The following is a 72,089-nucleotide window of genomic DNA, read 5'->3' on the forward strand; positions in this document are numbered from 1 at the left end:
GTGGCTAGAGGGTGGAGTTTTAGTTCCCATTTTAGCTTGCGATGCTTAATGCCCTTTTTGGCTTCTATCAGTTGTACAGAGGGATCTAAATCAGGAATCTGCAATCGCTCCATGTTGAAGCGTCGGATGTATTCTCTAAGTGGTTCGTTGGGCTTCTGGACTATGTTAAATAGGCACGTAGCTGATTTTGAATGCAGCGTGCTTGTTATAAATTAGTTGATGAAGAGTCGGGTGAACTGGTCCCAATTTTTTATGGATCCTGGGGCCAGTCCCGAATACCATAGATAGGCTTCTTCTTTTAAGGAAGTGGGGAATGCTATACACATACTAGCGTCATTTGCTCCATGAAGGAGCATTAGAGCTTGAAAATTGTTAGCGTGTTCTACCAGGTCTGATTTCCCTTAGTAGAATTCCAAGGTGGGTGCCCAAAAGTGTTTAGGGCATGGAGCTCTGAGGATTTCCGACGCAAGAGGGGTTTCCCTAGTCAAGCCGAGTTGTTCTAATAATGTAATTATTCTTCTTGTTGTCGTGCTACCTTCTCCTAGACAAGCCTTGCCCCCTACTCGGGCGAGCTGTATCTTCCTTCTTATGCGGTGTGTTCTTTTCTTTTTTCTAGTGCCTTCAGTGGAGCTGGTTGCATTAGATTCAGTAGGGGCCTCTGCCTAGCTCTCTTCTGGTTCTTGCTCATTCAGGGTTGTAGTATCTTTCCTGTTTGGTGCATGCATTTGGCTATGCACTCACAATTGGGGTAAACCTTCTTGATTCAAATTGTTGGATTGTGGGGGTTGTTGGTTGTTATGAGGCTGACTGTCCTTTGGTGCTAATTGTTCGAACATCACCAGATGTTGTGGTTGACACCGCTGCTGAGATTGCAAGTGAAGTTGTTGAGACTACTGATGAAGTTGCTGCTGAGACTACTGTTGGTGTGGCTGTTGCTGGTGTGGCTGCTGCTGGTACGGCCGCTGCTATTGTCCAGCGATAAACACAAACTTGTTCTCCCATGACCGCATTTGTTCAGTCATGGTATTGACACACCATACTAGGTCATTAAACTGTCGTGCATCCACTGTCGCAGGAGGTGCTACTAGTTCCATAGATGGGGGGGAGCATATTCACATTCTCCGCTTGTGGCAAAGGAATGTCGATTTGACCAATGGTGATGGTTGGGATCTAGCCCTTGATGAGGCACAAAATATGCCCACTAATAGATGAAGCACAGAATCTGTTCACTCCTTCATGTCTGATGAGGTGGCTCGGACCGAGTTCAATCTATGGTGAGTCGAGCTGTTGTGCCGAGCTCAGATCTGTAGAAACAAAAGAGAGTCTAAAGTGCCTAGGTAAATTTTACCCAGGAGGACACTCCGATGCTTAATTAAGTGAGTGGTTCTATCAAAGAAATTGGGAGAGAGTGAGAGCTTATGTGTGCATACCTTTTGAAGTGGTCCTAGGGTCTTTTTACAACTACCTGAAGTTTTGGTGTTGTTTGGTAACGTCTTTGAGCCTTGTACGAAGTTATTTCGCAAATTTTGGGGTGTACTGGTCAGTTGATTGCTAGATCTGTGCGTTACAGGTCACTTGCTGGTCTTGAGGCGGTTAATTCAGTGGACCACTCCGTATGTTGCAGCTACAATGCTTACGCGGGCGTTGCCTTCGAGACTGTTTCACGCAAGCTGGGGTTGTCAGAGGACTAAGCTGGCCCTAGCTCGGCCATGTACTAGATACTGACTACCATGTGTCACTTTGGCGAGCTGCTCTGCTCTGCTGGATGTTATGGGCTGAGCTTGCTCTAGCTCAGTCGTGTGCCTGATGTTGGCTGCCACGTGTTTAACTGGCGAGCTGTCTTGCTGAGTGGGATGTTGTATTATTGACAGTGTCCATGTGTCCACCATCAATTAGGTTGACCAAAATGCCCTTCATCAATAATCATTGAAAAATGATGAAAAGACTAAATGTGGTTGCCCTAATTGAAAAAACAATATAATTTGTATTAAAACTGATTTAGCATTTAAATCACATTGGAAAAACTCATTACCATTCAACCGTCATTCAATGGGTTTTCATCAAAATTCATGGGGTTTTGATTGGTCATAGTCTTTTTATATCATGAATTCCGTCATCATAGATTTTTCCTAAATTTTAGCATTTATTGATAAACATCTGGCCAAAAAAGATTTACTCAATAATCGAAGTTCATATAAATTTAACAAGCAATTAGGGTATGTCATGGTAGTAGATTTATGGGCATTATAGCTACGTTCCAATCTTCTTAGCTTCAAAATATAGTTTTTATAGTTGGGAATTTTTCAAATTCGAATTTAAATTAAGTGGCGTATTTGATGATATGCAATTTGAATTTAATGATGTATTCATAATTCAAGTTTGACTTATATGTAAGAGTTGAGATTGAGAGACATGGGAAATAATTATAGGGGTTTAAAATTCAAAAATTGCAATTTGAATTTAATGATGTATTTAAAATTCGATTTTGCCTTAAATGTAAGAGTTAACATTGAATATTGGAGTTATTGAAAGAGATGGGGAATAATTATGGGCGTTAGACAAATTTGAATTTGAAATTTATTAGAGGGGTAAAATACAAAAAACCTCCCCTCAGGTTTCTAAGAATCATAAAACCTCCCCTCAATTTTCACTTTAATAAAGACCTCCCCTGAACTTTTGGAAAATTCGGAAAAACCCTCCCTCTCATCACTAACCCAGACGGAAAACGTTTGATTGATGCATTATTTTTTCAAAATACCCATTTTATCCTTTTGCATATGATTTTACATACTACTAAAATAAACTTTAATTTGAATAACCCATTTATCGTCCTCTTTCTCTTTCAATCTACCACCATCAAAGGAAGCATTCAACCACCATAGCTAGAAAGCAAACGAAACTTGGGCATTTACAACAACTGCTTGTACTATCATCGAACTCAAAAATGAAACCTGGATAACAAAATATCTTCTCACAACTGTATTCATTTTATGCCGTTAATAAGAATCTAACTAACAAAAGGTAGATTGTACCATAGTACTGAAGAGGTTCAACTTTTTTGACCCCCCAAAGAATTGAAGTTCTGATCAAATTTAATAATTGACTTATACAAAATTTCTAAAAATTTCATTATCAAAATTTGGAAGTGAAGTGATTAGATTACCCCCACCCCAAGGAAAAAATATGAAAAAGAAAATCATCCAAAGAGAAAGAGAAAGAGAATGAAAAGTAGTTAAAAGAGCTAGTTCTAAGGAATGCTATATACGGGAAGCAAATAGCAAAGACTACATTTCACTGAAAGTCACTTCAAAATGAACCAAGGGAAAAATATGGCTTCTTCAACTGAAGTCCAGAAGGGAAGAAGACTAACCTGCTACAACAGAACCTCTGTTCAATTCCATTCATGATAACTTTGGCAGTTTTAAAGTGAGCCTTGCAAGCTTTGTGCCTCTTGTGGTAGTCCTTTGAGGAATTGAGATTCATTTCACCATGAACTTGGGAAAAGGGAATGTGAGAATTCAAATTCGTCATACGAGCTCTCTTTGTAGGTGTAGCGGACCTCATTTTGCATAGAAGTGAATAATGCTTTCAGAGTAACCACACAAGAAGGAGAAGCCTCTATTTCAGCTTTTCTTCTACTCCCCAAAAAACCCACCAATTTGGTTGTCAGGAAGTGGCTTCTTGGTGGCTACAAGGAAACCCAATTCCATGAATCCCTAGTTCTCGATGGTTGCTTGACTCTAAGCAAGCATGGTGCTTTTGTAAGTATATGGTGGGTTTCAAGTCCTAACCTGTGAACACTTTTCTACTTCTTGCAAGAGTGTCAAGGTCACTGCAATTTCCCTTATTCTTGATGTCTGCACTACTTTACAGTGGCTGAATGCTTCTTTTTTTTTTTTTTTTTTTACGATATGGAGTTTCTGGGGTAGGAGATGGAAAGAGGAGAAGAGGAGACAAATGGGTTATTCAAGTTAAATTTTCTTTTATGGTTATTTTAGTAAAGTTCTATCTAAAATGTGAAACCATATTAAACTTAAAAGGGGTAAAATAAATATTTTGAAAAAATAATGCATTACTCAAATGTTTTCCTTTTAAGTCAATTACTGAAGGGAGGTTTTTGCTGAATTTTCTAAATGTTTAAGGAGGCTTTTATTAAAATGAAACTTGAGGGAAGGTTTTTATGATGTCAGAAACCTCAGGGGAGGTTTTTGTATTTTACCCTTATTAGAGAGAGAGAGAGGGAGAGAAAGGGAGATTATCTATACTATTATTACTATATATAAAAGTGTGGATGCAGACTGAAGGTTTATTGGACTAAAATTACCCTCTTTTTTTTTGTTTGAGATAGGGTATAAAATCTATTTTTATTATAACTTGAATGTCAATTTTAAGGGCTACTAAAATGCCCATATTTAAGTATTTAGTCAACCTCTAATTGTAAAGATTTAAAATGTAAGTTCAATTATTACTTTCCACCTCATTTAATCCCCTCTCATTATGTCTTGTACTTAAGGCATTAACTCTCATATTCTCTTATTAAATCCTATATTTAAGTTATTTTTCATTAATAAATGCTATCAATTAGATTCATGTTAATATTTTTAACAATATATACTTATATGTTTTAAAATTGACTCAAAAGCAAAATCATTCTTTGTCCAAGTGGTGGCTGAGCAATTCAACCACCCAAATCAAATTGATCAACCTATAAAATCATAGTTAGGTAATAAAAATTTTAAAATATAAATAAATATATAAAATTAAAAAAATGTAGAAAAAATTAAACACATTTATGATATTTTTATTAATCAAAGTAAAAAAAAAGTGTAATAAACAATAATTATTTTTATTGATAATGAAAATAAAATGCATAATTTAGAACTCACAAAAAATGAAATCATTTTACTGTTTGACAAAGATTAATAGTTCAACTTTTGGGTCAAATGTGTTAAAATTTAATATCATAAATAAATAAATAAATTTAATAAAATATATAAATGAAAAATATATATAAATTTTGTAAAAAAAACATCCAGGCACATATAACTATCATATTAAACAAAAATAAGTGTGCCATGTTAGAATTATTGTTACACATAAAAATACAAAAAAAAAATTATAGAAAAAATTGAACACATGTAAATTCTATATTTACACTACTATTAAGAATATGAATAAGTTTTTGGAACATCTTTTAACTAAAAACTCATTTTTGAATTTAGTCCCTATTTAATTGTGAGGTTTGAATTGTAAATTGAACTACTGTTTTTCACCCCATTCAATTCCTTATATTTAAATCTTACATTTCTTTGATAAATGATAAAAAAAAAGATACACCAAAAAAGACAAAACATTACAAAAAGAGGAATCTAGCCAAGCAAATAGGCCTATCAATGATACTTGAAACTTCACAACTCGATGACTATCACATATTTGGATAAAGTGTTTATGTAATCAGATTTGGATTTTGCATTCTACATCCGATCAATAATAAAAAAAGAAGAAAAATAAAAACAATATATATATATATTGATATATTATTACTATCATTATTATCATTTAAAATTGCCACGTGCATGCTTACTAGTAATAGTAAAAGTTGGACTATATCAGCTAATACACACAAGTGTCGATTTGAATCAGGTCTGTATCGATTGATACATGCTCGAAATGACCTAATGCAGTCCTTTATCGGTCCAAACTCTTAATTTTATGGTGTTTCGTGTATCAATTTAATGCTAGAATGATGTGATTAGTGATACATTGTGATTTTTTGAACCTTGAGCTTCACAAAAATGTACAAAAGTGGAGATTGTAGAGAAATGACACTTCTAAATCTGCTGCCCACATTTTGACCCATAGAACACCAATACCATGTATCGGGAACATTTTCCCATGAATGACAAGGGAGATATTCCCAATATATAAATGTAATGTCCCTTGGGCCTAGTAGGGATGTAGGAATAACTTGTGGGTAGTAGATCCGAGCCTAGGGGGGAGTAGATATCAGTTTTATAGAGAAAACAAAACCTTAGCCCCAAGAACTCACATCCTATGGACCACTTGGTTAATAGGAAATGTGTACCCTCCAATCAGGAGCAAACATGTGGTCCATATAATTTTGCATCCCAAACTAACAGTTTCATGCCTCTAATAGTGGTGGTTCACAATGTTAGATCAACTCTAAATTGGGGTGCAATCAAGTTGAGCCAAGCCGAACTTCTTTATGTCTTGGCTCAGTTCGATTAAAATACTATTAAGCTCAACCTCGAATTCTAGTTCGATCCAAACTCTATTTCCTAGTTTGAGCTTGATTCAATTAAATATTCAATTAGCTCTACTTCAACTTGAAAAGTCAAAAATGAATACATTTTTACAAAAATATAAAAATAAATTTTCATAATATATATTATAAAATATATTATATTATATATGTATGTGTTAGTCGAACCAACGCTCAAACTTTCTGGTCGATCCTTTTATTAGTGACTACTGACTAGTGAGATCTCCGATTTTAATAACTAATTGAGCTTATATCGATATTTGAATTCGATTAGAATCGAACTCGAACCGAGCTAAACTCGAGCCTAGGGATGGCAATATCAAAAAACTTAGACTCCTAGTCAACATAAGGCATAATTGGTGATCTTCAAGCTCTTTGGTTCCAATAAATGTTAAGGATTAACTGGCCTTGAAATCTCATGAGTCTTTTATGAAAAAACCCCCATTAATATTGGTTGATACTGTATTCCCATCTTCTCATCTTGCTCTTCGCCATTAATACTAGTTGATACTGCTTTCGTCCACTTGTCTGGATGCCATTGTTGTAAACACAAACAACTCTAGTATTGCACTTGAAACCAGAGCCAAGGAAAAATAAAATACAAGCCTTCATCACCAGCAGTGTTGTTGCTTATGGTGGTGGATCTTCTCGAGGTGATTGGGGACAATTTTTCTGAGTTCCTTGCCGATGGAATCTACTAGTCTACTCTCTTAAGCAATCCCCAAGCAAGCTTCCATCACTATAAATTCAAGAGACGCGCATCTTCCCACTACAAAACTCAATGAGATTGGCAATGATTTTTTTGAGTTCCTTGCCGACGACATCTTCTAGTCCACTCTTGCTAGCAATGTTGTTGCATCAAGAGGGAAATCATAGGTAGTGATTTTGGTTTCAATCTTCCTCTTCTCCCTCTTTCCCTCTTTTTCTTTCCTCCTTCCCATCATTGCCCCCTTGTTCTTCAAGCCTCCTGAAGTGTAACAGCTTTGAGACGTACCATTTCCTTCGTAACTATGAGCTGCTCAACGGGCCTCATCACAAGGAAGCCCCATGAGGTCGGGCTAGTCGGGGAGTTGCTGAGACTAAAATATAATCTTAATCTTCCAACTATCAAACATCGGATAATACAAGTATGAGACATTGCAGTAAGTTGCTGAGGGACGCAAAGTGAGACAATCTTAGTCATAGCAACTATTGGGGGTAACGACATCATCCAAGGATCTTCGAGCATCAAAGTAGTAAGTTGCGTTAAGAACTCTATAATCATTTACCAAGGTTTATGATAGAGTATGGAGATTTCTAAAGGGAGATTGAGAAGGCTATTTCTTATGCATTTCTTCAAACTGATTATGCTTTTGTAGAAGCTTGTTTTGTGGACACAACTCTTGCTTCTAGAGCAATTGTGTTGGTAGTTCTCGTTTTGGGGAGACCAATGTTAGTGGAAAATGTAGGAGACTGCCAGTAATTTTACCGTCAACTCGTCAAGAGCCATCACCATCTTCAATTTCCCTAATTCCAGACAGCAACAACAACACAAACATGGTTGCCATGTCTGACTAGATAAAAATCAATGATAAATGAAAAATCCTTCAATCAATGATCAATGGTTGGATTGGAAGCGTTGCAACAAAAGGATTGATGGTTCGTTCTACACCTCTTGTATTGGTTCTCTTCTACTGTAGATGCTCAGTTCCCCTTCGACCCATTCATGTTGTCCACTAAACTAGAGCAAGAAAATTTGAAAATCAAAGGTGAAGCAACAAAGCCAACAAGGATAAGTCCTCCCAATAAAGAACCCAGTGACAAAAAAAATTAAAGTACCCCCACCGATTCAATTTCCACCTCTCTCGACCTTTTGGATTTTCAAGTGACAAAAAAAAAATAAAAATTTGTAGGGGTTCCTTGCAGATCTGAGATGAATTTTAGAAGGGGAAGAAGGGGAGAGAGAGATAGAGATGTTCGGATGATGGTTAAGCTAGCCGAGGATGTCATGTGGCAGCCTCCACGACTGTTCTCTCTTTAGCCACATTGACGCCACACGTAAAGAAAGAGCACGACTAAGGAGTGTCCTACACGAAAGCCCTGTCCATCTAGGACACCTCTCGAAGACCTCAGCGGACGAGGAAACCTCTCGAAGACCTCGACGGACGACCTCATCCCAACAAACCCGGAAGCCCTATCCATCTAGGACACGAACACCCAATTGTAAATAGGTATTCTCTGCTCGAGATAAGGGACTTTTGGAAGAACACTCTTTGAATATCTCCACACTATCTCTTTGACTCGGACTGGCATTATTCCAACCTGCTCGGCCCGACCACCTCTTTCTCTACCCAACTGACTTGAGCGTTAGAGTACCTACCTGGGGAACAACTCCTTAGGCCTCTGACCTTTCTCTTGGTTGTAGGATTATCTAGTCGTGTCCTGGGTTTGGAACGCCTTAGATCGGACAACATCAGAGTGGCATCGTTTGTGGGAAAAGTACAAAAAGTCATTTACCAAACATCCTTCCGCACACTCAAAACAATCATCCCCAAGAATGCATCCGACCACCCTGGAGCCTGTTCTCCATCTTGGGGATCCCGTTCATTTCGTAACTCTCCACCTCGGGGGCCCTAGCATTAGACTACGGTCGACCTTGCACAATTCCAAGCCATGTAGAAGAAAGTCAACCGCATCCTAGCCATGATGGAGATACTGGGGCAACCAACTCAATCTATCCAAGCTACTCGCCTTGCCACGCTTGTGCCTACTATAGCCATCATCCAATCCTCGCACTGAGGACCCCAAAAGGCACCACGCGGACAAGCACAAGGCCCAAACTAACTATGAATGACCATAGTCATCCAAAAGATCCAACTCCCCAGCCTGGCCTCGTGCACACAACATCCACAGTAAATCTCATCACTCAACCCGAGTTCCAATGAAAGAACGGCTCAGTCAACATCTGCACCGACCGCCAATCTTGATAGCCGAATCTAGCTTGGTCCAAGATTGGCCTGCAATACCAAAAGGGGAGAAGTCCGCGAACATGGTCCCAACCGATAGAGATGCTGAGATCCAAGAGCTAAGAGAGCGCTTGGCCGAGCTAGAGCGCAACCAAACAAATAGAAGTGTGGCTCCTCCAAAGGTTCGACCCTTAAAGCAACACTACATTCAAGTAATAAAGGAACTCATCTTTGTCCAGAGACCGTTGATGAGATCCCTCCAGCTCGCCAGTCAGACACACTGAAAGACGTCGGGCAGCCTCTTGCAAGTGCGACAAAGGAAAGGAGAAACTTTAAGGGAATACTTGGCAAGGTTCAATGCCAAGGCCCCCTAGGTCTAAGCCCTAAACCAGTCAATGGTTGTGATGGCCATCATGAGCGGACTGTACTCCTCTCAATGTTCAGCTTTTCATTGCAAAAGAATCCTCCGCCCAACCGGACCGCGCTCATGAAACATGCACAAAAGTACATGAACACTGAGGAAGCCCATGCACTACAAAGGAGCGAAGAGGACCAAAAGGAAAGAAAGCAAAAAGAGCATGATGAGTGCAGATCAAACAGGGACGATAAGAGGCAGGATCGCCAACCTGACTGCAAACCACGAACCCCACCACCGACATACAAAAGCTTCACTCATCTAAATGCTTCATGGGTTGAGATACTGATGCAGATTCGTGGCCGCAACTTTGTTAGGTGGCCCAAAAACATGAAGTCGCAAAGAAACAAAAGAAATTGAGACAAGTACTACAACTAGACCTATTCATGGGCTAGGTAGCCCGATGGGCCGACCTAGCCCGACCCAATTTAAGTCAGGCCTGGACAAGATTTTAGGCCCACAAACTCGGGCTCGGGTCTAAAATATTGGGCCCAACTTTTTTTTGGGCCGGGAATGGGCTTCTTAGAAAAGCCGACCCGAACCTGAGCCCGACTTGATAATGTATTATATTAATAAAAATATATTTTATATAATAAAAAAGCATATATGTATATATAATATCTTTCTTCTATTTTTTCATGTAATAATGAGACTTTTCATTATTTTTTAAGGTTTTGAGGTCTTTTGGTATAAACAAAATAGCTTTTAGTTGAATTAAAAAGGAAAAATCCTTTTTACCAAATTTCTAGTCGGGCTCGGGCCCGCACTTCGGGCTTTATAGTCGGGCCGAGCTTAGGCTAATACCTAGGTCGAATGGTCGGGCCGGGCTTGGGCTCAAGCCTGGCCCATGAATAGGTCTAACTGCGACTTCCATTGAGACCATGACCATAAGACCAAAAGCTATCGTGACCTACGCCATCACTTGGAAGACCTCGTCCGGTGTGGATACCTCGGTAGGTTAATAGACATCAAGGAGCACAAACCGAAGGGAGATGAGCATCTCCACTATGCGCCACTAGCCCGAGCTCCCCCATCTGGAGTCATCGCTATCATCTTAGGTGGGATGGTCTCCGAAGGGGAGAGTAGCTTGGCCTACAAAGCATTTTTCCAGACTGCATTAGGTCGAAGATAGAGAACCAAAAAGGTAGATGCTTCTGTCACCTTCACCAGCAATGACCTTAGGGGGGGTCCAGACACCACATGACACCCTCGTGATAATTTCCAAGGTCGCCAACTTTGAGGCTCGATGCTTATTGGTGGACACAAAGCGCTCAACCAACATCCTCTTTGTAGAAGCCTTCAAACAAATCAGCATCAGCAAAGACCGTTTGACACCAATCAACACTCCCCTACCCCAGGAAAAAATCACTCTGCCATTACTAATAGGCAACGACCTCAATTTCCACGTACCACTTGGTCATGAAGTTCCCAACCCCATATGGAGTGAGCGTAGCTCGTGAAAACCAGAGAACTGTGAGGCAATGCTACTTAACGCAGAGGGAGACCACACTCTACCGAGACACTTACCATCAAAAACATGAACCTAAGGGACGAACTACGGACACAACACGACCAACCCGTAGAAGACCTCATCCAAGTAACCCTCTTCGATGAAGACCCCAAGAAGACAGTCCAAGTGGGATCCTTCCTAGAAGGCTGCCTTCAAGATGACATTATGTAATTCCTCAAAGACAACGCCGATGTGTTCGCCTGGTCGGTGGCAAACATGTCGGGGATCAATCCCTAGGTCATCACCCACAATTGAATGCCGACCTGCACTACCAACCCGTGAGGCAGAAGAAGAGGAGCTTCACCTTGGAATGGTGGCAATCGATCAACGAGGAAATGCAAAAGTTGTTCGACATCGGCTTTATCCGGGAAGTGACATACCGAAAAGTACTAGGAAATACCAAGAAGTGCAAAAGCTTATCTAAAGGAAGTCTTTGACACACTCAGAAAATACCAAATGAAATTGAACCCGACAAAATGTGCCTTTGGCATCGACTCCAGCAAGTTCCTAGGTTTTATGGTCACATAGAGGAAATCGAGGCAAATCTAGAAAAGATCCAAGCCATCCTAGACATGTAGTCACCATGGAGATACAAAGAAGTGCAATGCCTCACCCGATGAGTGGCCGTGCTGAGTAGATTCATGTCAAAATCTATGAACCGGTGCTTGCCCTTCTTCAAAGCATTAAAAAAGGTAAATGACTTCCAATGGACCAAGTGTGGATGGTCCTTCGAAGAGCTGAAGCGTTACCTAAGCTCGTCGCCCCTGCTCACGAAACCAAGCCCAACATATCAACTTCTGCTCTACCTGTTTGCTAGTGACGAAGTGGTCAGTTTGGTCCTAGTGAGGAAGGAAGGTCATACCCAAAGGCCAACCTACTATACCAGCAAGGTCCTTACAGGCAAAGAAACACGACACTCGAACCTATAAAAGGTTGCCTTGGCTCTCATCACCTCGGTTAGGAATCTTAGGCCGTACTTTCAAGCACATAGTGTTTGAGTACCTATTGACCAACCACTCAAGTAAGTCCTACAAAGGATGGAGACATCTGGAGGCCTAATCAAATGGAGTGTGGAACTGAGTGAGTTCGATGTTGACTGCACACCTCGGCCCGCCATCAAAACCCAAGCCCTGACCAACTTCCTAGCTGAGTGTACTTTCTCGGCACAGAATCCATCCGAGGTCCCTCTAGCTTGGACTCTCCATGTGGATAGGTCGTCTTCCCAACAAGGCAGCGGTGCCGAGTTCATCCTCCTCAGCCCATACAACACCGTCCTTGAGCACTCCCTAAGGTTTAAGTTCAAGGCGTCTAACAACGAAGCCGAGTACAAAGCCCTGATAGCTGGACTTTGACTCACCCTAGACCTCAGAGCAAGGCATGTTGAAGCCTTCAGCGACTCCCAACTGGTGGTCAACCAGGTTACTAACCAATTCGAAGCAAGAGTGCCAACCGTGGCAAGCTACCTACAGAAAGTGTAAGGGCTCATCCAACGACTCGAGCACTTCACCATACAACAGATCCCAAAAGTTGAGAAAATCTGGGCCAATGCACTATCAAAGCTTGCATGCTTGCCTCGCGTTGATCTAGCACAACCTAGCATTTCATAAGCAACTCTAATAGTCCTCCCAGTCCAGCAAGAATCGTCATGGATGGACCCCATAATACAATACCTCTAAGATGGCACCCTTCCGATGGACTGAAATGAAGCGAAGAGGCTTGCCCATATGTCGGTCCGATATTGCCTCATCCAGGGGCAGCTCTAATGTCGATCACACACTCTCCCCTACCTGTGGTGTCTCCCCCCAATAGAGGTCAACTACGTCATTAAGGAGATACACGAGGGTATCTACATAGATCACCCTGGCGCATGGACCCTAAGAATACAAGGCACTCCAGTAGGGCTACTTCTAGCCCACCATGAAGTAAGACGCAACTCAGATTGTCCATAAATGTGACCGTTGTCAAAGGCACTTAAATATCCACCACCGCTCCTCTCACGCCCATCCCTAGTCTGTGGCCTTTTGCCCAATGGGGGATGGACATGCTCGGAGCATTCCCCACTACGGCCAGGTAGAAAAATTCCTCCTCATCGTGGTCGACTACTTCACGAAATGGGTAAAGGTCGAGCCCCTAGAACGCATCACTGCGTAGAACGCCCAAGGGTTCCTATGGAGAAACATCATCTATCGTTTGGGTATCCTCGGGTTCTCATCACCAACAATGACTCCTAGTTCATCGACTAGAATTTCGAAGCCTTCTGCGTGGAACTCAAGATTGGTCACTAAACCACAGTCGTCCATCGACCACAAAGTAATGGACAGACTGAGGTGACCGACTGAATGCTTTATGGCCTAAAGACTAGACTCGACAAAGCCAAGAAGGTGGGTCAAAGAGCTACCAAGCATCCTCTAGGCCTATAGAACCACATCGTGTATGGCTACTAGAGAGACCCCATTTAGCCTAGCTTTCGGAGTCGAGGCGATGATCCCAGTAGAGATTGGGTCCCCTACTTTATGAACTGAGCTCTACAACGATGAAATGAACAATGAGGATCTTTGTGCAGAGCTTGACCTAGTATAAGAATCCCATGACCGACCACACATCAGGATGGCAACACAAAAACAGAGGATGGCCAAGTACTACAACTCCAAAGTTCAGAGGAGAGATTTCAAGACAGGAGACATCATCCTACGCAAGGTCATAGTGCCTAAGCCAAGGGAAGAGAAGCTCAAACCCAACTGGGAAGGACCCTACAGAGTGACTAGAGTCTTCGGTTTGAGCACCTACAAACTAGAAGACCTTGACAGGAAGTCGGTGCCAAGGAGATGGAACACTGGGAATCTACGGATGTACTACCAATGATTAAAGACAAGTGTCAATTGTGCATGGTTCAAGAAATAAAGTTCCCTTTTTTGTTTCAGTAGACAAGCACGCACTACACACACACACACAACTAGCAGAACTCTAACAGCTATAGACCTCAAAATACGCCACTATATACACTTTACACTCATCGACCATGCCAAACCAATCTATGCTATTGACATACCCGACTGACCAACGGCCAGAAGCCAAACAAGCCCATCGGGCATAGCGGGAACGACGTCCCCGCCGACTAATGACAAGTGGACGGATATCAAACTCCACACACAGTCGACCAAGGGTCGAAGTAGAACCAGCCGAGGACTATGGCTAGCCCACCTGAAGAGTGTAAGGTTCTCCAAGACCAAGCACCACCGAGCCCCTAGACATTGTCGAGATCTCAGAAGCACCTTGGCTAGCCCAAGACCTCAACCAATAGAAGACCTCGGCATGGCTTATGGACTCCATCGACCATCCACCTCTAAGCAGAACATCTCAATAGAAAAAAAAAGAGAATGAAAGAGAAGGGAAAACAACACAGAACATGCTCAACCAAAATACCAAATTTCCATTAATTAAGGTGTTCATACCGATTATAAGCTTAACATACTGAGTTGTTTTCAAAAATATATATATAAAATAAGTACACATTAGTCAAGGCCAACCGTGCCATCTACAAGGTTTGCCTCCTCTGGGGTGGCGCACTATCATCGGGATGCTCACGCATGACCCTCCTCTAACAATGAGTAAAATCGATCTACTAGGAGTTCGTCGTGTAATCATCGAGGGCAATCTGAAACTCCTCGGACTTCTTGTACTTGGCAACCGCCTCCTCTTTGACGTACAACAACTTCGCCTCCACCTCCTCGACCACCTTCCTTGCCTTGTCGTGGTCCCCTTTAAGCTTGCGACCACGACTCTTCAAACGTCGAAGCTTATCATCCCTAGCTGCTTCACCTGCCTCAACTCGGCCACCTCTGCCAGCAAGCGGGAAAATTCATCCTCTCGAGCCTTGGCCATCTGACGAAGAGCGTACATCCTGTTGTCAAGATCGTGACCGCACAGACGACCAGAAGAGCACACGAAGCCATCATTAAGCATGACTAGATAAAACTGAGGAACAGAGGAAACAATGAAAAAGACTTACCGCGATAAACTCCCAAATGACTGCGCTCTCTAGCACTTCACTCGTGTAGTTGCTGGTTTCTCTGCGGATGTCGGGCAGCAGAATGCCCCTATCCAACTGCTCGGGCACACCCTCTATCTCTAGCGTGTCCTCTGGCCGAACACTCTAGTCTGGCCTATACACCTCCGCAATCGATTCTTCCAAACCCAGAGAGGGGATCTCAAAACCTCTCTACGACGGGGACCCGTTAGAGCCTACGTCCACCACATCTCCCTCAATCGGCCTTAGTCTCTTGCTCAGTCAAGGGTTCGCAATATCTATGCATTAATACTATTGAGCCGCCCCAGCCTGGGCCATTGCCCTCCTTTGCACAGCGGCTTGCATACGTCTGGTCCTCTCCTCCTCATCCACGATCACTATATCTACCAAAAAAGACAAGGCAATAGAAGCCAAAGAAGTTAAGTAAAAAGAAACACTTACAAAAGCAAAGAAGAGACTAGTCGGGGGCTCCATCAACCCGTCACTGACCAACATTGAGAACAACATGTTCTCCTGCACGTCAACCCTCTCTATTCACATAATTGAGAACAACATGTTCTCCTCCCTAGACAACTTGGCCTTGGTCGACGCCTTCAACTTGGTCCTTGGGATTGATAGCTCAGCGGGGAATGACCAACCCCCCAGGTAGTGTACAAAGAAGAACCCCTCCTTCTAGTGTTTCACCGAGGAGGGGGCCCCTACGAGCACCTTATTATGCTACCAACCCAAGAAGTAGTAGGAACCTCGCTGGTGCTTCTTTAGGTCTAGAAATTACGTAAACACCAAAAGGGTGATGTCCACATCAAGAACCGAGCAATAGTAGAGAAGACTAATCAAGTACCTAAAGGAGTTGGGCATCAACTAAATCGGTTGGATGCGGTACCATCTCAGCACCACTGCAATACCCTCACTTAAAGGTAACCTCATCCCGATTATTAGGTTGTGCTCGTATATGCAAAGCTCACCCGTTTGAGCCGAAGTAGCTCTCTCACCAATACCCAGACACCTCAGCTCATACTCCTGGGGAATAAATAAAGGGCCTGAATTCAAGCCAAGTCCCTAGGAGTCAGTCTGCAAGGTGAAGAAGCAAAGCACCTCAGACCCGTGGCCATCAGTCTCATGGACCACGAGCACAACAACCTTGAGATGAAACCCCAACTCAGACTCACTACTTGATGAACAAGAACTAGATGAAGAGGAGGAACAAGAAGACGAGGAAGATGAAGACATCTTATCGAAGTGATGAAGAGATTACGCCGCGAAACACCTAAAGTGCCAGTTGAGGACTATTTCACATTGAACTCCTAAGATCACTCATTCAAAATGACAAAGTGAAATAGCTCGCCACCTCCCCTTTTATAAAGGAGGCCAATGACCCAGATCAATTCGAATCAACGAGCGCTGATTTGATGCCGCCCTTCGCATGCGCGTGACTTCGAGAAGACAAAATTACACGTCTGTTGACATGCCTCAAACCGACTGGTCTGCCTAGCAAACTAGCCTGACTCAAGGCCAATCAACTCAAAGAAATTAAAGTTCCTCATCCAATGACTGCGTAACTCTTCTACGCCTAGTCGCGACCGAGCACTACACTCCTCAACTTCGGAACTGGGGGAGTGGTGTTCAGGTGATGGTTGATTGGTTGAGGATGCCATGTGGTAGTCTCCGCGGTTGTTCTCTTTCTAGCCATGCCAATGCCACATGTAATGGAAGAGCATGACTAAGAAAGAGTGCCCTACACAAACAAGGAAGCATACTCCATCGGGGAAGAGGAAACCTCCAAAAGACCTCGACGTATGACCTAATCCTAATAACCCTAGAAGCCCTATCCATCTAGGACACAAACACCCAACTATAAATAAGTATTCTCCACTCGTGGTTAGGGACTTTTGGAAGAACACTCTTTGAATATCTCTACACTATCTCGTCGGCTCAAATTGACATTATTCCAACTTGCTTGGCCCGACCACCTCTTTTTCTACCCAACTGACATGAGTGTTGAAGTACATACCCGGGGAACAACTCCTCGGGCCTCTGACCTTTCTCCTTGTTGTAGATCATAGCACTCAACTTCATCCTTCTACCTCGACCTTGTCCATCTAGCAGGATTATCTAATCGTGTCTTTAATTTGGAACACCTCGGAGTGGACAACATCGAGAGAGAGGTGGGTAAAATTTGTTTTTAAAAAATTATACATCACGTGATGTCACATGTATATGAAATTTGACGGAATATTAACGGATGATAATGGTAAAGGTAGAGGTAGTTAATTGTAAGGAGTAGAAATATTTTAAGACAATACTGAAATAGTTGAAATAGTAGTAAGGATATAGTTAATCAATTTTTAAAGCCTAAGGATAGTTTAAAAAATTTACTAAATACTAATATTTTGAGGATTCGTATCCCGTGGGAACCCGGATGGAAATTGAGGACAACTTTTGTTCCAGTCGAAGACGGGGATTTATTTCAAAATCGGGGTCGGGGGACGATGAATATGATCCCCGCCCGAACCCTCCCGGCTCTACTCGTTTGCAGCGTGGCTCCAACCCGCAGAAGACAAAACCCATTTTCCTGTCTTCTCTCTCTCGTTCGAACTTCCCTTCCCTGTCTCTCTTTCATCCAAACCATAACCCCTCAACCGGTCATTGACCAGACCACCGGCGACCGGCGGTAGGTAGTTGTTCTTCCTCTTTTTCTTCTTCTTCTTCTTCCCTCCAAATAGAGCTCTCAACCCTATTATTATTTATTTTGTTTTTGAATGGTTCCAGAATCGGCGGTACCCTATCTACTTCCTCTCTAAAACAACCAGAGCTCCAAATTGGAAGGAACCTCCACCGTGAAACGACCGGAGCTCCAAATTGATACAAGGCAGCCCCAAATCGATCAAAGCCCCAAAAGAGTATCTCTCTGTTGCTTACTTTGTTAATTAATTAATGAGGGGATATTGTTAGTGTTTATCAGCTCCAAATCAATCAAATCCATCTAAAAAGTATTTCATCGTTGTGAATTTTGGTTTCTTCTAAAGTCAGGTCTTTTAGCATGTATTCTTCATATAATAATTGTTCTTACAGTTAATTGGTCCTACACCCAATCAGCTCCACCTTTATACTAGGTCTTCCTAGTAGGACCATCAATGGTGAATACCAACCACTGTGTGGAGCAGATAGGGAGGTAGGTCCCAACCATAATGACTTTGTCACCCACCATAAAGAAACTCATCACCGGCTTAGTACAGAGCATTCTTGCTTCTATGGAAATTGGTATTATGCTTAAACACCAAGAGGACATCACTTAGATCTTGGATATATTCGTAGAGGAACTGCATCTTACTACTAAGATCCAGGATAACAATAGAATGGTGAATGGTCCAGCAAGAAACTTATCATGGGAACAAAATACAGAACATAGGGGTGATACCAGTTTGCTTGCAGCTGTCGCACTTTCATTGAACTTGGAGCTGTTACAAGTGCCAATTCCCAGCCTGTAGTTCCATTCACAGGATTAGTGGCAGCAGAAGGGACAGTTCTTACACCTCAAGGGCCTTCTCATATTCTATAGCCAATACCACCTTTGGAGCATCAGTTTTATCAATAACCTTACATGAGAAAAGGAAAAAAGAAAACAAGATATGGTGAGAGAGAGACAATTTTATCCAAAAGATTAAGGGTCTGTTTGGTTTGCAGCTAGGATCAGAATTGGAATTGGATTCCTGTTGTTGCTTTTTGGTTCAACTAGAAGCTGGAATCAGAATTAGCTTAACTTTTCAGTTTTTGCCCCTATTCACAGTGGCAGCGGTAGAGAGGGGCTGATTCCAGGCTTTGTTCGGATGTTGTCATAGTGGCAGTGGGAAGATTCCAGGCTTTGTTTTGCTGGGCAAAGATTTGGAAGAGGAAGAGAAAGACGAAAGGAGGGGCGGGGGGGAGAAGAGGATCTGCTAATACTGACCATTGGCAGTATTAGCGGCAGTGGTGGCGACAGAGGGGAGGAGGAAGAGGGAGAGAAAGAAGAGGGGAGCAAGAAGAGAGAAGAAGGGAGGAAGAAGAGCACAAAAAGGAAGATGAGGCAGAATAGAGGAGATATAGGAGAAGGATGCCTGGCTGGAGGAAGGCCTGTGAGACAATGAAGACTTAGAGTTGAGTAGGTCTTTGGATCAATCAAATGGTTCCGATCAACCATTTGGTTGATCGGAATCAGCATATGGGAGAATCCCATTCTGATCAACCAAACGGTTGGAATCAGAATGGGCCATTTCGGTGCCGATTCCAAGCGCCTACTCCTGTGAACCAAGTGGACTCTAATATCTTCCAAATGATGGAAAGAGGGAAAGAGATAGGGAGAAGAGAGGCAATAGGAATCATATCCAAGATTGAAGGGGGGGGGGTATGATTAGGGTGGTGCATAAGCAAACATGTGAGAATTTGCTTAGCAGTCCTTTTCCCACTATTATGTTTTAAACCAGTAGGCCTTAAAAAAAGTTGTGGAGTCTACCAATAAAAGTTTTAAATGAATTATGATCATGGCACCTTTATTCGAGGAAAAATATAAAGTAGATAATGTCCTGAACTTCTGATTCCCGATTTTGAGCAAAATTGCCAAAATATCAACTTTGTAATGGAGAGAATTTCAGTTAGATAAAATGGAATCTATCATATTACTTCTTACAAAAGGGAAACTTATTCAGTTCCTCTCCCTCTTGGTCCACTCTCTTTTTATTTAAAATACTTTTAATTTATCTCTTTCCTTTTGTTTTATCCACTCTCCCCACTATTGATCATTCACCCCATTAAAAGCTCTTGTTTGGTCAATTCAAAACTCTCTCAATCTCTCTCTGTATAAATGTCACAAGTTTGGTGTATTATATCTTATCCAAAAGAGAGAGTTCTATACTCTCCCTTTAACAAAGTTCCAAAGTTTTGTCTCCCACTTACAACCCGTATTCAAAACTCTCTCAATCTCTCTCTGTATAAATGTCACAAGTTTGGTGTATTATATCTTATCCAAAAGAGAGAGTTCTATACTCTCCCTTTAACAGAGTTCCAAAGTTTTGTCTCCCACTTACAACCCGTATTCATTTTTTTGTTCTAATTATGTCCCCACCTCTCTTTCCCTTCCTATGTCCTGTTTCTATTCTCATTCCCCCCACAACTTTTTATTTATTTTTTTTTCAAACCCAGCTCTCTCCTCTATTTAACTCAAATTGTATGATGCCACAGGGTTGATAACTTGATATATAAGAAAATAATGACAAAACAAAACAAACCCGATTCTCTCCTGAATAATTGAATTGGATATGGTTAAACCCAAGATCACTTCTTTTTCATTCCCTTATTTTGGGTCTAGATCATTACAAATAATCTGTATTCTAAGATCGATTGGGTTTGTTGATGTAGAACTGAATAAAAATTTAGGGTTGTCTTTGGTACCACTGCTGATATTTGAAGAAAAACACAAGTAGGTTTGATTGAACTCATAACATTAAGAGCTGTGCATTGGGCTATGATTTGTAAAGATATTAATGGTGTAACCCTTAATGACTTATTTAGAGGACAAATATCATAGCTGGTTTTCAAATTAGTAAACCCATCCAAAAGTCTGATGATTTGGTCTCCATCAACAACAGGGAGGCACTAACTGAATTTTGATGGGTGTTGCTTCGGTAATCAAGGGATGTTTGGAGTGGGGGTAGTTGTTAGGGACCATCAAGGCAATAAAATCCTTAGTTTTTGGATCCAGATGGTTTTGGGAACTTCCAAAGTGCAGAATTGATGGCTTTAATTCAAGGTTTACTGATGCAGGGCTTGAGAAATGTGGAAGTGGAGGGTGATTGCCAAACAGTTGTAGGTTGGATGAGATCTCAGAATCATATTCCATGGCAGTTCAGACCTGTGGTGAGATTAGCTCATTCTCTAAGTTCCAATTTGAACAACTCATTCAACTGAGTTCCTCGGAGTGTCAATACGTTAGCATATTCTTTGGCAAGAGCTGGGGTTGGAAGAGACTCTATTGGATGGGGTTGCCCTGGACCAGGCTGTAACGGTTTTCTTTCTCTTTATTACTTTTAAGGCTTTTGTTGATGGATGCTGTTGTACTATTTGACCTGCTGCTCTTTTGTTTTGAGCAGTTGGTGGTTGTTTCTGATTAATAAATTGGTTTCTGTTATATACATGTGTGTTAGATAGGAAGGGTATGAAACTATGAGTCTGCCTGATCTCTGCCCCTCTGTGCAATAAAGAGGTTGAAACAACAGCTCATCTCTTCTTCTTCTTCTTCTGCACCTTCTCAACTAGAAAAAGGCAAGGCAGTGCTCCTTCAATGGCATTGCCCTGCCTTAGTTAAGGCACTACTAGCTGGTTGGCATGTTCCAAAAATGACAAAAAAGGAAAATGCTGCTGGTCTCCAGGAAGCAGTTTTCTGGGCCATTTGGCTTGAGTAGAAGATCAAGACTGTAATCAGTCTTGAATCCTAATAGGTTTTAGGTTTGCAAAACAGAAGAAAAAGAGAGAGAAAGGAGAGAGAATAGAAGAGAAACAAGAGAACACAAGTTGTTGAAAGGAGGGACAGATTCTTACTGTTCTGCTGCCGCCACTCTCTTAATATTTATAGGTTATGTTTAGTATATAATGGAAAGGACACATCTGCCCTTGGTACTTACATAATAAATAAAGTAAATAAAAGCTGAAATAAATAACAACTGAATTAACAAACTGACTCAAACTGTCACTACTATAACTGAAACAAATAACTGCACTGCTGTCCTACGAACACAGTGGGGACCACTACAGTGGGCAGTGGGGCCCACATCAGTGTTCTCTACACTCCCCCTCAAGTTGGGAGTAGATATCTATCATGCCCAACTTGGATAGGTTTGTCTCTAACTTTTTCCTTGGTACAACCTTGGTGAGGATATCCGCAAGCTGCATATTAGATGTGATGTACAGAAGACATGCTTCTTGTGATGTGATCCTTTCTCGCACAAAATGTCGATCAACTTCGATATGTTTAGTTCTGTCATGCTGCACTGGGTTGTGGGCTATATTAATAGCTGCCTGATTATCACAATACATCACTAAGGGCTTTTCATAGTCAATACCCAACTCTTCAAATAGTGATATCAGCCACTCCATTAGCCATTGACCTGTATTCCGCTTCAGCACTGGAGCGGGAAACAATACTCTACTTCTTATTCCTCCAAGAGACAAGGTTACCTCCCACCAGGGCACAATATCCAGAGGTAGACCTTCTGTCATCAACACTTCCAGCCCAATCGGCATCTGTATAGACTTTCACACTCATGTGATTATTACACGGGCATCTCTTCAAGTATGCTAATATTCTCTCTGCCGCAAGAATATGAGAAGTTCTAGGGGAGTGCATGTACTGGCTAACAACACTAACTGTATAGCTAATATCCGGCCGAGTGAGGTAGAGATATAGAAGCTTACCAACCATTGGAACATAACTTTGTCTTCAAGGGGCTCCCCACCCTCTGCACTAATCTTGTGATTTTGTTCGATGGGTGTATCATCCGGCTTAACACCCAACTTTTCAGTTTCCGCCAACAGATCTAGAACATATTTTCTCTGAGAGATAAAAATCCCCTGCTTGGATCTAGCAACCTCAATACCCAAAAAGTACCGTAGTGCACCAAGATCTTTCACCTCAAACTCTTGATGGATGAGCTGCTTGAGGGACTCAATCTCATGACTGTCATTTCCTGTCACCACAATATCATCAACATATACTGCCAGTAGTGTCAGAGAGGACTCCACCCTCTTGATGAATAGTGTATGATCTGACTAGGCCTGTACATAACCAAACCTTCCAAGGGCTAATATGAACTTATCAAACCAGGCTCTAGGTGACTGCTTCAAACCATACAATGCCTTGTTCAGTCGACAAACCTTCTTACCTGTCTCTTTATCATAGAATCCAGGAGGCAATTGCATGTAAACCTCTTCTTGTAAGTCTCCATTCAGAAAGGCATTTTTAACATCCATCTGAAACAGGGGCCAAGAATGATTTGCTGCAAGGGATAACAAAACTCGAATGGTGGTCATTTTGGCTACTGGGGCAAAGGTCTCCAAGTAGTCTATACCATAAGTTTGAGTGAACCCCTTTGCAACCAGCCGGGTTTTGTACCTTTTAATAGAGCCATCAGCATTATGCTTCACAGTGAACACCCATCTGCATCCCACCGATTTCTTTCCTTTTGGTGGGTCAACCAGTGCCCAAGTATTATTCTTCAACAGGGCATCCATTTCGACTTGCATTGCATCTTTCCATTCTGGAACTGATAAGGCTTCTTGCACTATTCTTGGAATAGGGACATCGGTAATGGAAGTGAGATAGGACTGGTAAGATGGTGATAGACGATCATAGGATAAGAACTGTGAGATGCTGTGAGCTGTAGAAGTGGTGCAATGTCGTTTCTCTTTGCGAATGGCAATAGGGAGATCAAGGTCATCCACAGGAGGGGAAGTGGCAACAGTGAGAGGTATCTCAGTAGGCTCTGGATCTGGAGCCGTAGAAGGAACTGGAGTTGGTCGGGACTGCCGAAGACTAGGATCAACCTGCCTGCATCGCCTGTGATAGACTCTCAACTCCGGCTCCTTCTGACCACCCTCACCACTACAACTTTCATTACCCAGTAGAATAGGCAAAGGAACAGCCCCACTTCTACCAGCCCCACTTCCACCCTCACTGCTCTCCCCTTGAGGAAAGAAACTCAAAACAACCCCACTCTCATTGCTCTTCCCCTGAGAAGAAACCCTAGGATAATAGGGTGTCTCCTCAAAGAAGGTGACATCCATGGAGACAAACCGTTTCCCTGAAACCGGATCATAGCAGCAATAACCCTTTTGAGTTTGTGCATAACCAAGGAAAATGCATTTGGAGGCCTTAGGTTCAAACTTGGAATGATGAGGCCCGAGAAGCTGAACGAAATAGGTACAACCAAAGGTTTTAAGGGGAACAGTGAACAACTCCTCGTCTGGGTATAGAAGGGAAAAGGGGGTTCTCATATCAAGGACCCGGGAAGGAACTTGATTAATGAGATAAACTGCCGTGAGGATAGCATCACCCCAGAAGCGAATAGGTACATTGGAGGTAAACATAATGCTTCTAGCCACCTCCAAGATATGCCTATTCTTCCTTTCGGCAACGCCGTTCTGCTGTGGTGTATAAGGGCAAGTGCTCTAGTGAATAACTCCATGGCTAAGAAGATAGGAGGTCAATGGCTGAGTAAAGTATTCCTTTGCATTATCAGATCTAAGGACTTTGATTTTGGTCCCAAATTGAGTGAGAACCATCTGATGGAAGTTTTGGGTCAGAGCAGGAACCTCATCCCGAGAACGCATAAGATAGACCCAAGAGAACCGGGTATGGTTATCAACAAACAATAGAAAATATCTGTACCCACCCATAGAAGAGATATGATATGACCCCCAAACATCAGTATGCACAATATCAAAAGAGGAATTACTCCTTTTATTACTTAAAGAATAAGAGGTTCTACAATGTTTGGCAAACTCACAACTCTCACACCTCAACTTTGACAACTCAACAGACTCAAATAAAGCAGGAAACAGACTCTTCAAAGACTTAAAAGACAAATGACCTAATCGGTTATGCCAAAGCATAACCGAACTCACAGACTGGGAAACAAAAGACTTCTTATCCACTGACTCCTCCCGACGAGAACTCTCTCCAAGCAAATAGATCTCGTTCGTCTCACGGCCAGTCCCAATCACCTTGCTCGTCTCCAAATCCTGAAAAACACATCCGTCAGGGAAAAATGTTACTGAACAGTTCATGTGTTTGGTAATACTACTAACTGAAAGCAGGTTAGTATCGAGCTTAGGGACATGCAAGACAAAAGATAAAGAGATAGTATCCGATAGCTTGATGTCCCCCTTGCCCGAAATGGGAACAAGAGAGCCATCAGCAATGGATACTCTATCTCGGCTAGAGGACAAGTGATAAGAAGTGAACAAAGATGGGAAGCTAGTCATATGGTCAGATGCACCTGAATCTCTTACTCAACAGTGATCAGTATTACCTGGAGCTGAAGCATGGTAAGCTGAGGCTCGAGTACTTGAATGTGCAAATGCAGATGTGGCAGGAGTTGATGGTGACTGAGATGGCTGAACTGAACTTCCAACTTCCTTTTCCAACTGTATGAGGGCAGCCCGAACAGTAGCTAAAGTCTCTAGGGATGTGCCTGATGAGGATGTTAAATCAGCGTTCACTGCCATATGAGCATTACCCTTCTTATTTCTTAGTTTTGCTGGGACCAAGTGAGGATGTAGCTTCCAACAAGTATCTTTTGTGTGCTTGGGTTTCTTACAATGTTCACATACCAGATCCCGTTTATCTTCCTTCTTCCGGTCCCTTTCTGAGTCACCCCCTGGCTTGGGTTTAATAGCTGTCAAGGCTGGGAAAGAGGGCTGAGGCTGCATCATGACTTTCCTCCTGGTCTCTTCACTATGCACTAGGGAGTATGCTTGAGAGAGGGTCACACTATCTCTTGTCAATATCTGTTGTCACACAATGTCATATTCTGAATTCAAACCAGCCAGAAACTCAAATACCCTATTCGTCTCGACTTGCTTTCTGTGAGTCTGTGCATCTTTGATACTCTCCCACTCAAGGGTCTCTAGATGGTCAATCTCATGCCACAAGGATTTCGAGGTAGAGAAGTAGACAGAAACTGGTTTCTCTCCTTGTTTAAGGCTGTTCACCTCACACTTCAGTTCATAGGCTCTGGCAACATTAAGGGGTTGGGAATATGTTTCTTTCACAACATCCCATATCTCTTTGGCTGTCTTTGCCCACAAGTAATTCGATTGATATTTAGCTGCATAGAATTACACAGCCATGCCATAACCAAATAGTTCTCTTGAACTCACTTGGTATATGTTGGGTCCTCCTTGGAAGGTTCTTTCACATTTCCCAAGAGGTAACCCAATTTTCCCCTTCCTCCAATAGCCATCATGGCTGATTGCACCCACTCCAAATAATTTGACCCATCAAATCTCATAGTTGTAATCTGAAACCCGGTTTCAGATATACTACCATAACTATGGTTTCCAAAACTATTTTCTCCCTGACCCTTAAACTCCATCTTTGATCAAGATTCAGTGGCTACAAACTGTTAGAGCAACTATACCAGAAAACATAGTCAAACAAGCAAGTCTGAAATCTGATCCGAAACCAACACAAATCTGATCTGATCCGATCTGAAACCAACCCAAATTTGTGTACTTCGGTTTACTGTCTTCTAGGGTTACCTGAACCCTAACCTTCGTTGCCTCTTCCTGATTACCAACTCTCAGTAAGCCGCGACAAGTCTTCAACTGCTGCGAACCTCTCCTGGTAATCTCCAAGATTCAGCCATCGAAAAACTTCTTCAAAGCTTCCAGCCCTAGCTAGTCCTCATGTGGTCGGCTGGACTAGATACACATGAGAAGCCCTAGATAGGCTCTGATACCAAGTAGAAGATCAAGACTGTAATCAGTCTTGAATCCTAATAGGTTTTAGGTTTGCAAAACAGAAGAAAAAGAGAGAGAAAGGAGAGAGAATAGAAGAGAAACAAGAGAACACAAGTTGTTGAAAGGAGGGACAGATTCTTACTGTTCTGCTGCTGCCACTCTCTTAATATTTATAGGTTATGTTTAGTACATAATGGAAAGGACACATTTGCCCTTGGTACTTACATAATAAATAAAGTAAATAAAAGCTGAAATAAATAACTAATGAATTAACAAACTGACTCAAACTGTCACTACTATAACTGAAACAAATAACTGCACTGCTGTCCTACGAACACAGTGGGGACCACTGCAGTGGGTAGTGGGGCCCACATCAATGTTCTCTACAGCTTGAAAGAAACTAAAGGGTGTTGGAGCAAAAAGCAAGGCTGGAGGAGGTAGTAATCAGTTCTTCTACAGAAATGCCATCATGTGTCGTATATGTGCCACTAAGGTTGTGTTTGGTACCATTGCCACTTCTACTTGTAACGTTTTGTATTGGTCAATACAAATTTTTGAGAAATTGTCTTGTTAGATCACATCAGATAACCAATTTCACTAAAAAATTATAGGCATTGGCAGTTATAGTAGAAACATCAAATTTGATGTTTCCTGAAGAAGCAGCAATGGTACTCAATGTTGTATTGATAATTCAAAGCATTTGTAGTAGAAAAAAATATATTCTTGTAAAATTTTACCAACCTAAAACGTTGCAAGTAGAAGTGGCAATGGTACCAAAACACAACCTACATGCCTTCAAATGCCATGTGGCACAAACATGCCATTGATTACATACAAATGCCACATAGCATACATATGTTCAAATGCGATGTGGCACTCAATTCATATATGTTGTCATGTAGCATGTAATCATCAACTTACCTTTAAATGCCATGTGGCATCCATATATGCTTTAACGTGGCATACTCATGTTATTGACCCCACTTTCTAGTGTTATGTGGCATCCATAGCACATGGCATGTGGGAGTGGGTGTCATTGACTTACGTTCAAATTCCACGTGGCATCTATATATGATGTCATATGACATACGCTTGTTACTAACTATGCTCAAATGCCATGTGGCATGCATTTGTCATGAACTATATTCAAATGCCACGTGACATCCATATATGATTTCATATGGCATTTAAAATGACACTGTTATAATTCAGGTTTGCCTTAGAGTTCGGCCTGACTGAGTTCAGTTATGTAGAAGAAGAAAGAGTGATAAAGAAAGAGAGAAAGAGATAAAGAGAGAAGAGGGAATTCTGGTTCGAACTGAAAGAGTCAACTTGACTTCTCCCAATCGGCCAGTAAGTATTTATATTATTATTAAAACATAACTGAAAAGACCTATGTGCCCTTACTTAAGTTAAGAGCACATGTTTCAACACAACATTACAGATCAGCAACATCAATCAAGGTATAAAGACAGAAATACCCCTACGCTAACACTCCCCCTCAAGCTGGTGAGTATATATCATATACTCCCAGCTTGTTACATATGTAGTCCACTCTTCCCCGACTCAAGCCTTTTGTAAATAAGTCAGCCCACTGATTTCCTGTATTAACATGTGTAGTGTCTAGCTCTCCATTCAATACCTTCTCCCTCACAAAGTGACAGTCAACCTCAATGTGCTTGGTTCTTTCATGAAACACTGGATTAGAGGAGATATGAACTACAACCTGATTATCACAATAGAGCTTCATTGGAGTGTTAATGTTGTACCCTACTTCCTGTAGAAGGTTCCTTAGCCACACTAATTCACAAGCAGTATGCGCCATAGCCCTATATTCTGCTTCTGCACTGCTTCTTGCGACAACCGTCTGCTTCTTACTTTTCCATGTCACTAGGTTACCTCCCAGAAACGTGTAATAGCCTGTAGTAGACCGCCTATCAGACATAGAACCGGCCCAATCAGCATCAGAATACCCTTCTATTTCAAGTTTTCCCCCACTCTTGTATATCAGACCGCGACCCGGGGCCCCTTTTAGATACTTCACAATTCTTAGAACCGCATTCCAATGAGGAATCAAAGGTTTTTGCATGAACTGGCTTACCACACTAACTGCAAATGAGATGTCTGGTCTGGTAATGGTTAGGTAGTTCAGTTTGCCCACAAGTCGTCGGTATCTGCCAGGGTCTTCAAACACTTCACCCATATCACTGCTTAGCTTGGTATTTGTGTCCATAGGTGTTTCAGCTGGTTTGGCACCCAACAAGCCTGTTTCTTCCAGCAAATCAAGCACATACTTCCTCTGGCACAGGTTAATCCCATACTTGGATCTCGCTACCTCTATCCCCAAAAAGTATTTCAATTTACCCAGATTCTTTGTCTGAAAGTGATCCTGCAGATAAGTCTTCAGCCTATCAATACCAATGTTATCATTCCTAGTAATAACAATATCATCTACATACACCACCAATAGTATTTTTCCTCTCGGAGAGTCATGACTAAATACAGAATGATCAACTTTGCACTGTTTCATACCAAACTTCTTTACTACCTCACTGAACCTACCAAACCATGCTCGAGGAGACTGTTTAAGCCCATATATAGTCTTCCTTAGTCTGCACACCTTACCATCCTCCCCCCGAGCAACAAACCCTGCAGGTTGCTCCATGTAGACCTTCACGAGTAAGTCACCATGCAAAAAGGCATTCTTGATATCAAGTTGATATAGTGGCCACTCATACATGGTTGCAAGAGAGATCACAACACGAACTGACCCTATCTTAGCAACCGGTGAGAAGGTCTTTGTGTAGTCAATGCCATAGGTTTGGGAGTACCCTTTTGCAACTAATCGCACTTTCAGGCGTTCAACACTACCATCAGGCAGATACTTAACCGTATAAACCCACTTGCAACCAACAACTTGCTTCCCAGGAGGAAGAGCAGCGAGGTCCCAAGTATGATTATGATGAAGGGCTGAGAGTTCTTCTTCCATGGCACGACACCACCCTGGAGAGGCAAGAGCTTCCTGGACATCTTTAGGAACAATAACTGATGATAATAAGGTAACAAACTGGCGATGGGAAGCGGAAAGGTGAGTAAGAGAAACATAATTAGAAATGAGATGAAGGGTGCAAGTACGTTTACCTTTCCGCAAAGCAATGGGTAGATCAATCTCAGATGCTAAGTGGGGGTCTGGTGCCAGATCCGTCGACGGAGATGTAGTCGAAGGAGTAGTAGCTGGTGCACGTGGGCGATGTGTATACACATGACGGATAGGTGGGCGTTCAACAGGTGGTGGCACCGGAGGCAAGGATTTGGTCACAACTGGAACAAAGGGAGGAGGATCGACAACGGGAAGTGGAAGAGGAGGAAGAAGCATCACCAGACCCCAAAAAGAACGGAATAGACTCAAAGAAACTGACATCAGCACACACAAAGGACCGTCGAGAACCAGGATGGTAACACCTATACCCTTTCTAGGTCCGAGAATAGCCAAGGAAGATGCACTTGAGAGAACGGGCATCAAACTTGTCGTTCCCAGGACCCAGATTATGGACAAAATAGACACACCCAAAAACTCTTGACGTAAGAGGGAACGGAGACAAAGAGGGAACGGAGACAAAGAGGGAAACAAGACCTGAAACGGAGACTGACCATCAAGGATGAACGTGGGCATCCGATTAATCAAAAAACAAGAGGTAAGCACTGCATCACTCCAAAAAGGTTTGGGAACATGCATGTGATGCATTAGGGATCTTGCTGTTTCAAGGAGATGGCGATTCTTTCTCTCAGCCACCCCGTTTTGTTGTGGGGTGTAGGTACACGAGGTCTGATGTATAATGCCGTGTTGGTCTAAGTATTCCTGAAATGATGAGGATAAATATTCGCGGTCATTATCAGAACGAAAAACTTTGATGTGGGTAATAAATTGGTTACGAATTTCAGCATAAAATTTTTGAAAAATGGTAAACAATTCACTTCTTTCTTTCATTAAATAGAGCCACGTCATCCTTGAAAAATCATCCACAAAAATGACAAAATATCTGTATCCATTATATGACATTACTTTATAAGGACCCCAAACATCTGAATGAACTAAAGAAAAAGGACTCGACACACGGTTATCAACCCTAGAACTAAAGGGAACACGATGGTGTTTCCCAAACTGACACGACTCACAATCCAAAACAGAAAGCTGACTCAAGGACGGAACCAAGGACTTCAAGACTTTGAGCGACGGATGACCAAATCGGCAGTGCCACTGGAGAGGAGAAAGAGATGACTGGAGAGCTGTTGAAGTTCTACCACCACCACCGTCAAGATAATACAGTCCACCTGCTTCATGTCCTCCACCAATCTTCATCCCCGTCTTGAGATCCTGAAAGACACACATAGAAGGATAAAAGGTAATGGAGCAATTAAGTGATTTGGTCAGCTTACTAACAGACATAAGGTTAAAAGGCAATTTAGGAACATACAGAACTGATGAGAGGGATACAGGATCTAGGTCAACATTACCAACACCACAAATTGAGGATGTGGAACCATTAGCAAGGGTGACAAATTGTGATGTTGAGCAATGAGATAAGGAGGAAAACACACCTGGAGTTCCATTCATGTGATCGGAGGCTCCAGAGTCAATGATCCAGGGATTGGGTGTAGATGCCAGACAAGCCATACCCGAGTGAGCAAAAGTCGCCGTGTTCTACTGTGATTGGATAAACCTCTCATATTCATCACGGGGAACACTCACCATCTCCTTCATGGGACTATCTGTGGATGTAGGAGGCAACTGGTCAGATGAATGATTCTCCTGTCTAAAGCTGGAACTTGAGTCACCGGTCGCGACATGATTGGCCCAGGTTGAGGGAGGACCATGTAAATCATAACAATAGTTGATGGTATGTCCATCCATACCACAATAAGTGCACTTCCTCGGGCCTGAGCCATGTCCTCTACCACGGGCTCCCCTTGAATCTCTGCTCCCAGTACGACCACCACCACGATTATAAGTAGACCCATCATTGCCACTTTGGCCATATGCAGAACCACTACCACCACCACGGCCAGACTGAGCTCCCCGAGCTCCACCTCTACCACCACGGCCTCTTAATGCAGCAAAGGTAGATCTATCTGAGATATTAGAGTTCTCAGTAGATCCGATAGAAATCCTCCGAAGTCGAGCAAATACCTCTTCTAGAGACGGAAGAGCTGATCCCCTTAATATCTGAGCCCGTACTGGTTCATATTCAGACTTTAGTCCCACAAAAAATCTAGTCACATCAAGCTGCTCTCTCTGTTGTTGCTGAATCTTGACATCAGAAGTGAGAGGATGATAGACATTCAACTCATTACGTATGTTCCTCATGTTGGCATAGTACTCCTCAAGACTCTGATTGCCCTGTTGCAGATTAAAGTACTCTTGATAAAGCTGATAAACTCTGGTTGTATTGTCCTGCCCCGAATACAATTTCTTCGCATGGTCCCACACATCTTTGGCAATATCAAGGAACATGAAGTTCACACTAATCCTGGGTTCCATACTGTTCCACAACCATGTGATGATCTGAGTGTCCTCTTGCTCCCAATCTTCATACTCGTGAGAGTCAGAGGAGGGTTTCTCCTCTCTGATATGTTTTACCTTCTTCTTTGCCTTTAGAAAGACTTCAACGGGCCCAAGGCACATAATTCTCTCCATTTAACTTAATGGAGGTCATCTGAACATTCAGTTTGTCTGTAGGCACCATCACACTAGGTTTATAATCATTACTGTCTCCCATTATGTTATCACCAATTCTACACACTTGCTGAATTCTATTATCACTGAAATCTGCACACTACACACCACTAGGTCACACCTGTCACACTGATTGCAGCACTAATTGTTGCTGGAATGTGTGCTCTTTACACCACAAACCCTAAATCACACCTGTCACACTGATTTCAGCACTTGTTGTTGCTGAAAAATGTATTCACACAACAAACCCTACTCCTACAACTACCTGAAATCTCACCACTATATGATCATATCTCTTCCTTCAAAATGCACAAAGAAACCAGCATAAACCCCCTAGCACTTACTGGCCGAAACCCTAGCAAATGGTCTGAAACACACCTCCTATTTAATCCATAACAGATATCATGCACTGAAATCTCTTACCTTATCGCTGAAGTAACACCCATGCGAACAGGAGAGCAGTCCACACACAACAGCCACACACAGTTCGGCCCTCTATTCTTCCTCTACTAGGAGAGGGCGATCTCAGAAATCACAGCAACCGACCACATACGACCTGAATGGAGGCATAGAGACCCCCAAGGTAAGAGGGCGATCACTCCTTTTCAGCCCTTTCCCTTATCTCCAATCGAACACAGAAAAAAAAGAGGAAAACCCTAGATAGGGTGCGCAGAGAATGAACCCTAGGCAAGCAGAAATCTAGGCAGATTTAACCTGGCTCTGATACCATGTTATAATTCAGGTCTGCCTTAGAGTTCGGCCTGACTGAGTTCAGTTATGTAGAAGAAGAAAGAGTGATAAAGAAAGAGAGAAAGAGAGAAGAGGGAATTCTGGTTCGAACTGAAAGAGTCAACTTGACTTCTCCCAGTCGGCCAGTAAGTATTTATATTATTATTAAAACATAACTGAAAAGACCTATGTGCCCTTACTTAAGTTAAGAGCACATGTTTCAACACAACATTACAGATCAGCCACATCAATCAAGGTATAAAGACAGAAATACCCCTACGCTAACAGACACAACATAGTACAAGTATGTCATCGCATATGTTTGAATGCCATGTGGGCTGTGACATCCACATATGCTGCCATGTGACACACACGTTACTAAATACATTGATGTACCTATGCTTTCACGTGGCACTCATATGTGCTACCACGTAGTGGGGTGTATAAGTATCACATGTGTAGTTGGTGCACACGTTTTAGAAAGTTTCAAGTATGTCAGAGGGCCAAAAAGCACAAAGTATCAAAAACTGATTTTGTGCTTTTTGTGTTTTTAGTACTTTACTTTGTGTTCTTTAGAAGTAAAAATACATCAAACAAACAAAAAGTGGTATTTTTTGTACTTTTCTAACGAGGTACAACCAAACATGGCTTAATTTTGTTACAATCATATAGTGAAAATGCTGGAGAAATTTTGGATTTGCTTATTTCTCTTCTATAAATGTTCGATTCACATTCTTGTATGTTTATAAGTACCCATCAATCAAATGAATTCTCAACTCATCATCCAATTCTGATCCAATCCAATGTAGAAACAACAATATGTTAACCAGAGCTGAGTATGTTGGATATCTAGGTAATGGAGTGTTTATTTTGACACCCATCCATCAAACAGTGTGGAAGCCAATTTGGAATGTTCCCTAGGGCTGCAATTGGTTGCAGTGCAATTTTATTTGCAAAAAGACAAATGTATGGGAGTACAAATGAAAGGAATGCAAGTTCTGGTTTAATTTTGTTTTGGGTTTTACTCTATTTCGCTTTAGGTCTTATTTGACTTCATTTGTATTGCAATCAAACAAAATAAGGTAAATTTTGAAACAAAAAAAAAGAATATGCATCTAAATCATTTGTAGTACCATAGTTTTACATTAGTGCAAATAAATTTGCATTGCAACTAAACACAACCTAGGTTTTAGTTAGGAAAGAGTGCAAATACAAATATGTTTAGTGAATTAGTGCAAAACCTCATATATGGTATTCCTAAACCTTGTATGTGCACTACTCATGAAAATTATAGCGTTTGTATTTGCACCATTCCCGATTGATGCCTAGTAGCAATGGCAATAGGATGAGGACCATACTCCCCTTCCTTGATCACCTAGAGGTGTAAAATGGGCCGAGCCGCTTGTAGTCCATGCTGGCTTGTGGCCCAGCCCAAACACGGGCTGACATGTCATTTAGGTATTATTTGATTTCACTTAAAATAAGTATTTATTCAAGTAAGTACTTAAAATAAGTGGTGAGACCACACAATAAGCAGAAAATAAGCACTTATTCATGTATGGCAAATAAGTTAGGAATAAGTGCTTATTTAAAAAATAAGTACTTAAAAAATAAGCAACCTTTGGGCTGCTTATTTTAAGTGCTTATTGAATAAGTGCTTATTTTTATTTTTTGGACGAGTATGTCCTTAAAAAAATCAAAATTTCCATATTGCCCCTGTGAATAGAGAAAACTCCATTCGCACAAGGAGGCTATTGCAGCAGCAGGTTCAATAGAGGAGGTTATTAGCAACTAAGAAAACGACCGAGAGGTGCGTCGTTTTCATTTTTTTTTTTTGTTTCTCTTGCATCTACACAACCTATGTGTGTGTATTTTGGGATTTTTAATGCCTGAAACTAGATCTGGGCGTTTTTTTGCGCAGATCTAGTTTTTGAATGGCAAATCAACTGGAAACTTGATCATGATGAGAGGTATGATTTCCTAATCGAACTACTTGGGTTGTTTTAGTGATATTATTATTTTTGCATATTCTAGCAAAAAAAACAATAAACTGTTTTTTTTTTTTTTGGATTTTTAGGGATATTATTTGAATAATAATGCATTGTTAGATGCTTGTTTAGGTGTTCTTGTACAATATAATGATCTGTATGCATGATACAATTTTTTGTTGGATTTTGTGGAATGTTACTCCAATAATATGCAATTATTGATTTTTTTGTTATTTTTTGCATATTTCGAACTTTGTTTTGATTGTTTTGGAATTTTAATGTGAATAATTTGTGATACCTTAGGTTTTTATTTTTAGTTTTTATTTTAATTCTCCTTGCATGATGCATTGAGTAATATGCATTAGCCAAATAGTCTTGTGATGTTCTTCCATATATTTTTGTTTCTTGCATAATGCACTAAGTATCATATATTTTTTTTAATTTTTGGAATAATATGCAATTTCTGTTTTTTTATTGCTACTTATCGCATAAAATAATTAATAATGTGTTGGCGTTAACAATCATGATTATTATTATAATTATTGTTATTTATTATCATTGTTATTTAATTAATATTATTATTGTTCTTTTTCTTCTTATTATTAACTTTCGTAGTAGTATCATTATTATTGTGTTCATGATTGAGACATACGAATTTAAAATTTGTAGGTTATGGCTAGTAGCCAAGGGAAAAATGGGGGAAGCTCCCGGGCTACATGGACTCCTGAACTACACAAAGTATGGGTGGATTTGTGTTTGCAACAAGTCATGGCCGGCCACAAGACCAAAACTACCATGGATAGGCAAGGATGGTCAACTATGATTCAGGAGTTCACCAGGATAACGGGGAAAAATTATTCACAAAAGCAAATGAAGAATCACTGGGATGCGGTAAAGAATGAATGGAAGATATTCCATAAATTGTCTACCTATACTGGTTCGGGTTGGGACCCAGTAAATGAAACATTCACTGCCAGGGATGATTTCTGGGAAGATTATCTGAAGGTATGATGTATTTTGGCATTTTCATGAAATAAAAAAGTAGGTAAATTATTTTTAGGTAGAACCTTACATAATTATGTCCTTGTGTCATAGACATATCCTGATGCAGCACGGTTTAGGCACAAGGGTCTTCCCCATGCGACAAACTTGGACATCATATTTAATGGCACGGTTGCCCATGGTGATGATAGTTGGGCACCAAATGTGGGTGTGCTACCGGAGGTGGTTCCTTTAACACAACGGGCTTGGAATGATGGCCAATTGGATGATGAATTTCTCAATAAGTCACACACACCAATGGATGCCTCCGAAACAATGCAAGATGTCGGAGAACCAGAACCAACCAGTACTCACTCGAGTAGGAACATTCCCAAGGACATAAGCAAGAGTAACACCTCTTCTAGGAAAAAGAAGACCACTGAGGCTGTACGAATTAGTAGAAGCTTGGAGAGAATTGCTTCTGCTATAACGACTGCTAGAGATATGAGAGAAAGTTCGAGGCTAGCCTCAATGGAACGGTGCATGAAGCTGCTTAATGAAATCCCCGAAATGGAGGAGGGGAATCCATTGCACTTGTTTGCCACTCTCCAGTTTCTGAAGAGTGATTTTCGTGACTTATTTATTGCAGTTGGGACCCCGACCATCCGTTTGAAGCTGATTAAAGAGTTGTATGAGCGTTCTGAGAGAGAGTGATAGTTTCAACTATTATTCTATTTGATTGAGATAGAATGTTAAACTTTTGTTGCTTTATTTATTATTTTGCTTTGTGAACCTTATTTGTCTTTTTTTGTTGATTGTTTAAATTTTGAACCTATATTGTTGGACTTGATTTACCTTACATGTTGATGGTGTGCTGAATTTTCATTTGCTTTCTTTTTGTGTGGGTGTGTGTGTTTTAAACTGCAAGATAATGTAAGTGATGGATACTAATAAGGACACTGAAGCGGAGAATGAGTTAGTATCGGATATGGAGACAGGATCCAAAATGAGTGTTTTATATGATAGGGTGATTGACATAGATGGGGAAATGGACATTGATGAGGTGATGGACTGTATTCTGGATGTTACATTTGTCATTTGAGTGAGTATTATTATGATACTCGGGTTCACAAGGAACCTAAACACACCATGGACTGGACTGGCGCGGTGTATTAGCTAGATAAAAAAAAGCGTATCTCATAGTAAAATATAACCATATATCTATACTATTATAAAGTGGATACTTGCCTTAGTTTCGTGCAGGTTATAAAAGTTAAATTTGATTTTATAATGCCAACTTATATCTTCACCATTTACATGCGCCTGTGCCCTATACACTAGTGGAGATAAATGCCTTAATCTCCTTGTCAATCAAGAGCATAAAGGTAAATAACTTTTTATTTTTAAAAATCATGCTGTTATATCTACATTGACTGGATCAGAATTAGGTCCATTTCGGGTGATTAGTTGAAGATTCATTTGATTGATGGGTACTTACAAACATACAAGAATGTGAATTTGAAGATGCATGGAAGGGAAATAAGCAAATCCAAAATATGAAAGTGTAGAACAATGGGTGGGATGTGGGCTGTATGCAGAGCTACTTTGGCTGCTCCTTGGAAGGGCTATCCATGACAATCTTCCCGTGTTCCTCCACCATATCAGGTATGACTTGGCTTTAGGTCAGTTTGGACATTTTGGGAAGAAAGTAATCTAAGAATTTTTGAAGACATGGAAAGAAGTAAGGAAACTGTGATAGAAGTAGTAACTTCAAGGGTGGCTCATTGGGTGGAAAATTTAAAGCTCTTTGCAGATTTTACAGTTGAAGATTTTTTCAACTTGTGGGGTTTAATTGCTCTTTCCTCCTCCAGCAGACAAAGAATTATAGAGACCGGATCACCCCCATGTGCTGGGTAGAAGAAATTGAATTTTGATGGTAGCTGTATGGGCAATCCTGGGCCCTGGCCCATCCGGTATTGGTGGAGTTATTAGAGAAGAAATGGTAACATCCTAGCAATGTATTCAGGTCCTGTTTAGCAAGGTGGTGTGGTGAGATCAGAAGATACAGAAATAATGGCAGCAGTTTATGGGGTGGGGAAGGCTAAAGAGATGGGGATTGAGAGACTAATCATTGAAGGTGATTCAAAAATAGTTGTGGGCTGTCTGAGAAAGGAGGAAGGGGTAATTTGACAGCTAAGGAATGAGCTCAGGTGCTTCAAATATCTAAAGATATGCTCATCCAAATACGATGGATTAGAAGATCTGCAATTAGCATGGCAGATGGCCTAGCTAAACAAGGAATTCAGAGACAATCCATGTTTTGGGCTCAGTTGTAAATTTGGGATGGCTTTGGGTTTCAAAACCTCTTGTTGTATCTTTCTATTCTATTTTAATGAATTAACTTTCTTGTTGCTGTTCAAAGAAAAAAAAAATGAAGGCTCAGTTTGGAAGGAGTATAAATACAAATATGCACAGTACAAATACATATAAAATAATACAAAATGTAAGGTTTTACACTACATATTTGCATTTGTACTCCTTCCAAACTGAGGTGAAAGTGTAAATGTGTTGAGTGCAAATTTTGGTTTACTTTTGCTTCAAAGTCTTACTGTGTTTTGTTTGCAATGAAGATGAAGTGAAATAGAACCTGAAGCAAAGTAAAAGTGGACCAGAATTTTGCATTTTTCTCATTTACACTCCCATGCAGTTGTGCCGATGCAAATCAAATTGCATCGCAAATAAATAGAGCCCTTAGGCTGTGTTTGGTTCGAAGGAAATGGTTTTAAGGAAAAGGCTGTATAAGTTTCCCTACCTTTCCCAATAAGAATCCACAAGTTTAGCAGTTAGGGTTTGGGTTTTGCAGGCTATGACATTGCTGTGGGAAATGGAGCCAAAAAGGCCTGGTCTGGGTTCTGCAGGCTACAACATTGCTATGGGAAATGGAGCCTGAAAGGCCCAGCATTGATTCATAAAATTGAGGTCCAAGTCTGCTTGTACTTGAGCCAGCCCAATTCACCTGAAACCTAGCCTTCAACCTCACCGTCATTGGAACCCCAGAGTGCAGACCCCAGTCTCGACCTTCAATTGCTGCCACCGATGTTGTCAAGATCTTACAATTTATGATACAATTCACATTTTGAATCAAGAATCCCAAGGGTTTTGATTCGAATCTTATGCCTGAATCCTTTTTTGCAAAAATCTTACAATTTATATGATTCATTGTGATTCGAATAAATTCAATTAAGAATTACATTTTGTACTGTCATTTTTTTTGTTTATATTTAGTTTTGTTAAGGAAAACTTGTTTAAAGCCCTTACTAGAAAATGATTTATTTGTGTTATTTAGGACTATCATTGAGTTTATTTTGCATCATATATAGGTTAAAGTGCCGTTGTCTGTGAATTTAGGTACATATATGGCATATGTGGATTAAAAATAGGGGAAATCATTTTCCTATATATATATATTTACTTAGCCTTTTAATATATCTATATATAATTTTTTTGACTGGTTTGTAAAAATAGAAGTAATCTTTTTTTATTGGAAACGGTAACTTCATTAAAATTACAATTATGATAAGGTACATCTGTCAACTCTAAGAAGAAGTTGACCCAAGTTACATACACATTACGGCACTGCCCAAAACACGTTATCCTTTACAGTCCCTTGTTTTGCTAAGGCATCCGCTAGCCCGTTCGCTGACCTTCTTGTCCACTTAAAGCACACACCAATCTCCCTCGTTATATTCATTATTTCCCTTATTATCTGTCTATATTTCCATGCTCCCAAACAATCTGACTGCATCCACCCCATTAACAGTTTAGAGTCCCCTTCAATCTCCATTTGATCTAGTCCCAAATGTTTGGCATATCTTATGCTTTGAAGTAAAGCCATCACGTAAAAAAATAGAATATATACATATATGCACTATCAATTAGTATTGATGGAAGGTGAGGATGAATTTCCTCTCCTGTTTTCTTTCTTTTTTATATGCCCTATCAATTAGTATTGATTGAAAAAATTTCTATGTTTATGTGCATCCTAAGCCAGCTATGGTGTTTGTATTCTTGATTATTAAGGAACATCTTTATTTTTCCTTGAGTTGTAATGATGAATGATGATTTACACTGAACTGTAATTTCTAAAATTGTCTTACAGAGTACTCGTTTGGATTTATGATGTACCCAGGTCTTGATCCCTTGAGGAATCGAAGCAGACTTTGTGTTTTCAATTTACAGACAGTCAGACACCAATTGAATGATGCTTACTGATGTTGAATTTTGTTTGTTCTTGGATGCAGAAAAGAGTTGCTGTAGAGTAGCCAGTTGTCATGGATAAACTATTGGAGTTTGGGGGGAAAGCTTGGTTCTATGTTAGGGCTCTTTCGGGATATGAGGAAAGAAGAATCAGATCCTACAGATATTGCAACTGCAAAGATGCCTTGAACAGGTTGGGGTTCTTCATGTTTCTCCCATTTCCCTATACTCGTTTAGCTTTGTATTCTTGCAGCCATTTTGGACATTAGTAGTTCTGCCAATTTTTTTGTTTATCATAACATATGACCTGTTGTCTCATTGATCAATATAAGTAATTCACTTATTTTCATGGCTTATGCAAATATAACCTGCAAAATTTGAAATTTAGTGAAAATGCTTCTTCTGATACGTACCCTTTATTCTGGTTGGAGTTAAAAGTGTTTTTGGTTTTTGTTGTTCATGTTGGTATTTCTTCTTAGTTTGGAACGTACCCTTTATTTTCCAAGTCAAACTTTGCTGGAGTTGATTCTAATGAAGAGAAGGTATGTAAACTGAAAAAATCTCTGTATGGGTTGTAACAATCCCCTAGAGCCTGGTTTAGTAGGTCCCATATGGCAGTTCAGCAGATCAATTTTAGGCAATGCCAGTATGATCATACCTTCTTTGTTAAGAGGGGTTAGGGGACGGTGTTGATAGTTTATGTGGATGGCATTATCATCACAGGTGATTCGAAGGGTATCTTTGGAAGTGAAGGATCTAGGGCCTCTATGGTATTTCCTTGGAATTGAGGCTGCTTCTTCTTAGAAGGTTATCTTTGTTTCTCACAGGAAAGTACATCCTAGATCTCTTGCAGAACATAGGCAAGCTAGGTGCAAAACTTGTCAATACCCCTGTTGGTGTGAATTACAAATTGGGTGATTGCAATGGTGAACCTTTGAAGGATGTGAAGCAGTTTCAAAGATTGGTGGGAAAACTATTGTATCAATCAATGACACGTCTTGATATTGCCTTTGTTGTGGGGGTCTTGAACCAATTTATGCATTCCTCTAAAGTACCACACTTGGAAGCTGTAGAGTGGGTCCTCAGGTATTTGAAGAAGTTTCTAGGAACCGGGTTGTTGTTTAAAAAACATGGTCACTTGAAAATGGAAGCATATTTAGATATAGACTGGGCAGGTGTTGTGGATGACAAAAAGTTGATTAGTGGGTACTATACACCTGCACCATTGTAGGTGGAAACCTAGTGGCTTGGAGGAGTAAGAAGAATAATGTAGTGGCAAGGTCGAGTGCTAAAGCAAAATATAGGGTTGTGGCACATGGAGTTGCGGAAGTGCTTTGGATCAAGAATTCGTTGGGAGAGTTGTTTGATGTTGACAATCTAATGTCTTCCTACTGTGGCAACAAAGCAGCTATAAATATTGCATAAAATCCTGTACTCCATGACACGACAAAACATATTGAGGTGGATAAACATTTTATAAGGGAAAATATTGAGAAGGGTGAGGTGTGCACTCCCTATGTTAGTTCAGGGGAACAACTTCTTGATGTACTTACCAAGGGGCTTCCGTGTTGGCGACATAATGAGATATGTGACAAGTTGGGCATGATTGATCTATACAACCCAACTTGAAAGGGGAGTGTTGTTAGTTCTTGTTTCTTTCTTATCGTTAGTCTATGCCATAGGGGTATTTATGTAATTCCTTCTTTTCCTTTTATTGTAATGTTATTTATACCTACTAGTAAGTGTGCATGTTGTCACGGACCTAGACTCCTCTAGCGTCTCGTGCGGAACTTGAGCAGCAGTCTGTCACTCCACAAGTCAACCTTCCCTACTTAGAGCACTCTCCTGGCTCTTGAGACCAAGTAGCTTACCAACTCGTCCCTTACACTGAGGCATACACTTAGGCAACAAAGGCACAAAGCACACAAGGAAAGAGAGATGGAGAACTCAAGGAACTCTCTGTATTACTCAAGAGAGGGATACAACACTTGATTGTTTGGTTGCCTGCTGCTTGATGCAAATGAGGGAGGGGGTCCCCTTTTTATAAGCACCTCCACCTCAAGGGATTTTTCTAGAACATGAATGTTCTAGACTTGCTTCTAAACTTCTCATTCTCTAGACTTATCTTAGTTCCCTTGGATATATGAATGCTCTAGAAATGTTCCAGAAGTATGTACAAAGTTCAAGGGCATTCATGAGGGAGGCTTCTAGACTACTTTCGGAATCTCCTTGAACTCTCTTAGAAGAAAAACAACATTTTGAAAAGAAAGGACTATTTACATAGTTGTAGAAAATCAAAAGAAAGTAGTAGAAATCAGGTTTCAAGAAGAGAGAAGAAGAGGAAGGTGGTGGCAACTAGGGTTTAGAGAGAGAGATTTTCGAACATAACCTTCTCTCTTACATCCCTAATTTCATTTCATTAAGTAAAAGTTTAATAATTTACAGAGAGGCCCCTAGTTGGGCAGAAAATTAAAAAAACATAACACAAGAAAGAATAAAGCCCATATTAAGGCCCATTATAGCAAATAACATAAAAAATAAAGAAGGATAAATAGCCTATGGGCCATTCGGCCCATCTTCTCTACACTCCCCCTCGAGTTGAGCATAGATGTCAATCATGCCAAGCTTGCCAGTATCATGCTGAAGTTTAGCCTTGGGAATGCCCTTGGTGAGGAAATCAGCTAACTGTCCTTTAGAAGTGATGAAAGGTAGACACTTCTCTAGAAGCCACTCTTTCTCGAATGAAGTGTTTGTCAACTTCAATATATTTAGTTTTGTCATGTTGCACTGGATTGTGAACAATGTTGATGACAACCTGATTATCACAGTATAACATCATTGGCTTATCATGCTCAATACCCAGTTCCTCCATCAAGGATCTAAGCCACAGTAGTTCAGAAACTCCATGAGCCATGGCTCTATATTCAGCTTCGGCTGAAGATTAGGCAACAATTGATTGTTTCTTTCTTCTCCAAGAGACAATATTACCTGTCACCAAGCTACAATACCCAGAGGTAGATCTTCTATAATCAATGTTTCCGGTTCAATCAGCATCCGTGTAAGCTTCAAGTTTCATATGGCCATGCTTAGCAAACGGAATTCCCTTTCCAAGGGAACCCTTCAAATAACACAGAATTCGCTCTACTACTGCCATGTGAGTATCCCTGGGAGCATGCATGAACTGACTAATGCAACTAATAGTATATGTAATGTCTGGCTGAGTCATGCATAGATAGAGAAGTTTTCCAAGTACTCTCTGGAAGACTCCCTTATCTTTCAACAATATTCCATCTGAAGTAGAGAGTTTATGACTCATATCAATAGGAGTAGCAACTAGCAACTGGTTTAGCACCCATCTTCCCTGTTTCAGAGAGCAAATCAAGTACATACTTTCTCTGAGAGATAAGTATCCCATTCTTGGATCTAGCAACTTTTATGCCAAGAAAGTATCTCAATTCCCTTAGATCTTTGATCTCAAACTCTGTATGAAGGAAAGATATGAGATCATTAATCCTTGATACATCATTACCAGTTACAACAATATCATTAACATACACAATCAGGTAAACGGCCAGGATCCTCTCTTCTTCACAAAGAGGGTATGATCAGACTATGTCTGCACATAGCCAAAGCTAACATGGGCAGCCCTAAACCTTTCAAACCATGCTATAGGGGACTGTTTAAGTCCATAAAGAGATTTCTTTAGCTTGCAAACATTCCCTTTTATATTTGTTTCATACATCCCTGGAAGAAGAGACATATAGGCCTCCTCATGTAACTCTCCATTCAGAAATGCATTCTTTACATCCAGCTGATGAAGTGGCTAGTCTGAGTGTGCAACAAGAGATATCAGAACTCTCACAGAGGTCATCTTGGCAATAGGAGCAAAGGTCTCCAGATAATCAATCCCATATGTTTGTGTATAACTTTTTGCAACTAGCCTAGCCTTGTACTTTTCAATGGTGCCATCAACATGATATTTGATAGTAAAGACCCACTTATAGCCTACTGGATCCTTCTCTTTAGGAAAATCAACCACTTCCCAAGTGTCATTCTTGTAGGGCATCAATTTCTGTTCTCATAGCATCCCTCTATTCTAGAAAAGTAAGAGCTTTTGACACGGACCTGGGAATTGGGTTAGAAGCAACAGATGAAAGGTAGGCAAAATATGAAGGAGAGAGCCAACTATAAGAAAGGTGTTTGGAAATGCAATGTGCAGTACACTTCATTTTTTCCTTTCCTAATAGCAATAGGGATATCAAGGTCTGGGAATGATGACTCCAATGGGTCTGTATTAGTACCTGCTGTCTCTTTCGTGATTGGAAGTGTAGGAGGCTCATGTGTTGTAGGGGAAACAATCTGCTCATTTTTTATTCTCTGTCGTTGGTACAACTTGGGATTAAAAAGAGGACAGGGAGGTAAAGGAGGAGGGATAGGAACACTAGAATGAGAATGAAATGACTGATTCTCTCTTGACTCATTTGAAGGAGGAAGAGTCTCAACAGAAGAGTCAACTGGGACAGGAAGGGGAAGAGCAAACAACTGTGACAAATTCTCCCCCTTTGGATAATGCCTCTCCTGAGAAGAATCATATAAGGAAGAGAGCTCATCAAATGTGACATCCATTGAGACATACCAAGTGCCAGTCTTCGGATCAAAACAACAGTAATCCTTTTGTGTGGGGGAATAACCAAGGAAGATACACTTGTGGGCTTTTGGTTCAAATTTATGTCTCTGGACACTTGGGATATGTATATAACAAGTGCAGCCAAAGACACGAAGAGGAATAGGAAAAAGATCCTTGCCTGGATAAAGAAGACTGAAGGGAGACTTAAGCCCCAGAACCCTGGATGGCATACGGTTGATTAGGTAGGTTGCAGTGAGAACAACATCACTTCAAAATTTTGTAGGGACATGTGAGGCAAATAGAATACTTCTTGCAACTTCAACAATATGCCGATTTTTTCTTTTAGCAACTCCATTCTATTATGGGGTCCTATCACAGGAGCTTTGGTGAATAACCCCCAAATTAGTGAGATAGTAGATCAGTTTTTTCTCAAAATATTTTTTTGCATTGTCGGATCTGAAAATTTTAATTATGGTATCAAACTGGGTTAGGACAAATTCATGTAATTGCCTCACAAGTCTGGGGACTTCATAAAAAATATCCAAGTGAACCGAGAAAAGTCATCAATGAACAAGATAAAATATTTGCATCCACCCATAGAAGGTAAGTGGTAAGGCCCCCACATATTAGAGTGCACAATATGAAAATGAGAAGATCTTTTATTACTCAAAGGATAAGTGCTTCTACAATGTTTTGACAATTCACACGACTCACAATGAAGACTGGACAAACTAATTCCCTTAAACATTGACTCAATGCAGAAAAAGAAAGATGACCCAAACGAAAATGACATAACATGACTCGACTGATAGACTCTGTAGATGTAGACCCAAAAGCAACTTTTTCAGGTTGTTCATGGCTCTGTCCAAGAGTGTCCAACAGATATATTCCATTCGCCTCATGGCCATTCCCAATCACTTTTTGAGACTCCAGATCCTGAAAAACACAGTAGGAAGGAAAGAAGGTTACACAGTAGTTCAATGACTTAGTTAGGCTACTTACAGATAACAAATTTGTATTTAGCTTGGGTACATGAAAAGAGGAAGGAAGTACCAAGGAATTTGTAGCCTTGATGGTTCCCTTGCTGGAGATAGGGGCAAGAGAGACATTGGCTAGGGTGATTTTGTCACGGCCAAGAAGTAAATCATAAGAAACAAACAAAGTGGAAATGCTGGTCATATGATCAGAAGCACCGGAATTAATAATCCAAGGGATCCTACGATTACCTGAAATAGTTGCATGGTTGGCAAAAGCCCGTATACCTGAATAAGCAAAAGCAGAAGAGGTTTTATTTATTGGATTGTTGGAAGAAGATGTCACACCCTTTAGGTGACTGATCATCCTCCCAAACTTCTCATATTTTGCCTTCATAGCTGCTAACTGCTCGCTAGCAGTCATCTCTTCAGTTTGGTATCTGTCATTATCTGGACCAGCAGCAATATTGGCACTCCCTACCTTCATATTATCAGACTTCTTTTGAAATCGAAGAGGAAGAAGCTCAAGGTGCAATTTCCAATACTTGTCTTTAGTGTGTTTTGGCTTCTTACAGTACTCACAAATAATTTCTTTCTTCCCTGAGCTACTTGGAGTCCCTGCAACTCCCTTGGGTTTCACTCCCATATTAGCAAAGTGATCATTTAGACCAGCCCCTTGGACCTAGACAAGTCTCTTGCTTTCTTCACTACTTACCAAGGCATAGGCTTGAGACAACGGAACACTATCATTGAATAAAATATTTTGCTTTGTGATGTCATACTCTGGATTCAGCCCTGTCAAAAACTCAAACACCCTGTTTCTCTCGACAAGTTTTCTATAGGTCTCAACATCATTAGTGGTGTCCCAGGCTACAGCTTTTATCAAAACAATTTCTTGCCATAAAGACTTCGGTATTGAGAAATACACAGCCAATGGTTTCTCCCCGTCTCAAATTCTTCACATCACTTCTCAACTTGTAAACCCTGGCCACATTTAATTTCTGTGAATAGGTTTCAGCAACACTATCCCAAATTTCCTTTACTGAATTCATCCACAAATAGTGTTGACTAATCTGCGGTTGCATTGAGTTTACAAGCCATCCAATAACAGTATAATTTTCCTGCATCAATTTTTCATATGATGGATCATCTTCCGAAGGAGCCTTTTTTCTCCCAGAGATAAAACCCCATTTGCCTCTACTATAGATATGAATTTTTACTGATTGTGACCAAGCTAGATAATTAGTTTCATCCAGCTTGACTATGGTCACAGCCAATAGAGAGTCTACAGAGGCTCCCAAAACCTGTTCGGATTCAGCAACATGCTCGTTTTCAACTTCTGAAGGGTTCATCTTCTTAAATACTTCGAAAATAACTTCTAACAACTTCGAATAACAACAAATGGAGACAGAACAAAAATTGTGTTGTGAGCCAACCTCTATGCAGCCATACTAGCTACCTGCGTCACACCCGGAAGCCGGGAGAAATAGAGAAATCTTAGCCGCTCCTTGTAGACTTCACAGAACACCAATCTACTTGATTCGATCTTCAAGATGAAGGATGTGAAGACCTTCAGTCACTGAGCACTGAGGTCAAACTCCCTGTGGGGCCCGCAATCAGTTTCTCCAAAAAATGAGGGTTTCGGGCAAGACACTTGAATTTGTCAGGAGGATGACAAAACCAGTCCCCTTCTCTCCAGAAACCACTAACAACTGGGCTGAAATAGGTTGCTTTAACTATTCATACGATTCAGTTCTCCATACACACTGTGTATGGGAAAAAAGAGGTGAAAAGAGGGAAAAGTCAAGCCTACTCTGATACCAAGAAGAAAAACAACATTTTGAAAAGAAAGGACTGTTTAAAAAGTTATAGAAAATCAAAAGAAAGTAATAGAAATCAGGTTTCAAGAAGAGAGAAGAAGAAGAAGAAGAAGAAGAAGGTGGTGGTAACTAGGGTTCAGAGAGATTTTCGAACATAATCTTCTCTCTTACACCCCTAATTCCATTTCATTAAGTTGAACTTTAATAATTTACAGAGAGGCCTCTAGTTGGGCATAAAATTAAAAAACATAACACAAGAAAGAATAAAGCCCAGATTAAGACCCATTACAACAAATGACATAAAAAATAAAGAAGGATAAACAGCCTATGGGCCATTCGGCCCATCTTCTCTACACTTTTGAAGTATCTTGGGGCTTCTGAAAGCTTCTAGAGTGTTCTTAAAACCTCTTCAATCAGCCCTCTTCCCAGTAGGGTCGAGTCAATCTTGTCACCTCGTGACAACGTGCTTTGCATGTGGCGATTCTAGATAATGATAATTATAGTAACAATCTATCCAAAATTTTCCATTAACTTTTATGTATTTTTTATTTATTTTTGTTTTTATATTTTATATTTTTTATCATTAATTAGATGTTGATTGCAAAATTAAAATCTGATTACATAAACACCTCATCCAAATATGTGGTAGTTAGATCAAATTGTGAAGTTTCAAGTATCATTGACATGCCTACTTGGTTGGCTAAACTCTTCTTTTTGTAGGGTTTTATCTTTTTGTTGTATCTTTTTTCTTTTGTTCATTTGTCAAAAAAAATGTAAGATTTAAATAGAGGGAATGAGGCAAAAAGTAGTAGTTCAATTTATAGTTTAAACCTTACAATTAAATCGAGACTAAATTCAAAAATGAGTGTTTTAGTTACTGCTTTAAAAATCGGACCAGACTGAATGGTCAAACCATTTTGGCCGGGAACCTGTTAAGTCACCAATTCCATTTTGTCCCTGAACCACTATTTTACAAAAAGCTGTTGAAATGGTTAGAGAACCGTTAACTCGGACGGTTTAACTGTTAAAATGTTCGACCTAGTTAATGGTTCTCGTGTCGCTTTCAAACTAATTCCAATTTTTTTTAATAGAATTTAGAAAATAAAATAATTGAAGAAAAAAAACTTTCATAACTCATAATCTTGTTTAATTATTCTTGATGGCTGAAATTAGTCAGGGTTTTTAGTTTTTCTATTTTGATTTTGAGTTTTCTCATTTTATGATTCATTTTAAGTTGTAATAGCAAAAAAAAAGTTGCAACTCCAAGGAAGAAATCAAACAATCGATACAAGAGATGAGAGATTAAACGCTGGTCTTATATTAAAATCTGAGATACACCAAATCATCGATGAAGCAAATGATCTGGGATTTGAGAGAGATTTAGAGAGATGTAAGAAGAGGACAAACGATGTTGTAGTAGCAGTGATGATGAACATGGAAATAGCTGCCGACGTCTTCTTCTTCTTCTTCTCAAAGCAAAACGGTTATGCAACAATAATCGGTGAACATGATGAAAACAACCTCCGACGACGCTTCCTTCTTCTTCTTCTTCTTCTTTTAACTTCTCAGCTTTAACCAGCCGCCTCCTTCTTACGGACGGTTTAACTGTTAAAATGTTCGACCTAGTTAATGGTTCTCGTGTCGCTTTCAAACTAATTCCAATTTTTTTTAATAGAATTTAGAAAATAAAATAATTGAAGAAAAAAAACTTTCATAACTCATAATCTTGTTTAATTATTCTTGATGGCTGAAATTAGTCAGGGTTTTTAGTTTTTCTATTTTGATTTTGAGTTTTCTCATTTTATGATTCATTTTAAGTTGTAATAGCAAAAAAAAAGTTGCAACTCCAAGGAAGAAATCAAACAATCGATACAAGAGATGAGAGATTAAACGCTGGTCTTATATTAAAATCTGAGATACACCAAATCATCGATGAAGCAAATGATCTGGGATTTGAGAGAGATTTAGAGAGATGTAAGAAGAGGACAAACGATGTTGTAGTAGCAGTGATGATGAACATGGAAATAGCTGCCGACGTCTTCTTCTTCTTCTTCTCAAAGCAAAACGGTTATGCAACAATAATCGGTGAACATGATGAAAACAACCTCCGACGACGCTTCCTTCTTCTTCTTCTTCTTCTTTTAACTTCTCAGCTTTAACCAGCCGCCTCCTTCTTAGAGTCTTACACTCCCCTCTCAGAATAATGTATTGGTGGACTTTAACCTAATCCCAATCTAATAGTCAAAATAAAAAAGATATTATATTTTACATTTTACCGATTTGACCCTCTCAAACTGAATGGTTGAACCCCTGACCCAGAAATCAAAAGCCAAAGCGTTTCCGTTTTTGGTTCGGTTTTTAAAACCCTGATTTTAGTAAAAAAAAGTTCAACAATCCTATTCATATTTTTAATAATAGTGTAAATATAGAATTATAGATGTGTTCAATTTTTTCTATAATTTTTTTTTTTGTATTTTTGTGTGAAAATAATTCCGATATGTCACACTTATTTTTTGTTTAATATGATAAATACATGATATTAAACATGTGCCTAAATGCTTTTTTTTGCAAAATTTATGTATTTTTTTCATTTTTTGTATTTTATTATTTTTTATTATTTATTTATGGCATTAAAAGTTAATACATTTGACCCAAAAGTTGAACTTTTTATTATTCATTGGTTAGTTCTAAGTTATGTATTTCATTTTCATTGTGAATAAAAATAATTCTTGTTTATTACACTTATTTTTCTAATTTGATTAATAAAAATATCATAAATGTGCCTAATTTTTTCTACATTTTTTGTAAATTTATATATTTATTTCTATTTTAAAAATTTTATTACCTAACTATGACTTCATATGTTGATCAATTTGATTTGGATGGTTGAATTGCTTAGCCACCACTCGGATAAAGAATGTTTTTTTTTTTTAGTCAGTTTTAAAATATATGAGTTTATATTGTTAAAAATATTGACATAAATCTAATCAGTGAATTTATTAGTGAAAAATAACTTAAAAATATAAAATTTAATAAGAGAAAATGGCATTTAATACCTTAAGTATAAGACTTAATGAGAGGGGATTAAATGAGGTGGAAGGTAATAATTGAAGTTACATTTTCAACCCTTACAATTAGAGATGGATTAAATACACAAACATGGCCATTATAGAAGTCATTAAAGTTGGCATTAAGACTTTAATAAAAAACTTTCATACCACTTCTCAAACAATGAAATTGAGGGTAATTTTTGTCCAAAAAAAGTTTCACACAGGATTTACACTTTTATATAGAGTATAGATAAATAATAAGAGGGGTGTCACCAGCCCAAGTTTTTACAGATTTAGAATGAAAACATGTGTCATTTGGGGTAGCAACAACATGACACATTGATTGAATAATTTGGTTTTTCATTTGATTAATAGCATGCCTGTGTTTTATTAGAGGGTTGCAAGTGTTGTGGCATGTGAACACATTGAAACCAAATCATCCAGACAGTATTCACTGGGTGATTTGACTTTTCATTTTGTTGATAGCATGTTGTGTTTTATTGGAGGGCCAAAAGAAAGAATTTTGACCATGCAAACTTATTGCTCCACATGTTATCTTTGTATTTCTTGATTGTCGAAGTAAGGCAGTGGACCCTAGAGGCTTAGTTTTCCAGGAATCAAGGCAAGGTTAGGTGGTGCTTTTTCTTTTTAACAAAACCCATCTTTCACTATTAATTGTTTCCTAGTCGACTAGGTGATGTTTTTTTTTTTTTTTTAATAGATAACAAAGGATACATATTACAAGATCCCATTTAGAAGTGCGAGGTGCTGCCTCTAAACTGTATGAACAAGCTTACAATTGAGCCCAAAAAATCTGATTCCCATGTACCCCTTGTTTAGCTAAAGAATCTGCCAATCCATTTGCTGATCTTCTTTCCAATAAAAATGATTAATCATAGGGTAATTCCTTAGGTTCCATTGTAAACAGCAACTATCCTTCGCCATTACTTGTCTGTAATTTTTGTAAAAAGTGTATGAGTCTCATTTGAAGCATAGAAAAGCAACATATTTATGAAAAATTGGAAGGGTTGAGCCTCTATTTTTGTCCTAGGAAAAGAAAAGAAAGGGTGAAAGAAAAATAACAAAAAGAAACTAGTATTGAATCATCATCAATGACAATGATGAAAATAATCGATATATGTTGAGTTCTTCCATGTTTATCAGTTAAAGTTTTGAACTCTTCGAGGGTTTAAGGTAGTTTACATGTAGATTGAACTCTAACAAATTAGAAAAATAACAAAAAAACTAATATTGTAACTTAAAACTGAATAATTTAGTTTAGTAATGTCTATTTAATTATTATAATCTCAAAAAGTTGAATATAAATGTATCCAAGAGCACCACGTAAAAAATATCTAAGCGATTAAGTGAGGCAACCCACCGTGAGTGCCTTGCCACCTAGACATCACTAGACCTGTTCATAGGTTGGGCTTGGGTTGAGCTTTTGCCAAATTTTGAGTGGGCCTTACCTGAGCCCAAAGCAATGCAAAATGTTCATGGGCCGAGCCCAAAGCCCAGCCTGTGAATAGGTGTAGGCATCGCCTTGACAACTATGGGCCACAGCCGGTTCCTAAAAATTACTTCATCTTTTCAGGAACTAGCCCGACCTATGACCTCTTGAGTTTTGAAATTACTTCTCACAGGACCATTGATGAGTATAGAAAATCTTGGAATAGTGGTGTAAACCCTCATTCAGTTCCTCTATTTCTGCCCTAACTGCATTCTACCGCCATCATATATAGTCCAAGAAAACCCAATTAACATGATCATACATTTTTTTTTTCTAAATCAATCATGCACATAAGCCCTTTCTTTTTTTTTTATTTCTTTTGAAGGGGCTACACGATGGGGGGTAGCCCATCCCCTCCAACCCAGGTGCAGGCAGGATTTGATCCCAAGTCTCCACTACGACCAGCAGGAGATCTTACCAACCAGCTGGTAAGGTATATCGTAACTTTATACATCTTTTAACTTTATCTTATGTTCTTCCTTATAGCATCTTTTAACTTTATACATCTAAATTTTATGAAGGTATATCGTAATGTCAGTTCGGCTACTGAATTTTCCCGTCTCAAAGAAGTTTTTCCTGTTATGATCTTATTTTTCTTTTTGGTTTGATTACACTTATTGAAATAGAATTTGAACAAGAGTGAACAGATACAAATATCAAGTTCTCTAGGTAAGTGAAGGGCAAAACTGAACTAGCTTCACTACAACTAGGATACAACTGGTACTCATGAAGCTTCAACAATAAAGTCAAAGTGCACCACCTATCTTTGGATGTCATTGACCCCTGATGTAGCTCAACCCTTATCCCTACTTTAGTTAAATGACCATCCAATGAATTGGATGATCTCTAGATGCACTTGAACAAGGTATTCACTCTAGAAGCCAAGGATCTAAGCCTCTAAGATGTAACGTTGTGATAGCCAGGGGTTCCTTCTTTTAATTGGCAATGGCCAAGGGGTTCTTACCACCTTAGATAGGCCTACAATCAATCTCAGGCTTAGAAGTAGATTCATTTCATAGGCGATGGATTTTTTTAATAAAAACCATAAATCCTAGGGCAATTCCCTAGGTTTCATAGCAAGCAATAACCATCTTTCTCTGGTTATTCATGAAAACCAACAAATTCCTGAAAAAAAAATAGAGGGACATAGAAAACCAACAAATTCATGAAAAAATTAGAAAGAAAAGAAATTTCAGAAAATAGAGGGACTGAGCCCCTAATTTTTCCTCGGGAAAGAAGAAAAAAAAGGATGAAGTGTTGATTGGACAAAATTTTGAGTTCTTCCTTGCTTATCATTCCGGGCTTTTAAGTAATAAGAAAATAACAAAAAGAAACTAGTATTTTAACTCAGAAACCAAATAATTTAGTTTAATAATGTCACTATTATTATTATTATCTCGAAAAAACAAGAATTTAAAAGTATCAGAGAGCACCATGTACAAAATACCTTGGCAATTAAAATGACACGATCCTCCATTGGTGCCTTGTTGCCTAAGCATCTCCTTGACAACTATGATTTACTTGATGATCTAATAAAATAGCTTGCTTAGATTAAAACTAAATCATTTTAGTTGTGCAAGTGTTGATTCCTTTGGATGTCATACATAATATTTGCCATAGTTGCATACTCTACCTGTCCACTGAGTGATACTACTTCCTAAATATCTGTTCTTTCTTTTCTTATTGGAGAAGGTAATTGATTTAGTTCATAAATGAGAAGATAAGGGGCTGCTTATGAGAGTATTGGGCTTTACTAAATTATACTTAAGTTGATGAAAGAACTGTAAAAATATATACCTTTCATGCATATGTTGAGAACATTTATAGTTTGCAACTTTTTTTTTATCAGTAATGCATCTTTTTATTGGTCTTTAAAAGAGTTAAGTTTACAACCGTTGAAGCACAATTATAGTCTTTCTCTAAAATCCCAACTTGTATAAAATTCTGCATAACAGTTTTTTGAGTGATTGCATTTCAGTTCTCACCACTGTTAGGAAAAATAAGATAAATGCATAAGCCTACTAACTTTATTTTTTTTTTCAAAAAGAAATTTTCATTCCTGATCAAAACGAGTTTATACAGGATGGCTCTGAGCTACCATCATATTGTAGATGTATATTATATTTACAAGCATTATAAGCTAAATTATGAGCTATTTGGTTCATATTCCTGCTTATATGCCAAATACATATATCTAAAAGGTTCATGTCCCTGCTTATAAGCCTAGCTAACTTGTGTTACTGATGTCAAGTATAACTCATTCCGCTTTCCATTCAGTGTCCATTTTGTCTTTTCCTTTTCCTGGCCAGGCACAAGAAAGGAAGGAAGCCTTGAGAAGGATCCCAGAACAGGCTATTTTAGCTGAGGTTCGCCATATGGTTGAGGAAATGCAAGCATTAAACCGGAAACTGGAAGAAACAGTAAGTAATACTTGCATGAGCAGGGGATAAATTTGTCTGAAGAAGAAACTGAAGCTTGTAATGTTGATGCATTCACTTTTCTAGCACCATACTTGTTTTGCCCCTGTTGCATTAACTTCTCTCAACTACATGAATGCATGTCTGGACCATTGATAATAATTCAAGGCAAAAGTAACTCAAACAAATTCCAACACTAAAAGTTGGCTCAGAAGCCAGACCTTTTTGTGTTGTGGATTCTCTCTCTCTCTCTCTCTCTCTCTCTCTCAGCTGCTGAACACATAACTCATTGCCGAGAAACCATCTCCATGCTTCTTCTGTATATACTATCCCCTTGTTAAGCACGCACTTACAACAACTGCCCACACTAAAAGTACCACCTTTTGAGTGGCATTGGGTACCCAGACTTTTGTAATTTCACCTCAATAGTGTTTACTTCTTGGCTCTCCCAATATAGTTTAGTTTTGAATCAGTTAGCAAATTGCACCAGTCATTTGTTCAATTCAATTCAACTCAACAAAGGCTTATCCTAACTATACAGGGTTGGCTACACAAATTCTGGTTCACCATCCTGCTCTATTGAGTTCATCAGTCACTATCAAACCAAGATGTCGACTGTACATCCAAGAATTGGAATCTAGATGTTGCTTCATTGCTTGCTATGAAATTTAATCATTTAGCTCAAATAAATTGGTTAAAGGGTCATGTTCTTTTCTTCCCTAATATCTTCAGAAGCCAATCCATTTTGGTTGAGTAGCCTTGAGGTTTCTTTCTTTTGTTGTTTTATATTTTTGATCAGCAACCTAAACATTTTATTAGGCCTAAAATGTGGGTAAATAAACAGTACAAATGTAAAAATTCTTTAGTGAAGATTATTCCACACATGGACTGTTACATAAAGAACTGGTCAAATTGTTAACCAAACTGCTTGCCAATTGCCTTATCCATGTGAATGAGACGTTCACCCTGGATGCAAGAGCTTTAGCTTTTCTAATGAAGTGCTGCCTACAAGGTCGCTCCTCACTATTCATCTAGCCAATAACTACTTGAGTATTTTCTTCCACTTCAATCAGCAAATCTCTACTTGCAAGAATGCAATGTGAAACTGTTGTGTAAAATACTCGTTAGAATTTGTTGGCTGGTCCTTTTTCTTGGAGTTCTCTTTTGGCTTGTTGTGAAGCCATTTTGATACTCAAGTTTCAGCATTGTATAGTGAGGATGACGGGGGTTCTAATGCAATTTTGATTGCTTAATGGAGACTTGATATTTCTCTGCAGGTGGCTGCCATTGAAGAACACTTCAAGCCGATTGGCAAGCAGGCTGAAATAATAATGAACATGCAACTTGAAGGAGAGGAAAAGAAAATGAGGGAGATGATGAAAGCAATGCATGATCAAGCTTTATTTCAGAAAGCTGAGGCAGAGAAAATGGTAAAAGCATGTAGTGTAGACCCAAAGCAAGGATGCAGTGTCCTCTCCCTCCAGGCAAGTTTAAATGAGATGAGATTGGTCAAAAATGGGGAATCGAATCGACAAAGAACAATATGCCATCGATCTTGGTCAAAAGATTATATATATATATATATATATATATATATATAAAATAAAAAATCATTGAAATCCACATACAAGGGTGATGAGAGGTCACCCAAAAATAAGAAAAGACAAACATAAAGCAAAGAAAATTTTATTACAGCTTACCCCCATTATCAATTCTAACAAAGACCAGACCCAAAACAATCTTTTGAAAACCCCTAGAAATCTGGTAAAATCAAAATCCGATCTTGTAATAAATTAATAATATATGGGCACTTCTGTAAGATTACGTTATTTTCTCTGATATAAACAAATGTTATTAACTTATTTAAATTTTCACCTTTTCGCAGCAAAAAAGGGGTTAATTAGTAAATGGTTTCTTAAACTACTTAATCCTCTTTTAATTTGTGACGCGCGCCCTTGCACTGCAAACAAATAGAGTTCTTATTTGCCAACTGCCATCAAGCTAAAAATAGCATAAAGTTACTGTTAAATAGGGGTGTGCATTGTTTGGTTCAAGGATAAAAAATAATTGCAACGTATCGAGGTGTATCGGCTGATATATATTGTATCGGGGCTTTCCAATACACCCCTATAGGGGGAGTTTCGGGGTTTGGTTTAGTTTAGGGGGTAAATCGATTTGAACCTTGGTTTGGTTCAGACTACAAAACTGAATTGAAGTAAACCAAATTTATGGTTTGGTTTGGTTTCTTGGACTTTATAAACTGAACTAAACTGTAATTAACTCCTATATATATATATATATACATAATTAACTCCTTTATTTTATAATAAAATAATGAAATAAAGAATGGTCCTAGTTCGGCATAATAAAATAATGTTTTAATTTTTATTAGGGGTGCTAGTTCGGCTTTCTAATTGGGTTAAGCCCAGTAGAATCAAAGAATGGTCCAAAGTTTCTCAAACCATATTACAAACTGCACCAAACCATAATAAAATGGTTTGGTCTGGTTTGATTTTCATGTCAGAACAGTTTGGCTTGGTTTAGGAATTTTTCAAACCATAATTTACTGGTTTGGTCTAAGATCTCTAAACTGCATTAAACCAGATCTGAACACTCTAGTTACACCCCTACCGTTAAAGCTTTTAAACAAATCAAACTTCATTGGGTCTTAAAGTGGTTACTCAAAGGGTATTTTGATAAAGGTCATATTTGAGAAAGTTCTGACTCCTGGCCGATTGACTGTTGAAAGCAAAAAGGTGTAGGAAGCATCTTAATAAATATATGTAAAATGAGGGTAATGTTTGTAAAATGTTTTTATTATTTGTAAAGGAAAAATTTATGATTGTGGAAAGACATGATATTGTAAAGGCTTTGATTGGTTACCACTTTTTTTATACAACTTTTTCTGGTATCATGATCATAGCCGAACCCATTAAAAAAAAAAAAACTAACGTTGTAACTTTGAATCTTATATGTTTTTAATTAAAATAAAAAAAAATAATAATGCATATAGTTCAAGTAGTAGTAGGCAATAAGATCTAAGATGCATACATAGTGTCTACGTCATTGGCCCGTTGGACCTCATTTAGGCCCCATCCAGTGCTCCGATCCACCAATTGATGAGTTGATTTGTCTTCATAGGCTTGTTTAAAAGAAGAAAGTCTAAAAATTTTTTTAAATTTTTAAATTTTTTATTTTTTTGATGAACATTTTTTTTTATGTCATGTCATTTTAAATAATCAATGAGATGCTCTCTCTCTCTCTCCCACACATTCCCACTAACTTAAATAATCTCTTCTCCTAAATTATTTCTCCCACTTTCTCCTAAATTATCTCTAATTCCTATTTATCATTTCTCACACTTTTTATCTATAATAATCTAAAAAAATTGAATTAAACAATTACATAATTATTTAAATATTATAATGCAAATTATATAATAACTATAAATATTTATTAAAAATACAATTCTCTTTGTATGGATTTCCCTTTGATCTACGAGCTGGCGGTGGACAAGGAGGGTTTGTGACTCTTGAATTGTCTACCCAGACAGGTTGGATGCCAATTGCCAAAGCTGAGAAGGGAGGTAAACGATTGTGAATTGGAGTCTTTGATAGGTTTTCTGCAAATGTTGAACAAGTCAAGGTGAACCCCAGGTACATAGATAAGATCATTTGGACCAAAGAGAAGCCTGGAATCTCCTCTGCGAAATAGATGTTGGAGTCTCTAACCCATTCTGTTGATCCTAAACCTCAATGGACATGGATTTGGAGTACTTCGACTCCTCTCAGCTCAATTCTTCACCTGGGTTGCTTTGAAGGGTAAAGCTCCAAAAAGGCATGATCCTTGTGAACTGTTGTTGTTTCTGCGAAGAAGATGAGGAAACCATCAACCATACTCTGGTTTTGTGCAATTTTTCTCGTAAAGTATGGACCCATGTGCTAAATCTATTCGGTGTAAGCTGGGTTATCCTTGCAAATATGGAATCTCTGTTGATTCAGTGGAGGATTAGGACTTTTTCCAAGTGGGGTAAGGTGCTCTGGAAAGCTATTCTTCTAGTGGTCTATTAGTGTCTCTGGAAAGAGATAAACATACTTATTTTTGAAGATAAAGTCTGGCCTCCGATGAAAGTTTGTGCAGTGGTGGAGAAGACATTAGCAAACTGAGTGTTATAAATAACAGTTTAATTTAGTAAATTGGAGTGTTCTAAACAACAATCTCCCTTGGAAGACTTATAGCTTTCTTTTCTATTAATATATTGCATCATTTCTCAAAAAAAAAAAAAAAAAAACAAAACACAAAATAATTATAATAGATTTAATAATATTCATATTATTAATAATTTTATATTTTTATAAAATTCATCTCCAAATTATCTATTAATAATAGAAATTATGATTTTTGAATTATTAAATTTAGATGTTATTTAAATAATAAAATTTTATCATTAAAAAATTAATATTTTTAGAATTTATTGTATTTTTATTAGTTATTTATTGTATTATCATTATCAATATATTTTTAATAATTATGTATTTTTCCTATAAATTTTTGATAATTATAAGATTAAACTATTGTTATTTATTAGAGATTAAACTATTAATTTAGTCGAAATTATGAGTGTTCACGGTTGGTTTGGTTCAACTGTATGTTGTTTGGCCAACCAAATTGACTTGTATCAGTTTGGGTTGATTTTCGGTTTGGTTGGTCGGTTCAAAAGGTTTAAACTTAAAAAAAATAAATATAAAAATTAGATTTATGATATAAAATATTTTAGACTAAGAAACATAGGAATTTTCCCGCTTTTTCATATTAAAAAATTTTACTTAAAATATACAATATTAATATATACCTATAGTCGAGTCATTTGATTTTGGTCCATTTACAAATAGCCAAAGCAAAACCAATCCAAATTGGTTGGGTTGGGAAATTGTTGAACAAAGCCAATTAGAAATACTAGAAATTAATTATTGTTATTTTTTATTGTAAAAAAAAATTATTAAAAGTAGTATGTAAAATATAATTAATTATTAATTATTTTACAAGTTAAAAATATAATTAAACAATTGTATATTCTTATGTGTTTCTATTGTCTAGCTTTTGCTTAACAAATCTCATGCATTGCATGGGTCCCCATTAGTTCTTTAATAAAAGAAATACCTATACTACTTTAAAAAGTATGAATAGCCTCAAAAGTATTTCTGTAATTTTTAAGGACAAAATTTACCCTTTCATATTTAAATTTATTGGTAAAAAATAACACAAATAGGGTAATTAGTTATTGATGTTAAATGAGTTGAAAATAGTTAATTTTAAGATATTCAATGAATTCAATTCCCTCTCATTAAATCCACCATTTAAATTATTAACTTGCGTTCATCTTCATTGAGTCATACATAATAAATTAATAATTCCAATAACATAAAAAACTTATACTTTTAAAATCTACTTAGAAAAAATAGTGTTTTTATCTAGGTGGTGGTAAGAAATTAAACAATTTTGAGTTAAATGGGCCAATCCATGTTGCCACAATTAAAAAATAAAATTCAAAAATATATCAAATTCAAAAAAAAAAGTATAGAAATTAAAAATTGTTGGCATTTTAACATCATATATTTGACATATATTTTTTTGGTAACATTTATTCGACATATTAAACAATAATAAGTATGATAAATAAGAAATGTTTTTATTAATGGTTGAAATGGAATTTAAAATTTAAAACCAATTGGAAATAAAATCTTATATCTAAGGTATATTCTCTCATTTGTTAGGATTGAATTGGGAGTCTTTGGGATTAGGAGGATCCGTTGAGTTAGGATCAAGTTAGGAGAAGTCTCTGTTTTGAGTTTGAGTTCCTACGAACTTAGGAGATTCGATGGCTGTGTATGGCTGTGTGTATATATCTGAATCTTCAATGAATGAAAACAAGAAAAAAGAAGAAACCAGAAAAGCTTTGGTTTTACATGGTATCAGAGCCATCGACACTCTGGAGATCAGCGGCGGCAGCAACAATTGTTCGGCGTCGACAAAGGACCAGTGATCAGTGGCGATACTCCTTCGGTGATCAGCGGCAACACTCTTTCTCGTTTCATCGAGGTCGCCTGCACCCGTGGTTTCTGAAGTATCACTGTTCATCGTCTCCTTCAGTGAACAATGGCGGCACTTTAGACCAGTGATTAGCAGCAACACTCCTTCTAGTCCACTGAACTGCATCTTCCTCTGAAGGCAGCAGTTGATGTATGGTCCGCTGAATTGCATGCCTTTGAGTTCTGCTTCTCTGTGTACCTCTGCGTTTCTCCTCTAAAAATCACCTCTACGTTTCTTTGAGCTCTGCTTCTCTGCCTTCGCTGTTGCTATATCAACTCATCGCAAATGCTGAAGAGTTGTCGTCACTGTTCATTTTTTCCTCCATTTAAATAGTAAGAATCGCTATTTCACTTGTCGTTGATCCACCTTGGGTAGTACACGGAAGACGGGTTTGGTACCAACTGAGGCATCGGAGAAGAGATCATCGAGTCTGCGTCTTTGGTCCTCATATTAGAATTACTACTAGAGATTGCTGGGTTATTGACGGGGAGTTGACTCTATAGATTATCGGTCGGAGAAACTTCCTGTACTGAGCGAAATTATTTCCGTCTTCTTCAGAAATTTTACCTTTCTCGTGAAGAAGAAAGGTTTGATTCTTCAGGAAAAAAAATGGTTGTCTTCTCGATCAGAGAAAAAGGCTTTCGCGGGACAAAAAGTTTGGATTTTCGCCTCACCAGGTAAGAGTAGAGAACTCGGGGGTTCATTCTCGATCAGAACGTCCTGATCTTTAACAGGTTTTCGGCGAGTCAAAGTTCTGCGGCAGGTATTAGGGAGATCCGGAGATCGGTTCTCTGTCTTTTCTGGCGATTCTGCAGCCGATTGTGGGCTTTTAGACACAATAGTTGGCATGACTGAAAACAGAGAAAAAGGAGCAGGGGTAGGAGGAAAGGTCGTGGCGGTCAAGTCAAGGCCAATACAGCCAAAGCCTCTACGCAAGGCAATGCATCTCAAGTAGAATCAATTGATCCAACCAATATTGGGTTAAATGGACTGAGTAGTGAGCAGTGGAACATGTTGCTCAACCTTTTAAACACACAGAAAGGAGTCAACGACTAAGTGGTAAGCAAAAATTGTCAGAATGGATAATAGACACAGGGGCCTCTCATCATATGACAAGAAGCCTCCAATCGATGAGAGACATAAAGAATATCATTCCGTGCTCTGTCGGGCTACCAGACGAGAAAGCGACAATAGTAGAGAAAGAAGACATAGTTGCACTGGACGATCATCTGAAACTGACAAGTGTTTTATATGTGCCTAGTTTGAATTGCAATTTACTTTTTGTATCGCAATTGATTGAGGAATCAAATTGTATTGTCCAATTCACTAATAAATTCTGTGTGATACAGGACCGCACTACGAGGATGCTGATTGGAGTGGGTGAGCAGCGAGAGGGACTCTATTATTTCCGAAGCATTGCATCAACAAGAGCAATGAAGACTACAGAGAGCAGGACATGTGATATTTGGCATCAAAGGTTAGGGCATCCTTCTTATAGAATTGTTAAGTTGCTGCCTTTTATTAGTATTAAGAATAATAATGATGACAGTATTAAGGGTTGTGATGCATGCTTCCGAGCTAAACAATGTCAACAAGAGTTTGTTTCTTGTAATAATAAAGCATCCGATATTTTTGAGTTAATTCATTGTGATTTGTGGGGTCCTTATAGAATTGCAGGTTCTTGTGGTGCTCATTATTTCTTGACCATAGTAGACGATTTTTCTAGAGGCGTTTGGATTTATCTTCTGGTTGATAAGATGGAAGTGGGACGAGTTTGTATGCTTGGTTAGTTATTTTGTTGAAAATGGTATTATTCATCAAACCACTTGTGTCGGGACCTCTAAAAAAAACGGGAGGGTTGAACACAAGCACCGCCACATACTCAATGTTGCCCGAGCTTTGCGCTTCCAAGCCAGATTGCCTATTGATTTTTTGGGGGAATGCGTCCCTGCCGCATGTTATTTGATCAATCAGACACCGTCTGTTTTGTTAAAGGGAAAGACTCCCTATGAAATGTTATTTGGGCGACCTCCTTATGATAATGTGCGAGTCTTTAGTTGCTTAGCATATGCGCACAATCATGGTCATGGAGGGGATAAATTTGCCAGTCGAAGCAGACAGTGTGTTTTTGTCGGTTATCCTTTTGGGAAGAAAGGGTGGAGCTTGTATGATTTAGAGTCTGGCATGTTCTTTGCTTCCAGAGATGTTACTTTCTTTGAGCATGAATGTTCGTATGCACACAAAGAGGATGCACAGTCGAACAAAGCACAAGATTGTGGAATAAGTGGGATAGATGAGGTGTTGGTACCATCCACTTATTCACCTGGACTAGCAAATGGCGAGGTGGAGACTAACCAGCGAGGTGAACTTGCAGAAGGAATCAGTGTAGAAGAAGGAACCCACGTAGACCCGAATGCCAATACTAGTGAATCCATGCATTCTTCTGATGTCACCACAGAAAATGCAAGTGAAGACAGTCCTGATGTCACGGGGTGGCAATGTTGAGCAATAGCAGCACTCTGATTCTCATTTGGGGCGTGGGCATCGACAGAAACAGCAGTCCACAAGGTTAAGAGACTACGTGCTTCACACCACACAGTGCTTGAGTCCCTCTTCGCGTCCCTTTGCAAGCTCACTCGGCCAATCACATCCTACATATAGTCCTTATCCCATAGATAACTATGTAAATTGTAACAGTTTTTCTTTTCGACATCGTGCTTTCTTGGCAACTATTACTACCGGAGTTGAACCTACTTCTTTTATTGAGGTTGTAAAGGATGAAAAATGGAGGGATGCAATGCAGAAAGAAATACAAGCACTTGAGAATAATTAGACATGGACCGTAGAACCTTTGCCATCCGAAAAATGAGCCATAGGATGCAAATGGGTATATCGAATCAAGTACAACGCTGATGGGATAGTGGAAAGATACAAAGCCCGTCTCGTGATTTTTTGGAACAAGCAGGTTAAGGGAATTGATTATAATGAAACTTTTGCCCTAGTTGCAAAAATGGTTACTGTCCGTACCTTTCTTGCAGTCGTAGCAGCTTGAAATTGAGAGATTCATCAAATGGACATACATAATGTGTTCTTGCACGGTGACCTTCATGAGAAAGTCTACATGAGAATGCCTCCTGGTTTTCCATCAGATAAACTAGGTATGGTGTGTCGGTTGCGAAAGTCTTTGTATGGCTTGAAACAGGCGCCAAGGTGTTGGTTTGCTAAATTAACCGCAGCCTTGAAGACATATGGGTTTCAGCAATCGGGTTTAGATTACTCCCTATTCACCTTTCGTCGAGACAGGGTACATGTGCTTGTCCTCGTGTATGTGGACGACATTATCATGTCAGGTAATGATCATATGGCAATTCAAGTCTTCAAGAAATATTTGAGTGACTGTTTCCATGTGAAATACTTGGGACCATTGAAATATTTTTTGGGCATTGAAGTTGCCCGAAACTCAATAGGAATTTTTCTGTCTCAATGAAAGTATGCTCTGGATATTATCACTGAAGTTGGATTACTTGGTGCAAAACTTGCTCCTTTTCCTATGGAGCAGAATCACAATCTGGCCTTGACAAATGGGCCTCTCTTATCTGATCCTGAGCGATACAGGCGCTTGGTGGACAGGCTTATTTATCTCTCAGCAACTCGTCCAGAATTGTCTTATTGTGTGCATGTTCTATCCCAATTCATGCAGCAACCGCAAAAAAGACATTGGGAGGTTGCATTGCGAGTGGTGCGCTACTTGAAAGGAAATCCTAGTCAAGGAATTCTCTTGCGTTCAGATTGTGACTTGCAGTTATATGCATGGTGTGATTCAGACTAGGCGAGTTGTTCTTTGTCCCGATGTTCCCTATTTGGATGGTTTATTCTACTTGGGAAATCGCCAATTTCCTAGAAAACTAAGAAACAACACATTGTGGCTTTTTCTTCAGCGGAAGCAGAGTATCGATCTATAGCCACGACCACGTGTGAATTCAAATGGCTGAAGGGATTTCTATTGGATCCTGGAGTGACGCATTCAAACCCAATGCAATTATATTGTGATAGTCAGGCAGCCTTGCATATTGCAGCAAACCCAGTGTTTCATGAGCATACGAAACATATTGAAGTTGATTGCCATTTTGTTCATGATGAGATTCAAAATGGTTGCATTCGTCATGCTTATGTGTCGATTACTGTTCAGCTGACTGACATTTTTACAAAGGCACTGGGTCGTAGAGAATTTGAGTATTTTCTCCACAAGTTGGGCATTCACAATCTGCATGCTCCAACTTGAGGGGGGTGTTAGGACTGAATTGGGAGTCTCCGGGATTAGGAGACTCCGCTGAGTTAGGATCAAATTAGGAGTAGGAGTCTCCGTTTTGAGTTTGAGTTCCTATGAACTTAGGAGATTCGATGGCTGTGTATGGCTGTGTATATATATCTGAATCTTCAATGAATGAAAACAATAAGCTCTGGTTTTACATCATTAAATCTTATATTTTTATTATCATTAAATCCTATTAATTAAATCCACAACATTAATTTTAATAGTATAAAAATAAATCTTTTGAAAACAAAACCATTTTCTTCCCTCCTGTGGTGGGAAGAATTGGGCATATCTATAATATCATATACTCATCATACTAAACAAAAATACGTATGAAATATAAGAAGTATTTTTGTTAATGATGATAATGGAATGTAAAATTTAAAATCAACCTAGAAATGAAATGATGTCATTGACAAATAATAAAACTTAAAAAATATAGAAGATAAAAAGAATCATAAAAAAGAGAAAATTTGGACACATATATAATGTTATATATGTATAAAAAATAAAATATTGGATACATGTCTAATATTATACATTCATTATATTAAACAAAAATAAAAATTATACATAAGAAATAATTTCATCAATGATGGAAATGTTATATAAAATTTAATATTAGCCTAGAAATCAAACTATTTTCCTTTTTGGATAGTCATTACTAGTTTGGGTCAAATGATGTCATAGTCAAACAAAAATTAAGTGTGATAAGTAAAAATTATTTATATAATGTAGATGAAATATACAATCTAAAATTGATATGAAAGCAAAGCTATTTTTTTATCTATATGGTGGGTTAATGATCCAATTTTTCAAAGAAACTCATGATGTTATAATTGAATAATAAATATTTAAAAAATGATAAAACATGAAAAATAAAAAAAATATATACAGTTTTGTCAAAAACATTTCCAATGTTATATATTCATCATATTAAATAAAAATTATTCTTATTTATGACAGAAATGGAATACAAAATTTAATAATAATAATAATAATAATAATAATAATAATAATAATTGTTATTATAATTTAAATTTTTCACATGCAATGCACGTCCAAATTTATTACAAACATTTTAAGTTTATTTTTAATCATATTATTAATTATTAATTTTCATTTTCTATCTTAATTATAATATATCTAAAATTTAAGTAATTAATGTGAAGAAAAAAATTATCATGTAAAATGCATGTGTTTTAAAATTTTGTTTAAATCATTTCAAACGTAAACTGCTGCACAGGTGTCACAAAATTTCCTGAATGTGAATGTATAGTCGGTGTGTTCCTCTTGTATGCCTACCTGATCCCAACTTGTCCGACACTAAAGCATGATATCATTATAATATTCTAACTAAAGCCTAAATATAGAATTTACAAATCAGACGGCTAAAAGTTTATTTCATCCTTTTGATTAATTTTCCAGACAAGTGATCTTCTACGTGAGACCACGTAGGAAATCTGGTTTTTATTCATTTTAACATGTCCCCTCATGGAGGGTTTTATACATTCTCTAACATGTTCTTTCATGCGGGCTTGAATTGTGGGCAAGCATAACACCATTCATACCTTATGCTTAAATTTAGTTAATTATAATGGGATGATAAGAATCAACATCATTTGGTCCGACTATGACGTTAAGGAATTGTTCAACTTAAAAGCTTAGACCGTTAAATGAGATTCTTGAATAGATTTTTTTTTATTCTCTAATACTCTAATTTTATGAGATTTTGTATGGGTGGTTAGGGGGCTGCCGAAAAGGAGGGTCATAGTTGGACCATCTACTTGGAGGTGAGACTTTTGACCACTTTATCAAGTTCTCGATCCCATCTGTTAGTGTTGTGGTAAGTCAACGAAAGTTGGTTAAGTCTTTGAAGGTCTGGAGAAGGCGATAGGAAAGAGAGAGAACGTAGGGAAGAAAGGGGAAGAGAGGAGAGAAGGGAGCGTCCCCCCCCCCCCCCCTCTCCTATGGGAGAGAGTAGTTCCTGCTTTTATAGAGAGAAATTCAAAGTTATAAGAAAAATGATCTAAAAAGAAACATTTATTATTAGGAAATGAGTTTTTTATCTTTACGGCAATTATTAAGGAAGCACAATTGGGGTTTCGTCACATGTCCAACGAGATCATTTAATGACAGTTTCCTTTCTCTTAAGGATTTTCACGTGGCACATATAGACTGCATCCCCTTACGGGTTTCCTTGTGAACACGCCTCGTCACAATTGATTGTGAATAGAAGGAATGCCAATCTCCCGTAGGCAGGTGTCACCGGCCTTAGGGTCTATCCTTCATTCGTTATAGTAAGAGTTGCCATTTCATATTTATTGCAATAGTAGGATGGCTTTTTATGCTCATCACAAGTGTGTGGACCTTACATTACTTTGATAAAGTGTCATTATACCATTTCAGAGGTGTTCCAATTGGGATTTCTTTATTTTTTCTTTTAACATCTCCATTGTAATCCTGTAATCCTAGTGATGACAAACTACATACTAGATGAACAGGCCTACACTTAGGTGTCCCAAAGGAAGAGCTACTCACTCCTACACCGATGAAGGTAAACCCATCTCTATCAACAATATTAGGTGGAGACACGTGTCCAATACACACTTACAGTGTGAGCCACGGACATTTAGTCCTCCCATTACAAGCTCTCCACTACCTAGGGGTGAGCAAAAAAATTGAAAAACCAAATCTATTGAAATTGAAGAGAAAAATCGGTTAACTGAATTGGTCGTTTCGGTGTTTTTTAAAAAAATCAAAGGTATCGGTTCGGTTTCGGTTAACCAATACAAAAAATCGGCGATTAACCGAATCGACCGGTATACATATATTTTTATATATTTTATATATATTTATGTATATTATATATATTTTTTATATATTATAAATTAATAAATATGCATTATATATAAATATATATTTATAATATATGATATATTATTTATTATTTAAAAAATATTATATATATTTATAATTTTATATTGTAAAAATTAAAAAACGGCGAATCGAACCGGTCAACCGGTTAACTGATAGGTTTCGGTTCAGTTTTGGTTACCGGTTTTTCAAAAACCGGTACTACTGGTTCGGTTACAAAATAAGCCCCACGGTTCGGTTAATCAAACTGTGAGCACCCCTACCATTACCTACTTTCCTACCTACTCTTCTTCATTTGGCATTCCAACCGTATTACGTCATTCAGACATTTTAGATTTGTTACTTAAATCCAAGGTTCAAAGTATAGACACATATCGGCCTGTATCAACTGATACATATCATTCCAGGACCTTCCCGATACGCCCCTATAGTGGGTGTATTGAGGTTCTGACCAATTCAAGGGGTGGAGGAACCTTAAACCAGCCCCCTGAACCGATTTTGAAAAAAAAGTAAGTAAAAAAAAACGTATTGATATCGCCCAATACGCTGGCATATCGATATTTTAAGCCTTGCTTAAATCGATTACCTTCTAATTTCTCCATACTAAGAAGAAACACAATTGGATCCTGAAACTTTTGTTAATTAGAGAGGTTTGTAATCTTGGTGATGAATTGGGTCCTAAAGCTTTATTAATTAGAGAGATTGCGTAAACTCTGATCTTATGGGAAATTAGAAAGAAAACAGTCTATGGTTTTAAAACATAGGGTAAATTATATATAAATATTATATACGTTGGGGACAGTGATAGATAGGTCATTCAACTTTCAGGTTTTAAGTACTTTGAGGGTAGTGACAGATAATTACTTGAACTGTCAATTGTAACAAGGGATAAGTAGACTACAGTTCACCTCAGAAATCTGAAATTGTAGCTCCTCTTAGGGTTTGTTCGTTTCCTCTTAACTCTTATATCTTAAGAGAAATCTTTTAACTTTAAGAGAAAATTTGTTGTTCGTTTCCTCTTATCTCTTATCTCTTATTTCTTAAAGTGCAATCATACAACTTTTTGTTTCCCAATGATACTCCCAAAAAGATTAACAGAAACTCTCATATATGGAATCAAAATAGATTTTGATAGTTTTTAGAATTCAAAACATTATTCTTTGCATTCAGAGTTAAGAGGAAAGAGAAATTCACCAATACCAATATACTTCTTAATGTAATTATTACACTTTCAGATGTCAAACTTCAGAGCAAATGAACATGCCCTTAATCTACTAATAAACCCTCTATAAACCGCATCCTGACCGTAAATTTAATATTAATCCACAATCAAGATTCATTCCACCTCTATGGTGGGAACAATAAAAACCCTCGTAACAATTGAGTATCCTGAACTTTAAAAAATAAACACTTTAATTCACGTTATGATATATTATAAAATTACCGAAATATCCATATATTTTTGAATTATTAAAATAAAAAAAAAATGAAAATGAACAAAACAATCCCAAGTAAAAAAAAAAAAAAAAAAGGTAGTTTTATTCTTATCCGAGAGTTCAACGAAAAAGCACATAGCCGGTGAGGGTAGGAAATCACCGACGAAGTAATATCATCACCAAAACTACCTGAACGCACTAAATTGATGAATTTTCCTAAGAAGAAAAAGATGAAACGAAAAAAGTGAACTTTTCGTTTAAAAAAAAGGAGAATCCTCAATGCTGAGTTCACATTAGAAGATCAACTTTCGCTTTTCTTCAACTTTTCTTTAATCTCTGTGAGTGCAGAAAAAAGGGAATCCTCAATGCTGAGTTCACATTAGAAACCATCCAAGGACCAGAAGAAAACGAAATATGAAAGGTTGATAGAATCCAACCGCATTACTAATTTACTAGCTATCATCCAAGGAAATTGAAAAAGAACATAATGAAAAATCACTTCATTCGAGCAGGAGTTACTTCTAAGACTAAATTGGGCAGTACAAAACAGGAAACAAAGAAAAACGAAAAGCAAAAATTAAAAGAAAAAGAAAAGAAGTAAAAGAAGAAGACGAAGGGTTTTTTGTATTTAAAGAGAGAGATAGGAAAACAAGACTTAACCATGCAACAAGAATCCTATATTGCGTTTTGATGAAGCCCAATTAAAACTGAAATTACAGAATAATTTACTGAAACTATGCAAAAGTTCATTTGAAGAAACGTAAATGGACAAACCAAAAAATAAAATAGTAAATCAAGAAAAGAGAAAAATAAAATTTCAGTTAAAACATTGTTCTTTTGAATTAGACAGAACTTCTCGAGTTGCTAAACCTCCTGAGAGAAGCCTTGAAAGCATGGAAACAAAAGTCCCGTGATCCCTGTGTCTGCATTGCATACATTTCTGAGTAGATCACTTGCTCTATCTCTCTCGGAGCAGAACCCGGAGGTCGAGGTGGAGATTTAATGGCGAACACCCCTCCCCTTAACTTCTCATCGGTATTTCTTTGATTCGCAGCTCTGAACGACAGAGCAGCGCAACGGAACTAGCAGAGAAAATGGCCAAAAATCTGATTTTGGTTGTCTTTGTTCGTCCTTTATCGGAGGGATTGTTTGGCTTTGGTTTTATTTATTGATTAAATAAATAAACTACATAAGAAGGGTAATTTTAATATTATGTAAAGTTTAACTGACAGAATAAGGTTTGAAAATTCATGGTAATCAAGTATTAATACCCTCAAAGTATAATGTACCTAAATAAGGCTCGAGACTGTTCTACAAGGTTTGAACTTGGTTCGAGCCAGAACCTTGAATTCGAGTTCAGTTCGAGTAAAAAATTTGCAAGTTCAAACTCGGCTCGAGTTAAAAATTCAAACGCTCGATTTCGATTTTGAGAAAAAAATTATATATAAAAATATTTTTTATTTAATATTTAAAAAATAAGAATTATAATATTTTTATTATATATATATATATATATATATATATACTCGAGCTCGGCTCGTTTCATAATCGAGCCAGTGATTGGGCTCGAGTTCAGTTAAAACCAGGCTGAGCCGAGCTCGTGAAAAGCTCAGCTCGTCACCCCTACTTATATAGCCCCTAAGATTTTTCTATAAAAAAAATGTACCTATCTGTAATTTTACAATTTGTTTTTCTCTTAAAAGTTTTACAATTGTTTGAAATGGTATGAAAGCCCTGGTTGTTGTACAATCATCAACAGTTTTTGTCCTCTTTTTCCATCTATCACATCATCATCAATCTCACCTAAAAGCTTTAACAGTTGTTTGATTATGAATAGGAATTCTCATTGTTTGATTATGATTCTGAATAGGTATGAGAGCCTGTTTGAATATCCTTATTGTCTCCTCATAATTAGTTAAATTTTAACATAAGGTATGAATAGGAATTCTTATGTGATGAAGAGTTTTAAGAATGAAAGCCTATTCAGAAACCTCGCTTAACCTTTTAGGTTGAAGTTTCGTTGATGCACATGTAATGCGCTAAGCTGCTAGTATAAGTACAGTTGTTTTATTTTATTACCAGCGGAGGGGCCCTGCGTTGAACGGGCAAAATATAATGGTAAGAGGCTTGCCAAAAGATAAATTATTATAAAGGAAAAGAAATATTTGTGAGAGGTAATTACCAGTATAATTGATATTTAGCTTTGACCAACATTTCTCCATATTTAAACTTATGATATTATTGCTTTATAATGTTACAATACAAGAACTAGTATTATAACTGATATTTAGCTTTGACCAACATTTCAAAGCTTCACAATGAGCAAGAACAGGAAAAAAGAAAACTTGCTTCATGGAGTTGGGGGAAGGAATTTCAGCGATAGCTCACCCCTTCCCCACTTATGACCTCACCAATTCGATATGCTAAATTTCTTCCATTTCCCTTTCCAAGAATTTTAACCGATGCCTCTGGGCTAACAACTAAAACCATCCCAATACCCATGTTGAACGTTCGCCTCATCTCTGCATCTTCTATCTTTCCAGCCTGCACAAACATAACAATTTACAAAATGGACTAAACACAGAAAAAATTCCACCCCTCAAAATCCAGTCAA

General features: G+C 38.6%; 2 protein-coding genes and 1 long non-coding RNA gene across 8 annotated transcripts in view; 2 read left to right on the forward strand and 1 right to left on the reverse strand.

Moving 5' to 3' along the window:
• Window positions 1-17,557: 17,557 nt before the first annotated feature.
• LOC148867664 (L10-interacting MYB domain-containing protein-like) lies at window positions 17,558-36,987 on the forward strand. Of its 6 annotated transcripts, none has more exons than XM_088978683.1 (6): window positions 17,578-17,851; window positions 17,950-18,080; window positions 34,860-34,943; window positions 35,055-35,103; window positions 35,791-36,126; window positions 36,217-36,987. In XM_088978683.1, the coding sequence occupies exons 5-6, from the start codon at window positions 35,794-35,796 to the stop codon at window positions 36,814-36,816; spliced, it is 933 nt and encodes a 310-aa protein (XP_088834809.1). In that variant the 5' UTR covers window positions 17,578-17,851; window positions 17,950-18,080; window positions 34,860-34,943; window positions 35,055-35,103; window positions 35,791-35,793; the 3' UTR covers window positions 36,817-36,987. The 6 variants fall into 6 exon arrangements, with proteins under 6 accessions (XP_088834807.1, XP_088834809.1, XP_088834810.1 ...); XM_088978686.1 differs by having other exon boundaries at window positions 17,592-17,855; XM_088978684.1 differs by lacking the exon at window positions 34,860-34,943.
• A 19,120-nt stretch (window positions 36,988-56,107) lies between these two features.
• Window positions 56,108-62,518, forward strand: LOC148867665 (uncharacterized). Its single transcript, XR_016110044.1, has 2 exons — window positions 56,108-56,241; window positions 62,197-62,518. It is a non-coding gene; the product is annotated as an uncharacterized LOC148867665 (long non-coding RNA).
• Window positions 62,519-71,688: 9,170 nt separating this feature from the next.
• Window positions 71,689-72,089, reverse strand: part of PUR5 (phosphoribosylformylglycinamidine cyclo-ligase, chloroplast / phosphoribosyl-aminoimidazole synthetase / AIR synthase (PUR5)) — a 3,577-nt gene continuing 3,176 nt past the window's right edge. The window contains exon 8 of the mRNA XM_088978725.1: window positions 71,689-72,019. Coding sequence (XP_088834851.1) covers window positions 71,849-72,019 — 171 coding nt within the window. The 3' untranslated portion in view covers window positions 71,689-71,848. The remainder of the gene's footprint in view (window positions 72,020-72,089) is intronic.

The sequence above is a fragment of the Nelumbo lutea genome, chromosome 3, assembly GCF_056320005.1.
Source record: "Nelumbo lutea isolate HS-2025 chromosome 3, American lotus-T2T, whole genome shotgun sequence".
Classification (NCBI taxonomy): Eukaryota; Viridiplantae; Streptophyta; class Magnoliopsida; order Proteales; family Nelumbonaceae; genus Nelumbo; species Nelumbo lutea.

Excerpts from the sequence above, each read along its gene's own strand:
- LOC148867664 (XM_088978681.1), top strand. The coding sequence starts at position 35,794 with ATGGCTAGTAGCCAAGGGAAAAATGGGGGAAGCTCCCGGGCTACATGG. Across the intron at positions 36,127-36,216 it reads TCTGGGAAGATTATCTGAAG|ACATATCCTGATGCAGCACG; the intron begins GTATGATGTATT and ends CTTGTGTCATAG.